The sequence below is a fragment of the Schistocerca americana genome, chromosome 11 (assembly GCF_021461395.2).
Source record: "Schistocerca americana isolate TAMUIC-IGC-003095 chromosome 11, iqSchAmer2.1, whole genome shotgun sequence".
Taxonomy (NCBI): domain Eukaryota; kingdom Metazoa; phylum Arthropoda; class Insecta; order Orthoptera; family Acrididae; genus Schistocerca; species Schistocerca americana.
Window position 1 is genome coordinate 136,653,360 of NC_060129.1, and position 72,089 is coordinate 136,725,448.

The 72,089-nt window shown below is 42.9% G+C and overlaps 1 protein-coding gene across 1 annotated transcript; it reads left to right on the plus strand.

Annotated features, from left to right (window-relative positions):
- Positions 1-30,291: 30,291 nt before the first annotated feature.
- Positions 30,292-49,708, plus strand: LOC124553382 (ankyrin-1-like). Its single transcript, XM_047127252.1, has 3 exons — positions 30,292-30,854; positions 34,757-34,903; positions 49,321-49,708. The coding sequence occupies exons 1-3, from the start codon at positions 30,292-30,294 to the stop codon at positions 49,706-49,708; spliced, it is 1,098 nt and encodes a 365-aa protein (XP_046983208.1).
- The last annotated feature ends 22,381 nt before the right edge of the window (positions 49,709-72,089 follow it).

Genomic DNA, 72,089 nt, shown 5'->3' on the forward strand with positions numbered 1-72,089 from the left:
TTCTGTGTTGTCGTGTGAAATACTGTGACAATAATGGCGTGTGAAAAACGTAATACTAGGCTCCAAAGTAAACTGAGAAATGACAGTGAAGACGAAGGCAGTGTGTTAGCGCCGCAGAGTAATGAAGTAACTGATGTTCAAAGTAGTAATTTGGTAATCGTGCATAGGGAAATGGAGCGGGCGGCAAACAATGGCACGGACAGTGAAACAATTAGTGAAGAGGGAAGCATTATCGATCGATCGGTCGGCAACAGCTCGTCTCAGGAATCCGAAATGACAGGACACAATTTCGCAAATACTGTAGATTCAGGTTTTGGGTTATCACCGTTTTCTCAAATAAGTCAAGACGCATTTTCTGCTTGTCAAAATGTGAATGTTGCCGGTGCAAATGCACTGCCGAAAAGCGTAGAGAAACAGATTCCAGACACTAATACATTATTATTGCAATTAATGCAACAAATGGAACAAAATCAGAGACAAATGGGACAAAATCTTAAAAAGTTAGACACAGTGGAACAAAATCTCAAAGTTAGACACAATGGAAAAAAATCTTAAAAAGTTAGACTCATTGGAGCAAACCCTTGAACGAACACGTGAGGATTTAACTGCTGAGTTACATCACATTGAATCGAAATGTCAAAAAGTCTGTAATGACGTAAAAACACAAATTTGTGAGCATTTCCAACCTATTTTTTCGCGTCATGAAAATGCACTACAGAATCACGAAGCAGCTATAAAAGAACTGCAAACTATTGTTCATGAAAATCATGAGACCTTGCAAGCAAAATTTGACTCAGTTGCATCTACCGATACGGTTATGCAACTTGCAAAAACTCAGGAAAACTTAAAGGTCACAGTAGACACGATTGCAACACAAATGGACACCCTGAAACTTGGTTCAGAAAAACATAGAGAGGAAATGATTTCACTATCGGATAAAGTAGCCGAACTTTCAGATCAGTTCACTAACTTATCTACAAAGGTAGATGATGATCTGAACGACACAACACCTGTAGCTTTCATGGACACTGAAGAGTATGAACAAATTAGAAAATTCAAACAAAATCAAAATCAAATCAATACACAGTACAAAAGAGAAATCCGGGAAGTGCAAGATCAGTTGGCACAAGTAGTACAAGAATTACGTATTTCTGAGGACACTCGCGCCCCAATACGGGAAGAGGGACATACAAATACGGAACAGACACAAAATAATAACACAGGGCATTTCGGAAGTTATGAAAGAAATTGGCAATGTGCACCGAATTTTGAGATGGAACGGCCGACACGACCTAACAATGACCGATATGCGACTCGCCGACATGATGATTTTGACTATAAGCTGTTCATTACTACACGTAAATTCAAAACATTTAAGAATTCTGGCAACGACATTCATCCACAAGCATGGCTCCATCAATTCTCTCATTGTTTTCCTCCCAACTGGTCGTTAGAACACAGATTAGAATTCATGTGTGGCTATTTAGAGAATGAACCAGCTGTAAGAATGCGATCGGTCATTCACGATTGCCACAGTGAGGGAGAATTTTACCATGCCTTCCTCTCAGCATATTGGTCTCAAGCCACACAAGACCGTGTAAAACATAGCATCATGATGATGAAACACTTTGAACAATCTGAATTTTCCAGTCTTGCCAAATATTTTGAAGACATGTTGCATAAGAATCAGTATCTTTCAAACCCATACAGCCCCTCAGAACTCATCCGCATTTGCTTACTCAAATTGCCTGAACATTTACAGCATATTATTTTAGCAGGACGTTGCAAAGACGACATTGAAGCCTTTCAGGGACTGTTACAAGAATTAGAAATTGACACTGACAATCGCGGAACGCGAAACCAGGAACACAACAATTACAGGTCACATCCGTCGCAAATCCGCGATGAAAGAAGTAATAACTGGACACGACAAGGCTATTCTCACAACACAAATCGTGACCAAAATAGACACCACCCGTATGACAACCGTTGGCAGAGTAGTAATAACTACAGGGAAAGATCACCTCTCCGTGGTAATGACTATCACAGAGACAATCAGAGAAACAGACAATATGGAAACCAAAATAAATATTATCAGGGGAGACAGAATAACTTTAGACGCAACGGTCCAGCGCGCAGTTTCGATTCAGGGAGAAATTCTCCACCACGTGACCGACAAGAAAGAAACTATGGCATCTACCGACATGACGACAGACGATATGATCGTAGCGATAGACCTGAACTGCATCAGAACTGGCGGGATTCAAACAGAGCAGGGCCCTCTCGTCACGGTGAATTTGTAGAAGTTAGGTCTCCAAATCCCAGTAACGGCGCGCGCCAACAAAGAAACAGACAATGACTCACACCGCAGGCAGCCGCGTGCGCCCGCTGGCTCAGGGAAAAATAACATTGACGCTAACCTTGAGCAAAATTCCAGTATTCTTTACCGACGTATACCACATGATAATTGCGTTAAAGTTGAAACTCTGCGTGCTAGGAAGAGTAAAGGGCTACACCACATTTCACATGTAAAACCATTTATTGGGAGATAATCTGCTTTTTAACTTTGTCTTTGCCATAAAACGTTTCGCTTCACATTTCTAGTATGCTTTGTCAGACTTAAGAAACTGTTACCATGCAACAATGTTTGAAGTTAAATATCCAGTCAAGAACCAAGAGAACTTATTCAAACAGAAATTGCGAATGCATTGTTATTGCAAACAGACGACACAGTGTTATTTATACATTCCTCCTTGTTAGTTGCACGATTACGTAACGAATATAAGGCTCACATACTTAGAACATTTACCAGTACTGCTAATGAGATTTTAATGCAACATTTTGGTTTATTTGAAAATACATTCTGAATTTAAAGTGCTTTCTGAGAGATACCAGATGACACAGAGGTTAGTTTATGTGACAGCTACACGATTTTTATCACGACGCTACTAATGAGTGACAATTTACAATGTTGCTTTTGCGGTGTATCTGTTTTATATCTGCACAGTTTTCTGAATTCTTCTAGGAAGAAAAACATGTTTTAGTAGTAACTTTTGTGGTATAGCAACAATGAGACAGCCTTTTTCGTGGCATAACAATACGTTACTGTACAGTACTTTCTTCATCACGGCAATAAGCGTAATAAGTATGATATCTATACGCAAAGCATTTCACTTTGTTTATCATGAGGTAAGTACATTGACTTCTGCAGAACTTGGCTTTCGGAGGACGATAAGTACGACACTTCCACAGAATGATCTTACAGCAAGACGCACATTTAGCGCTACAGGACACGCATTTCAGTGATTAATTTTGTACTTAAAACATTTATTTTTAAAGATTTTTGAATTACAAAGAAAGTTTTCAGTGATACATTTCATTTCATTGCTGTAATCTGTAACACCTGAGGGTATAATTACATAAATCCTCAGGGGGGTACATGCCTACTTTGTGTACCATGTGTGTGGCAACCACAAGGAACCCTAGCTAATATGGTATTTGCTTATACAACTTTACACATCGGTACCATATTTCTCTAACACACAAATTACACAGCTATCTGATCATTTAACTGAGAGAGACAAACATTTATTTTACTATATCAGTGACAGATGTTTACGTAATTACACAGTTGGATAACTTCACACTTATGAAACTGTATTTTGTCTGTACTTTGTAAACTGTTCATATTTTTTTGGAACCATTGTGATACTATGAGAGCTTTGAATGATGTATTTGGTATGGATTCATGATTTTTAAAGTACGTTTGAGGCAGCTGACACTTTTGACATGAGCAGAGAATTTTTTTAGGCTTGGAAATTATTGGAGGAAGTTACGACGATTTTGAGATTTGACTGAGGTGTTATGATGTTATTATTACGACGACGATGTGTATTATGTTGTTGAGGAATGTTTATTATGCTACGTATTTCTCATGATGAAATATTGAAGAAGTGTCGACGAATATGTTTATGTATAATGAGGTAAGGAATAATGAGTAGTGTTTAGGGACTCTGATTTGTGGAAAAGGTTGTTGGAAACCAAGAATCGTACTTTAAGAGTTATGAAATGTGCGTAAATGCGTGAATGTATTACAATGCAGACGAAAATTTTTTTTGGACACTGTTATATTCATAGGATTTTGTTTCTACAGATTTGCAACGCTAATTCTTGACCTGTGAAATATTTTTATGTGAGGCTGTCACTGTAGCGGTAAATATTTCCGTAAGAAAGTTAAGTGACCACCTGCACGTAATGCGTCGCGGGCACCCAGCTGTGTCAGACGCCTGGAGAAAAAGCCATTATTGCGAGCCCTTTTCAGTGGCACAGGTAGAAAAAAAAAGGAGACGTGGGACGTGTCAAACACCTGGAGAAAAAGCCATTAGCGCGTGCCTTTCAGAGCACAGGAAAACACCTGGAGAACAAGCCATTTGGGTGTGCCTTTCATCGCTCATGCGACACCCTCGTTACTTGAAAACATATGATTACTCGCACTTTGTGCTAATTGCTGAAATGCTTATGAATTGATGGGAAATATTCGTACATCTGCAAACCTGATAATGACAAGTGTCTTTCTATGAGAGTTGAGAGCTACTGACTTACGAAATGCCACATGACTATTGAATGATGTTTTTATGCTTTGGTTTGCGTAATTGCTTATTTCACTTGATATCTGGTTTCCAGCTGTGTTGCAGCATTGCTTTTATAAAATGAAATGCATTTGCTAATGTGAACACTTTCTGTCAACAGATCTATTAAATAATTATTTTATGATCCACATTCTTTAAAAAAGGAGCACTTGGAAAGGAAAGAACAATAAGAAGGAACTAGTAACTGCATTCATAATTTTCTTTTCAAGTAATTGGTAACTTTTTGGTAGAATAACTTCTTGTGGTGCACCACTTTAATTACATAGACATTAAGATGTGAATATACATTTCCCTTATCTGCATTGTTGTTTAGTGTAATATTTTTTCTGCTTGAGCTATGTCATGTTTTGATATAAGTTATTACATTTGCTGCTGCTAGCTTTGCCAATCTGTATTTTTTGTCATTGCTGCTTGTGTTAATTGTTTTGTGCTGCTGCATTGCCTCGTTCCTTAGTTTAGCATCTGAGCTCAGTAGATTTAAGTTAGCTTAAGAGGGGGTAGCCTCTAAGAGAATGAGTTGCGATGAATTGGAAGAAATGCATTGAGAAAACAGGTTTAGGTAGGATTTTCTTGGAAATAAATGTTGAGGTAAGAAATGTGTGAACATATAAATACAGAAAGCATGCTTAGATAGAATTTTTTTTTGGTGGAAACAAAGGATGAAATAGGAGGAAAGATATATGAAGTTTTGGGTTGGACTGCAGTACCAAATGTTACACTGAAAACGAACCCTGTCCTTTCCTATTGGTGTTATCCCACTATGTGTTTGTGTACCCTTGAGTATTTGTTTTCTTCCTGTCTCTGTGTACTGTTTCATAGAATTTTTTTCTCTTCTAATACTAAGCTATATTCACTATGAGGAGGAATACTGTTATCCTCAAATATAAGTTGCATTAATAATATGTTATTTTCTTTGTAAAGTTGTTTACAATTCTGTTCTGTTTCAATGTTCATGTGTGAAATTAATGTTTCGAAAACTATTCTCATTATTTTATGTATGTACTTATGTCACTATTTTTGTAACACTGATGTATATGTTTATTTCTATTCTTTTGTAAAGCCTGTACTACAAATGTTATCTGTATTATTATGTTTTTAATGATGTATTTTGTACCTTTGTAATTGTATTCTTATGTTATAAAATTGTAATTGTCACCAGTTCATGACATTATTAACTTGTAAGTTACATTTCACTGCACACGTTTCTGTTGGTCATAGTATATGGACAATATGTGAGAAGTAGGGACTGTTAGTGTTTGCACGTGTGTTAATAACTCAACAAGGGACTGGATAACAGCATTGCTGGTTCTAAGGACAATTTCAAAAACTTTGTGAGTGCACAAGTGGTGGTTTATGGACTTGCTATATTATCCGCAAGACTCTTCAATGGTAATTGTGCACCTGCACAGTCACAACAGATGGCTGCTGGCCATCTCTTCAAGGACTACAGTGGGTCTACATCTTTGATGATCCATCAATACCGTAATCTCTACCAGGGCTACAGTGGGTCTGCTCTGTGATGACCTACCTACCAATACTCTTCAAAATTTCGACTGACTCTGCTGTGGGTTTGCTCTGTTGTGGCCCATTACCTGTATGCATATCAAGAGTCAGCACTGTCTTTCCATTGGAAGGACAACACTACTTCTTCAAGACTGCATGGAAATCCACTACTTCCGTGTGCATTTTCTTTTACTGCTCAGACTTTGAGAAAAAACACTGCTATTCTACTCTTATGTACGATTAGGACTGTCTTTATGGACTGTGAGAAAATTTTAGCTTTTGACCAACATTGTATCAATAAGTGTGTGCATTTGACATGTTTGTTATTGTAATTATGAAAAATTTTATCAAATCATTATTGGCCACTGCCCATAAAATATTTTGTAAAATTTTTTGTGGGGAGCATGGGGGCTATGTAAGTAGGCTGTTAATGTTTTCTTATTGGCAACGTTACGTAGCGCTCAATATGAAAATCACTGGCTGTGCTGTGTGCAGTCTGTGGCTAGTTTGCATTGTTGTCTGCCATTGTAGTGTTAGGCAGCTGGCTGTGAACAGCGTGTAGCGTTGCGCAGTTGGAGGTGAGCCGCCAGCAGTGGTGGATGTGGCGAGAGAGATGGCGGAGTTTTGTAATTTGTCATGAACTGATATATATATATATTATGGCTTGTGATGATATCAAGGTAAATACATTGTTCGTTCTCTATTAATATCTTTCATTTGCTAACTATCCCTATCAGTAGTTAGTGCCTTCCATAGTTTGAATCTTTTATTTAGCTGGCAGTAGTGGCGTTCGCTGTATTGCAGTAGCTTGAGCAGCGAAGATTTTTGTGAGGTAAGTGATTTGTGAAAGGTATAGTTAAATGTTAGTCAGGGCCATTGTTTTGTAGGGAATTTTGAAAGTCAGATTGCGTTGCGCTAAAAATATTGTGTGTCAGGTTAAGCACAGTCGTGTATAAATTGTTCAAAGGGGACGTTTCAAGAGGAGTGTGCGGCAGCAAGGCTGACGCGGCGACGGAGCGCAGAATGGCCTTCGTGCCCCGAGTACCCTCTGCCACACACCGTAAAGTGGCCGGAAGTAGCTGTTCTTTTTATTTTTGGATCGCTCTCCAGCTCAGGACTCATTTTGTACTGCTAGATGAAGAATGTCGTGTCAGAATCAAAGTTTACCGACGAAGCGTGTTCGTCATAAACGATAGTGAAATTCAAATATAGCTGTGTCATTGCTTAAAAGAGCTATTTTTGTTTCAATTAAATCTTGCGGTCGCTTTAGTAGCTTGCTAACTGTTGACTTTGCTTTAGTGACTTCACATTTTTTCAGTAATTACAAAAATGGTTCAAATGGCTCTGTGCACTATGGGACTTAACTTCTGAGGTCATCAGTCCCCTAGAACTTAGAACTACTTAAACCTAACTAACTTAAGGACATCACACACATCCATGCCCGGGGCAGGATTCGAACTTGCGACCGTAGCGGTGGCGCGGTTCCAGACTGTAGCGCCTAGAGCCCCTCGGCCACTCCGGCCGGCTTCAGTAATTACAGTTTTTACGTAATTACAGTAATTACGTAACCCAAAACCTGAGAGACGGTAGACATTGTGCTGCACATTACTTTCTATCCATCTGGTCATTTTACACTTTGCCCATAATTCCTTCACGTCCATCATATCGAAAATAAATGATGCACATTGTCTTAAGATACTAACACCTGCTTAGCTACTCTTTGCATCGTAAATATTCTCCTAGACTTGGTGAAGGATGTATTGGCTTCAGTAACCATCGCCCCTACGTTGAAATCGTGATCATTAATCCCTGTGTCTATAGTGTAATCAATTCCCATTCTGTGTGGGTTCTCGAATTAGCGGTTCGAGACAGTTGTCGGAAAATGCGCAGTGGCGTTCTCTCCTGTCTGATTCCAGTTGCTTTTCTATCACATGGTCGCATCTTTCGATATCCGCCATTCTGATATTCTTCCGATGGTTAAAGCGGAACTAGGACTAACACCGTCAGTGAAACAGTTTTCTGAGAAGACGTTGGGGCCTCTCTGTGTAATCGCCGTTTTTATACCATTGTGCTAAAATGTAATAACTCAGATTCCAAACAAAGTAGGTGCTGACAGGTGTGAATATTACCAAAATAGTATCAGTTTAATAAGTCATGGTGGCAAAATGCTGATACGTAATATCTGCAGAAGCTTGGAAAAACTGGAAGTCGTTGACCTCGGAAAAGATGAGTTTGTGCTGCAGAAAATTGTAGGGACGTGACAGTAGTGACCCTATGACTCCTCTTAGAAGATAAAATTAAACAAAGACAAACCTGTTTTTATTACGTTTTTAGACCTACGAACACTTGACAATGATGACTGGAATATTCTTTGAGATTGTGAAGGCAGCAGGAGTAAAGAACAGGGAACGATTGGTTCTACGCCACTTGACCAGAACCCAGACAGCAGTTACAAGACTAGAAAGGGAAGGACATGAAAGGGACGCAGTGTTCGAGAAGCGACTGAGACAAGATTATAGCTTATCCCCGATGTTATTCGGTCTTTGCACTGGACACTCAGTAAAAGAAACCAAAGAAAAATGTGGCGAAGGAATTAAAGTTCGTGGAGCAAAATGAATGTTTTGAGGACAAAACGGAATGGACAGTGTCGTGGAAGGAAGATATCATCAAGCGATGCAGTGTATCCGAATTAAATTAGGCAATGCTGTGGAAATTAATTAGGAAACGACACTAAAAGTAGAAGGATTTTGCTATTTATTCATAACTGATGAGGAACAAGGTAGAGAGGACATAAAATGCAACCTGGTGTGGCCAAGAAAAGTATCTCTGAAGAAGAGAGAGGTTTCAAATTCCAATATAAATTCAAGTTTTTGCAGGTCTTTTCTTGAAGGTATTTGTCTGGCACGTAGCTTTGTGTGGAAGTGAAATGTGCACGATAACGCGTTAGACAGTAAGGGAATAGTAGGTTTCGGATTGCAGTGCTGCAGAAGAATTCTAAAGAGTTGATGGGTAGATGATGTAGCTAATAAAATACTGAAGAGAATTTGCGAGAAAAGAAATTCGTGGCACGACCTTACTAGAAGAATGCATCGCTTAATACGGCACATTGAGACAGGGGGATCGCCAATTTAGTAATGGAGGGAAGTATACAAGGGGAGGGGGGGGGGGGGGGCAGGTGGACAGATGGTTTCGACCTATTTGTTGACTTAAAACGATCGACAGAATTATACTTGTAAATTCGTTGAATGCTGCACATAAGGCTCACCGTACGCTAATTTAATTCTGCTGTGGGGCTTTGGCCGCGTGTAGTTGTGTTGCTTTCTAACGCTGATGTGGAACCACGGCCGGTCTTCGCCCTCCCCCACTACTCTGAACGTCACACACACACACACACACACACACACACACACACACACACACACACACGTCTGAAGCGTGTCGCACAGGACTCCAGAACTTTTTCCACTGGTGTTCAACACAGCCACCTGTGGTGATATTTTCATGCTGACCCCTCCGATAATCTGCCTTTCTTTGTATGCGCATTTACAACCGTACTCAGTGACGCTGTAAGGTACAGTTATCTGTTTGATGGCTCGCTTCAGAAATTGTTGTGGAACATAACAGTGCTGTGGTACTTCAAAGGTGATTAATCCGTCACTTATTCAGTATTCTATTTTGGCAAAGTAAATGTTGAGTATCAAGGCACGTCTCTTGGATCTCATACAACCGCTCTCGCGACGAAAGATCCGTAACTAAAGGCTGGAAAGTCGCACAGGTCACACCAGTATTCAAGAAAGGAAATGGAAGTAATGCCATGAACTACAGACCCATATCACTGGAATTGATTTGCAGTAGAATTTTGGAAATTACACCTTGTTCGACCATGAGTTACCTCAAGGAAAAGATATATTGACACACACATATAACACGGATTGAGAAAAATTTTCTTGTAAAGCACAACTACCTCTTTATTCGCAAGAAGTAATGAGCACTGTTGATAGAGGATCTCAAATTGATCCCATATTTATAAATTTCGAGAAGGCTCTTGACGGTGGCCAAGCGACTGGTAATCAAACTGCGCACCCAGGGAGTACCTTCTCAGTTGTGCGACTGGATTCGTGGTTTCCTCTCACAAAGGTCGCAGTTCGTAGTAATCGAAGGAAAGTCGTGGAGTAAAACAGAAGGTGGATCTTTCGTGCTCCGAGCAAGTGTTCAAGGCCCTCTGCTGTTACTGATCTACGTAAATGCTTTAGGAGACAATGCGAGTAACCATTTTAGATTGTATACAAATGATGCTGTCATTTACCGTCTGGTAAGATCAGCAGAACATTGAAACCAAATGCAGAATGATTTGGAGACGATAACTTGTTGGTGAAAAGTGGCAACTGCTCCTAGGTAAGGAGAAGTGTGAGGCGAAATAGAGAACCGACTGTAATTACCATTACGAACAACTTAAATTGGGAAGAACACACAGAAAATGTTGTGGGGAAGCCGAACCGAAAACTGTATTCTATTCGCAGAACAGTTGGGTGCAACAGGTCTACTAAAGGGACTGCCTGAGCTACGCTTCTCCCCTGCCTCGCTGGGAGTGTTTGCTGTGCGGTGATGGACGCTGACCAGGTGCGACTGAGTGAGGACATCGAGTGTGTCCAAAGAAGGGCAGCTCGTTTTGTTGTATTGCCGAATGTGGGAGAAAGTGTGACGGATATGATACGCGAGTTGGGCTGGCAATAAGTAAAAGGCCATTTCGTTGTGGTGTCATCTCTTCACGAAATTTCAGTCACGAGGTTTGCCTCGCGAATGCGAGAATATTCTTCCGACCCTCATCTGCACGGAGAGAAATGATCAGGGTAGTGAGACAAGTTGTCGTGGGACGTTTTGAAGTGTCCGCCGTTCTCGCGCGCTGTTGGGAAGTGGAACGGGAAAGAGTTAGTCGGAGGGTAATTCGATGAACCCTTTGCCAAGCTCATAAGAGCGAATTGCGTGATACTCATATAGATGGAGAAAATGTGGTGTGGCTTAAACTAGATGAATACTTCAGCTGGATAACTTAGTTTTATATTGGATAATGAAATACACGTAAGTTTTTGCTACGAAACATCTTTCTTGGTGCCACAGCGCACACAAACTGATTCCGCCATAAGACGAGAAGCTCATATATATGCCACAGTAGGTGATGCAACGTGCTTTTAAGCGCAGTTGGACCTCTATTATATCGCTGACTCGTACCGGTAATATAATTTTTCGTTACCACTCACGAATGAAACCGTCTCTCGTTTATTTACGCTTAAAATTCTGAATACGTACGCAAATCTAGTGATAGCAAATATTGTTGTACTTACAGTTTATCAAAAAATGGCTTCGATCTTCACGTCGTCCTTCTTTTGTCGTGTAAATTTTGCGAACTGCAAGCCGACAAGTTAACTGGCAAGTCAGCCGCATAATTTGACTCCTTATTTAACAGTTTCAAAAAGCTATTTCTCTTTATCTTTTCCTATTATGAAAATTAGTATTGAATATTTCTTTCCATCTATCGCCTGTACAAGTGATTTCCTCTTTTTACTTCTTTGCGTAAAAATATCCAAATGATCATTACCGCCTAGCTAGACGTGAATAATGCAAATTGTATCTGTGGACGGTTACTCTCTAATGAGGCCAAGAGAGAATTACTATAATCTTTGTAATCTCATTTGTGTAGTTGTGTTTAAAAATATTTCTTTAATTTTTTTTTTCTGTGTGGCTCAAGATTAATAATGGAGGAATCCTATGTACTTAAATGAGAATGAGTCAGCTTACTTATTAATCACATGCTTATTTGATGTTTATTATAGTCACAGCAGTTTATCGTCGCCTATTAACGAGTATCAGGAAAGCTGAATACTCGGACCAACAGCGATGGTGAATAATCACGAAAAGTGCGAGGAGAAACCCGGCGCAGTGCAGTCAGGACTCAGCAGCCGACACGGCGGTCACATACTGTCCCAAAACGTGTGCAGTCGTCACCCAGGAGCTCTCAAAAGAAGTATAAAAGTGGGTGTGGCAGTGTCTGTTCTCACAGTATGAGAGATGCAATAGCCAGTCTTGACGTGACGAATGGCGCTGTTTTCATAAGTACATGCAAAACTTTACGATCGTATCCCGTCTACAAGTAATTCCTGTATTGTCCGGAAAAGAGGTGGACGGTGCAAAGCACAGTTTGCAGTTAAACTGCAAAGCAGGGCCTCCGGTATTAAAACAGGCGCTTACGATCTCAGTCGTGTCGTTACTGAACAGGGCTGAGCGGAGGTAGGCGCAAGCAGAGGACGGAGTTGTTTATTCGGAACGCGGCGTTCTGTCGCAGGTCGACTTGCGTGTGCTCGCTACGTGGAACAAAATAAGACTACACAAAGCGCGAAGGTCACGGCTCGCAGTGTTCGTTGCTGGCGGTAGGGCGAGGGGGAGTGGGGTCACGTGACGTCAGAGCGGCTGCTCCGCCCCGCCACTCGCTTTCCTACGGCATGGTGAGGGGGGGGGGGAGCAGCAGCAAGTGGGAGGGAGCCTCCCTCTGTCCTGGAGACGGGAGGCTGGACTGGACGGGAGTGGGACACAGGAGCACGTTTTCGTAAGGCGCTTCGCAAAAATCGAAAAGTTTGCAGTGAAAAATAGGACTCGCTATAATTTTATGTTTGGTGCGTATGAAATGTTCCTCCGTATGAAATTTAGATGGAAGTGAAACATGCACGATAACTAGTTTGGACAAGAAGAGAATAGAAGCTTTCGAAATGTAGTGCCACAGAAGAATGCTGAAGATTAGATGGGCAGATCATATAACTAATGAGGAGGTATTGAATAGGATTGGGAAGAAGTTTCTGGCACAACTTGACTAGAAGAAGGGATCGGTTGGTGGGACATGTTCTGAGGCATCAAGGGATCACAAATTTAGTATTAGAGGGCAGCGTGGAGGGTAAAAATCGTAGAGGGAGACCAAGAGATGAATACGCTAAGCAGGTTCAGAAGGATGTAGGCTGCAGTAGGTACTGGGAAATGAAAAAGCTTGCACAGGATAGAGGAGCATGGAGAGCTGCATCAAACCAGTCTTAAGACTGAAGACAACAACAACAATGAAATTTAGTTAACAATTTGAATCTTTGTTTAGACTTGTTAGGCGGTCTCGATCTCGAGAAAATGAATCCTGCGTAGCGCGTTCGTTCCCTATCTCCCGCCTGCAGGAATGAAATATTTAGAACGTGCCTCATATCTCATAAACCGCTACAGACACGGAAACGAAGTATTGGCGAATGATGGCACACAAGCAGATTACTTTACCTTTACCGGTTCGTAATCATATCGAACTTTCTTATCTGGCGATTCATCTCAAGTTGTGCTTTCTATTTTAGTTAATAGATTCCAACGACTGTAAATCTGTAAGAGTTATCGCAGCTGGCGAAACAAGACTTTCCTAGTATGAAAATAAACAGGAAATTTCTCTTATGCTAAAGTGCGCGTCATTTACGATGGCGGCCGAGTTTAGGCGACACCCCCGGGATAACAAGGCCGTCCAGCAGTGTTAGTGACGTCACACTAAGCGGCCCATAGCCGACGCAGCAGTCCACGGACACCTCCGTACAGACGCGCCTGCTGCTAACGATCTTCTGTCCGCCATACAGAAAGGAGCGAACTATAATTCGAACCAAAGACCAAATTATATATATTCTGGTAAGCAGCATAAAGGTCCATAACGAAATACCGATTACATATACGGGCGGGAATAGGTTCTAAAACTCCTCTGAAAAGTGTTTATCTTCAGTACCAGAATGAACATCAAATTGTCAGGTTTTCTAAATAGAAAAGCACTTTGTTAGTAACAGACAGCAATAATGAGACTTGCAGTTGGTGATTTCTACGTGGAAAAGGAAATAAGCTGTAGAGAGATTGAAAATGGTACATAAAGAGAGCCTCAGTCTTTTGCTCACATTCTTACATGTAACGCACTTGGTTTTTTTCATTTCCTTACCTTTCATAACATTTTTAATATCGTTTCAAGAAGTGTATCTTCAATAGCAGAGTGAACTTCAAATTGTCAGGCTTTTCTTAAAGGAAAGAGCAGTCCCTTAGTATCACAGCGCAAGACAGAATCTTGTGTTCAGTGATGTCTATGTTAAAAGGGGAATATTTGATATCTATCTTTTGTTTCCATTCTTTATTACTGGGGATACACTTATAAAAATTCTTGAGAAGAGCTGTCACCATGAACATATGAGTAAATTCACAATAGTCATGTGTTTTATGAGATAAAGCGAACTCTTGTTACCTTATTGTAAACGAAAGTTGTGAGGGTTTTGCTATGTATGACAGTGTTTTAAGATAATTTACTTTCAGTGTAATAGCTTGAAAATGTTAAGTCCTGCTGTCAGTTGGCATTTGTCACCACCTGCATGCGAGTTTTAAACCTAAATAGTATTCTGACAATTATAAAATAGTGGCAAAGTTCCTCAATCGATTAAACTTATTCCTGCCCGTATATGTAATCGGTATTTCATTATGAACCTTTATACTGTTTACAAGAATATATATAATTTGGTCTTTGGTTCGAATTATAGTTCGCTCCTTTCTGTATGGCGGACAGAAGATCGTTAGCAGCAGGCGCGTCTGTACGGAGGTGTCCGTGGACTGCTGCGTCGGCTATGGGCCGCTTAGTGTGATGTCACTAACACTGCTGGACGGCCTTGTTATCCCGGGGGTGTCGGTTTAGGTTCGTTCTGCGCATCTGACGTCACAAAAGTCAGCCAATGAACAGAGAACGACGCTGCCAGAGCTCGACTGCAGTGCAGAGCACGGACGAGTGTCTTCAGTTTTAGAAACGTTCAGTCATTAATAAAGTAATTGAACAGAAGCAATGTCTTGATAGCAGACTTTCTATAAAAGAAAGTTTGGAAAAAGCGTTCTTTATACCAATTGCTCCATATTCCATTAATTAATTACACCAAACAAGCAATAAGCCTCCTAATTCAGGCAATAGCAAGGAAATTCTCACTAACCGCTTTTTCACAATAAAGAACAGCAGTAATTGTTTATTTCCTATTGTTCAAAATGTTTCAAATGGCTCTGAGCACTATGGGTCTTCAATTCTGAGGTCATCAGTCCCCTAGAACTTAGAACTACTTAAACCTAACTAAGCTAGGGACATCACACACATCCATGCCTGAGGAAGGATTCGAACCTGCGACCGTAGCGGTCACGCGGTTTCAGGCTGTAGCGCCTATAACCGCTCGGCCACCACGGCCGGCTATTTCCTATTGTACTTCGATGAAACGTGAATAACTCATAGTCATACCAACAGTGTTTGTCAGTATTTTGCGGGATACTTTAAAGTCCTCCAGGAATTACATTGTATGACGAGCTGCGTTAGAGTAATGGTGAAGGTGCTTGGCTGCTAAGCTAAAGGTTCTTAGTTCAAACATTGTGTGGTGTTTAATATTTTCTTTATTTAAAAACAATATCGAAGAGTCTTCATGAATTTCATTCGTTTGAATGTAATTATTTGAAATTTCTAGTGGCAACTAAAATCGACCAACGGAAAGTATACGCTGTGGACTTTTGCCTCTGCAAACTCTTCAAAATTTCGTGCAATGGTTTACTACACTTAATGCTGCGCAATAACTGCGTTGAACATCGAAACAAAATCGTCATTTATGGGGGGAAGGTATCAGTGAAGATGATGTGTTAAAATCAAATTTTTTGGCCAGATAGATTATGTGAAATCGAATAAGTGTGTCAAAGCAGTCGGAACACCATGTTTCTGCACAGGCGAGCAGTGCAGTGATGACAAAATCGCGCACAGCGCGGAATGCGGGGAGCACGTCTCTGTAGCAGCGAAAGGGTTAATGCGGCCGTGTTGGCTTTACTTCATAAACTGCGCGCTCCCCCCCCAAACGTAAGTTTGCGAACTATACTGTACTATGGCGCTGCTTCTCTTGGTGCGTGCAACTGGCAACGCAGCAACCTCCCGCGTCTGGGCGGGCGTGCGCGAGCCGCCAAGATAAAAGAATTGAACTATACCACAAGTAGACACAATGAGGTTCTTCGTAAGCTATTGAGCTCTCTGATCGCCAATTACTTGTTTAATGAGACTGTTTCAGAATTGTCACAGTAGCTGTTTCAAAAATGAATGTTAAAATTATAGTGTGTTTTGGCAAGAAGTACAATTAAACCGGTCAACAAGAGAAATGTGGCCGTTACTCACAAATAGTGACGCTTCATCGAATGAGAAAAGGTTAACAATTCACACAAAAATAAAGCGCCAATGTTGTTGGAATTGTGATTGAATCCCATAACCCATCGTATTTTTAACACTGAGAGACTGGAATGGAAACTTTACAAAGGACTTCATTCCTTTTCTTCATCTGAGGAGTACTAACATAACGACGAGCGTAGCCTCCGGGCAATACGAGACGCACACGCCGTATACTGGTTACTGACTTACGGCTTCCAAACTGACAAAATGTGATTCGCGAATAAAACGGTTGTTACTGATAGAAGTACGTCTACGTCTACGTCCATACTCCGCAAGCCACCTGACGGTGTGTGGCGGAGGGTACCTTCAGTACCTCTATCGGTTCTCCCTTCTATTCCAGTCTCGTATTGTTCGTGGAAAGAAGGACTGTCGGTATGCCTCTGTGTGGGCTCTAATCTCTCTGGTTTTATCCTCATGGTCTCTTCGCGAGATATACGTAGGAGGGAGCAATATACTGCTTGACTCTTCGGTGAAGGTATGTTCTCGAAACTTCAATAAAAGCCCGTACCGAGCTACTGAGCGTCTCTCCTGCAGAGTCTTCCACTGGAGTTTATCTATCATCTCCGTAACGCTTTCGCGATTACTAAATGATCCTGTAACGAAGCGCGCTGCTCTCCGTTGGATCTTCTCTATATCTTCTATCAACCCTATCTGGTACGGATCCCACACTGCTGAGCAGTATTCAAGCAGTGGGCGAACAAGCGTACTGTAACCTACTTCCTTTGTTTTCGGATTGCATTTCCTTAGGATTCTTCCAATGAATCTCAGTCTGGCATCTGCTTTACCGACGATCAACATTATATGATCATTCCATTTTAAATCACTCCTAATGCATACTCCCAGATAATTTATGGTATTAACTGCTTCCAGTTGCTGACCTGCTATTTTGTAGCTAAATGATAAAAGATCTATCTTTCTGTATATTCGCAGCACATTACACTTGTCTACATTGAGATTCAATTGCCATTCCCTGCACCATGCGTCAATTTGCTGCAGATCCTCCTGCATTTCAATACAAGTAAACAGTTGATAGGCGACACAACACATTGCTCAGTGAGCTGAGAATAATGCGCGTGACAGGAATACGGCAGCTGGCCGTGTGTGCCTTGTGAGAGGAAGAGAACACGTCGTTCAAAAGACATCGCCATGTAATTAGATCTGCCTTCATTGGCAATACAGTTCAACAAGAAATACATCAAATCACCACAGACTTTCACGATACTCGTACTTTCGAAATAATACCGACCACTACTTCATTTGTGTAGCCTGTTGCATAATTAGTTTATTAATGCTGAGGTGTGTGTGTGTGTGTGTGTGTGTGTGTGTGTGTGTGTGTGTGTGTGTGTGTGTGTGTGTGAGAGAGAGAGAGAGAGAGAGAGAGAGAGAGAGAGAGAGAGAAGCATAAATGATCATCAGTAAGCTATCGTTAAAAGAAATGTCGTATGTCATAGTCCCGCTTTCCTGTTTGATGATGACAATTACCTTTTATTTGTTTTTCCTAGTTCTTACGCTTGGAATTGTCGTAATGCATGCGATCTAATGCGTAGGATTTGGGTCTAAGAATGTAGTACCGACAGAGGGATCTCTATTTATAATAGGCACAACTAATTACATACTGACATAATAGCCGGAATTGCTTTCGTTTCCCAAAAGATATAAATATTTCTATTTCGGAATAAATCTGTATTTCGCCAGGATGTCGAAGAAGGAGGTCCCTTACATACTGGTTGTATTGAGTAAGATGTGGAGACGGCGGTTTGAAAGCGGACAGAAGTAGTACGAGGAAGGGCGTCCCTTACCTGAGGGATCGCTACCTGGCAGATGGGCAAGCGTGGCAAATGTCCGGCATTCCAGTCGTTTTTCCCTCGTGCTATCCGCGAGTGGAACAGAGGACTCATCTGGTCTAGTTATTGCTTAACTCACTCCCTCCGTTTATTCCTATGTACAGGGTGGCCCATTTTAATCAATAATGTGGAATAACTCGGGTGGTTGTGGTTGTTGTTGTTGTTGTTCTTGTTGTTGTTGTTATTGTTGTAGTCTTCAGTCCTGAGACTGGTTTGATGCAGCTCTCCATGTTCCTCTATCCTGTGCAAGCTTCATCATTTCCCAGTACCTACTGCAGCCTGCATCCTTCTGAATCTGCTTAGGGGACTCGGGATAGACACTAGATATAGCTAGGTGTTTTAGATACAAGTTATATGTGTCAAAGGGGGCCACGCATTGCTACTAATGGCCGTAACTTTGAACGTCATTTGGTGGTTAAAGTGATCTTTTTTTTTAAAATGAGATCCCTATATTGGAGTTAAGATTAGAAACATTTTACGTGGAAAATTATAAATTATTGGTCATGGCAAGGTTCAGTGCAGGTCGAACAAGCAAATACGTCTTCAGGTCTAGCATGGATTAACTCTGAATATAGGAGGGATACAGCAGAACACAATGTTAGATACAAACCAGAAGAGGTGTCCTGAGGGAAGACAGGCGAGGGACTCGCTCAGCGACTTGCACACCAGTGATCTCAGGTTTATTTATACATGTTCTGTCTCCCAACCGTCCAAATCACATTTATACTTGATGATTCATTTATTATTTCCAAGAAACACGTTAACTGAAACATAAAGGCCAAATCTCTTCTCGATTTTCAATATCCAACGTCACTAATTGGAATTTCCATGAAACAAAACACAACTTGAGAATGATCTATAATTATCTTTAAGACCTTCATTATTGGTAATGGTACATGATCCTTTATGCTCCTTCCAGTTTGTATCTAACATTGAATTTTGCTGCATCTTCCGTATTGTGAATTAATCCATACTAGAACGAAAAACATGATTATTTTATCTTCATTGAACCTAGCCACGACCTTGAATTATGTGCCATTTTATTCCCGGAATTTGCTGCTCCTTTAAATTTTGAATGAAAAAACTTGGTTTCCGATTCTAAACATCACTTTGACCTCCAAATCACCTTGAAAATCACGTTCAAGGTTGTGTCAATTAGTAGCAATGGTCGACCCTTTTTGGCACCTATAACTTTCATCTAAAACACCTTGCTACGTCTCATCTCCATCCCGATCCGTTCCTTATAATGAATTAAACATGGATCTGCACAAGGTGAGCACGGGAAGATGTTTTATCGATGCTTCAGCAGTAGTGGTGCTCCTCTTCGCGAGTATCGAAGCATTAGCGGAATACGGAGAGGTCTTCTCTCCGCACCGTTGTTGGCCAAAGTGGTTCGAGTAATGGCGACTTGGGAACTGCTCCTGAGAAAGGCCGACAGCCGATTGCGCCCCAGACTGTTGAAGAAGTTGCTACTGCTGCCGTGGCTGAGAATGCTGGCCACGATGTGCGACTCCCACGCAGTGCACGAGCTGTGTTGCGGCAGCCGGACATCCCGCGGCCCGCCGTTCGCGAAGCGCCGTAAACAGCCGTGGAATGGTACCTCTAGGGCGGTTCCAGGCTCTCGTGGATGCAGGTGGTCTTCACACTGACGGAAGTTCGTAACGAGGAATGTAAACAGGGAACGCAATTAACAACGTTTACCCTCTCATGTGGATATGAAAATGCGATTTTTAATGGTTTGTTTACTGTTACTCTTCCCCATGTCCTCACAACATCACAAATGTTTCAACATTGTTTCATTCCCCTACCATGACTCACTTTTCATGGGAGCCCCCTCTTGCAGTGAGTGTAACTACAAAGACCCTGAGACACACACACACACACACACACACACACACACACACACACACACACACACACACACACCAAAAGTTTGGCATCAGCCTGGTTCCCAGAACTCCTAAAGATAGACGATGACTGTGGATATTATATCACAGACACAGTCCCTTTGTTCAGAGACGTCACCAAACCCACCCAAAAACGTAAACAACGATGCATGGGCAGCGCCTATTAGACGCAGCGAGTCCGACAGCCAATCAGTTCCAGCCATTCCACCTGGAAGGAGGTACACGGCTCGTGTTGTATGTAGTTCAGCAATGCCTAGACGGTAAATACCGCGGTTCGATCGCGTCCGCATTGTCGCTTTGTGCCAGGAAGGGCTTTCAACAAGGGAAGTGTCCAGGCATCTCGGAGTGAACCAAAGCGATGTTGTTCGCACATAGACGAGATATAGAGGTAATTTAGACGAGAAATCACGTAATTCCGAAAACTAAATAAAATTTAATGAAGACAAAATTAGATTCCATTCCGCAACATAAATTACTTACAAATTTAATACTCAACGCCCCTTCTGGCTGCCTTTTACAAAATCAACCTAAGTCGGGCGTACGCCAAAAATTCTACTATTGTACAAGAAACTTTCTCACATATACACTCCTGGAAATGGAAAAAAGAACACATTGACACCGGTGTGTCAGACCCACCATACTTGCTCCGTACACTGCGAGAGGGCTGTACAAGCAATGATCACACGCACGGCACAGCGGACACACCAGGAACCGCGGTGTTGGCCGTCGAATGGCGCTAGCTGCGCAGCATTTGTGCACCGCCACCGTCAGTGTCAGCCAGTTTGCCGTGGCATACGGAGCTCCATCGCAGTCTTTAACACTGGTAGCATGCCGCGACAGCGTGGACGTGAACCGTGTGTGCAGCTGACGGACTTTGAGCGAGGGCGTATAGTGGGCATGCGAGAGGCCGGGTGGACGTACCGCCGAATTGCTCAACACGTGGGGCGTGAGGTCTCCACAGTACATCGATGTTGTCGCCAGTGGTCGGCGGATGGTGCACGTGCCCGTCGACCTGGGACCGAACCGCAGCGACGCACGGATGCACGCCAAGACCGTAGGATCCTACGCAGTGCCGTAGGGGACCGCACCGCCACTTCCCAGCAAATTAGGGACACTGTTGCTCCTGGGGTATCGGCGAGGACCATTCGCAACCGTCTCCATGAAGCTGGGCTACGGTCCCGCACACCGTTAGGCCGTCTTCCGTTCACGCCCCAACATCGTGCAGCCCACCTCCAGTGGTGTCGCGACAGGCGTGAATGGCGGGACGAATGGAGACGTGTCGTCTTCAGCGATGAGAGTCGCTTCTGCCTTGGTGCCAATGATGGTCGTATGCGTGTTTGGCGCCGTGCAGGTGAACACCACAATCAGGACTGCATACGACCGAGGCACACAGGGCCAACACCCGGCATCATGGTGTGGGGAGCGATCTCCTACACTGGCCGTACACCACTGGTGATCGTCGAGGGGACACTGAATAGTGCACGGTACATCCAAACCGTCATCGAACCCATCGTTCTACCATTCCTAGACTGGCAAGGGAACTTGCTGTTCCAACAGGACAATGCACGTCCGCATGTATCCCGTGCCACCCAACGTGCTCTAGAAGGTGTAAGTCAACTACCCTGGCCAGCAAGATCTCCGGATCTGTCTCCCATTGAGCATGTTTGGGACTGGATGAAGCGTCGTCTCACGCGGTCTGCACGTTCAGCACGAACGCTGGTCCAACTGAGGCGCCAGGTGGAAATGGCATGGCAAGCCGTTCCACAGGACTACATCCAGCATCTCTACGATCGTCTCCATGGGAGAATAGCAGCCTGCATTGCTGCAAAAGGTGGATATACACTGTACTAGTGCCGACATTGTGCATGCTCTGTTGCCTGTGTCTATGTGCCTGTGGTTCTGTCAGTGTGATCATGTGATGTATCTGACCCCAGGAATGTGTCAATAAAGTTTCCCCTTCCTGGGACAATGAATTCACGGTGTTCTTATTTCAATTTCCAGGAGTGTAGATTTACTTATTTTCCATAAAATTTCAATGTATGTCCTCAGACCCTGCAAAACACCTAAATAACCAAAACACTATGAAATAATTATTTTCCAAAGTACTTTTTATTTAGTCAGAAATCTGTTGCAATGAAACGAAAGAAAATTCCAGACAATTAGATCTTGTGGACGTGTACTTCTGGTTGTAGTTTCAGTTGATGCTATAGATGAATCAATCACAGTCGTCCCTTAGGTAAAAATTTATATCTCCGAAAGTACTGAAGTTATTCACTTGAAATCAGCTGTGCCAGCGTGAGAACCAAAATTCTGCTCTCCTCCCAGCTCCGTGGTAAGCTACGCTTTCGATGTAAGATGACAATTCGTAATAATTAGCTACATTGCAAACCCAGAGTGTGGTTGAAAAAGTGTTCATATTTTCATATAGCTGACATGGCCAGTTTCATCTGGTTGTTTCATTCAACTGACAAAACTGACAGAGTGAGTAGACAGTTTATCAGCCACTCACGTCTTGCTGCATCAGTGACCTGCCCATCATCCGTGTACTGCTTGCCGTGGAGTGCTTCCTTCGTTGGACCAGACAGACGGAAGTCGGAAGGTGCGAGATGCGGGTTGTTCAGCTCTGAGTGATCCACCGGTCACCTTGAAGGAGAGCACGTCCCCACATCGCAGGAGTCACAGCCGTCTGCAGCTGACCGACACGCGGAGGTCGGCCAGATACGCACAACCTTGCTGCGACGATGGCGCTGCTAGGCTAGGCGTTGATCACCAGTAAGCTCTTCTGACGATGACAGACACCTCGCACTACGACTCGCGGTGCTTCTGTTCACTGCCAAATCTCCTCAGACATTCTGCAAGCGGGTATGAACATCTCTGATGCTATGGTTTTCATCCGAAAGAAACTCAGTGACAGCTCTGCTTGGGTCGCACCTCCTTTACAGACGCCATTTTGGAGGCTACATACGGTGCTGTCAGCTGATGGAATTCCATGAAGCTGTAGGGGCTGAAGTGGAATATTCCACGATGTCTCACAAATTCCTCATTTTCCCAACAGAAATTGGCCGAGAAATAAGTTTAGCGTTGCAGATCGAATGCCCCCGTAATTTTATAAGTAGCTCAGTTGGACGATGATTGTGCTTACGTATTTTAATCTGGGTCCTTGATCTTGATGTGGCTAGATTCTTCACAATGCCTGTCTTCGTCCCGCCATCTGGTAGCAAGAAATGCGTGTGTTTGAGAATAGCTCCTCCTTAGATTTCTCCCTGAGGTCACTGGAAATTTGTTTAATATCGTTCTCGGCTAGTAGAAATCCTTGGGTAACAGAAGGAATATTGAATTTAATTGATGAAAGGAGAAAATATAAAAATGCAGTAAGTGAAATAGGCAAAAAGGAATACAAACGTCTCAAAAATGAGATCGACAGGAAGTGCAAAATGGCTAAGCAGGGATGGCTAGAGGACAAATGTAAGGATGTAGAGGCCTATCTCACTAGTGGTAAGATAGATACCGCCTACAGGAAAATTAAAGAGACCTTTGGAGATAAGAGAACGACTTGTATGAATATCAAGAGCTCAGATGGCAACCCAGTTCTAAGCAAAGAAGGGAAAGCAGAAAGGTGGAAGGAGTATATAGAGGGTCTATACAAGGGCGATGTACTTGAGGACAATATTATGGAAATGGAAGAGGATGTAGATGAAGATGAAATGGGAGATACAATACTGCGTGAAGAGTTTGACAGAGCACTGAAAGACCTGAGTCGAAACAAGGACCCGGGAGTAGACAATATTCCACTGGAACTACTGACGGCCGTGGGAGAGCCAGTCCTGACAAAACTCTACCATCTGGTGAGCAAGATGTATGAAACAGGCGAAATACCCTCAGACTTCAAGAAGAATATAATAATTCCAATCCCTAAGAAAGCAGGTGTTGACAGATGTGAAAATTACCGAACTATCAGCTTAATAAGTCACAGCTGCAAAATACTAACACGAATTCTTTACAGACGAATGGAAAAACTAGTAGAAGCCAACCTCGGGGAAGATCAGTTTGGATTCCGTAGAAACACTGGAACACGTGAGGCAATACTGACCTTACGACTTATCTTAGAAGAAAGATTAAGGAAAGGCAAACCTACGTTTCTAGCATTTGTAGACTTAGAGAAAGCTTTTGACAATGTTTACTGGAATACTCTCTTTCAAATTCTAAAGGTGGCAGGGGTAAAATACAGGGAGCGAAAGGCTATTTACAATTTGTACAGAAACCAGATGGCAGTTATAAGAGTCGAGGGGCATGAAAGGGAAGCAGTGGTTGGGAAAGGAGTGAGACAGGGTTGTAGCCTCTCCCCGATGTTGTTCAATCTGTATATTGAGCAAGCAGTAAAGGAAACAAAAGAAAAATTCGCAGTAGGTATTAAAATTCATGGAGAAGAAATAAAAACTTTGAGGTTCGCCAATGACATTGTAATTCTGTCAGAGACAGCAAAGGACTTGCAAGAGCAGTTGAATGGAATGGACAGTGTCTTGAAAGGAGGATATAAGATGAACATCAACAAAAGCAAAACAAGGATAATGGAATGTAGTCTAATAAGTCGGGTGATGCTGAGGGAATTAGATTAGGAAATGAGGCACTTAAAGTAGTAAAGGAGTTTTGCTATTTGGGGAGCAAAATAACTGATGATGGTCGAAGTAGAGAGGATATAAAATGTAGGCTGGCAATGGCAAGGAAAGCGTTTCTGAAGAAGAGAAATTTGTTAACATCCAGTATTGATTTAAGTGTCAGGAAGTCATTTCTGAAAGTATTCGTATGGAGTGTAGCCATGTATGGAAGTGAAACATGGACGATAAATAGTTTGGACAAGAAGAGAATAGAAGCTTTCGAAATGTGGTGCTACAGAAGAATGCTGAAGATTAGATGGGTAGATCACATAACTAATGAGGAAGTATTGAATAGGATTGGGGAGAAGAGAAGTTTGTGGCACAACTTGACCAGAAGAAGGGATTGGTTGGTAGGACATGTTCTGAGGCATCAAGGGATCACCAATTTAGTATTGGAGGGCAGCGTGGAGGGTAAAAATCGTAGGGGGAGACCAAAAGATGAATACACTAAGCAGATTCAGAAGGATGTAGGTTGCAGTAGGTACTGGGAGATGAAAAAGCTTGCACAGGATAGAGTAGCATGGAGAGCTGCATCAAACCAGTCCCAGGACTGAAGACCACAACAACAACAACAACAACATCGTTCTCGGCCGAAAACACTAACATCTTATTGCTGTCTGAGCTGCACAGTGAAGTCGTTACCACAGCCTGGACAGACACACAGCCAAACCAGTTACAGAAGTACTGGCCTGCACGTCAACTAGTTCCGAAGATGACGAAGAGATTAAGGAAATGCTTTTTGAGAGAAAAGAAATTGGTCAGATCCTTAAGCGAGATGAAAACTTGTGATGGGGCACTCGAAATCGATAGTCGGAATACGAACTGGAAGAAAAATTTGGGGAGAAAAGAACTGAAGTAAGGGAATGGAAGGGGAAGCTGCCTGGCAGAATTTTGCTTAGAACACAATTTAACCACTAACAGTTTGTTTGAATCATGAAAGACAATTGTGTACATGTTAGGAGTCAGAATGCACCTCACTATTTCAGACATACTACATAGTCCAAATATTTACTATTACTTAACAAATAAAAATGTGCTCGGATGGAACCCTGCTTCTCTCATACTGACTCTGGAAGTTGCTAATGTCCATTCCAATCAGCTGGAAATTTATTTCCTGAACCAGAGGTTACGAGTTGCAATTTTCATTTTAATCAACTACGTGGAAAGAAGTCCCCTCTTAAGAAAAATGAAGAAAGACAGTTATCTAACAATCTATACAGAGTACGATATATTTCTTAGAAATATTGGATCATGGTTGGCTGTCTATTCAGAAAATACTGTCTGAAAAACTAGTTTCGTCGATTATTTGCTTATTTCTGGACCAGTTGGTTGATAAAGACCAGATGCCATCAGACACGTGGAATCACGGTGGAAGGCCCCATCACATCAAAAACGCCTCTGAGGGGTGGAAGTGATACACTAATATCAAAAGCTGTCAAATGTTTTCTCATTAATAAAAAACCCTCGCGAGGGCGTCGAGTGCTTTCGCTGATTAATTTCTAATTTGGATGGAAAAAGAATAAAGAAGTTTGCAATTCATACTGATGAGACAACTGTAATGATTCCAAATTGATGGCACCGTGAAGTCGTTTCTGACTTGTGTGACCCACACACGGAAATTACACTGTAGAAGAAAACATCGCCACCACTGGAAGTTATACGAGGGCAGTTCAATAAGTAATGCAACACATTTTTTTTCTCGGCCAATTTTGGTTGAAAAAACCGGAAATTTCTTGTGGAATATTTTCAAACATTCCCGCTTCGTCTCGTATAGTTCCATTGACTTCCGACAAGTGGCAGCGCTGTATGGAGCTGTTAAAATGGCGTCTGTAACGGATGTGCGTTGCAAACAACGGGCAGTGATCGAGTTTCTTTTGGCGGAAAACCAGGGCATCTCAGATATTCATAGGCGCTTGCAGAATGTCTACGGTGATCTGGCAGTGGACAAAAGCACGGTGAGTCGTTGGGCAAAGCGTGTGTCATCATCGCCGCAAGGTCAAGCAAGACTGTCTGATCTCCCGCGTGCGGGCCGGCCGTGCACAGCTGTGACTCCTGCAATGGCGGAGCGTGCGAACACACTCGTTCGAGATGATCGACGGACCACCATCAAACAACTCAGTGCTCAACTTGACATCTCTGTTGGTGGTGCTGTCACAATTGTTCACCAGTTGGGATATTCAAAGGTTTGTTCCCGTTGGGTCCCTCGTTGTCTAACGGAACACCATAAAGAGCAAAGGAGAACCATCTGTGTGGAATTGCTTGCTCGTCATGTGGCTGAGGGTGACAATTTCTTGTCAAAGATTGTTACAGGCGATGAAACATGGGTTCATCACTTCGAACCTGAAACAAAACGGCAATCAATGGAGTGGCGCCACACCCACTCCCCTACCAAGAAAAAGTTTAAAGCCATACCCTCAGCCGGTAAAGTCACGGTTACAGTCCTCTGGGATGCTGAAAGGGTTATTCTGTTCGATGTCCTTCCCCATGGTCAAACGATCAACTCTGAAGCGTATTGTACTACTCTTCAGAAATTGAAGAAACGACTTCAGCGTGTTCGTAGGCACAAAAATCTGAACGAACTTCTCCTTCTTCATGACAACGCAAGACCTCACACAAGTCTTCGCACCCGAGAGGAGCTCACAAAACTTCAGTGGACTATTCTTCCTCATGCACCCTACAGCCCCGATCTCGCACCGTCGGATTTCCATATGTTTGGCCCAATGAAGGACGCAATGCGTGGGAGGCACTACGCGGATGATGAAGAAGTTATTGATGCAGTACGACGTTGGCTCCGACATCGACCAGTGGAATGGTACCGTGCAGGCATACAGGCCCTCATTTCAAGGTGGCGTAAGGCCGTAGCATTGAATGGAGATTACGTTGAAAAATAGTGTTGTGTAGCTAAAAGATTGGGGAATAACCTGGTGTATTTCAATGCTGAATAAAACAACCCCTGTTTCAGAAAAAAAATGTGTTGCATTACTTATTGAACTGCCCTCGTACAAATATTGAAAAGTAGTTTAATGCACGTTGTACTCATTGGAAAGCTAGTAAACAACTTTAATGATGGACGAAATCAGACCACTTCCTCACGGTTTTCCTGGGAAACGACACACTGACAGCTAAATACCTGTTGCAATTTGTGGAACATTCGGTAATGAAGACCGGTAGGGCTACCTTAAAGGTCATGCCTCTCCCAGGGCACCATCAAGGCACTCCGATTGAGAGAGACTCGATGAAGAAAAACCTGTGTGGGTGGACAGCAAACAGAAAACCCGTGCAGAAGACACAAATGACAAGCAGCCACATACTCATTCGCCCTTCGTCTGCAGACCTGCTGCAGACCACTGCACGGTGTGTGGTCGAACCACTGTCCTCCCGAATGTGAGTCCAGAGTGTCTCACCGCTGCGCCCTGCATACCCAGTCCACTACTTGCATTTCACGCACGTTTCTCTGCCGGTTACACGGCGCAGACACGCACGAAGATTGTGTCTCCAAAATATGCTGAAGGTGATCGGGACCATGGCTCTCGGTCTACTAACAATTCAGACACGATCCCGCTCAGTATCTCGGCAAATTTGTGATGACCTAGAAAACCGTTTGAGTGAAAGACTCTGCGGAAGCTCAGTGTAAACTACTGTCGCATTGCGAGTGTCACAATAAAGTAGAATACTACACCACTGATCTCAGGATACATTAAACATTTATAAGACATTGACGTTTGATTCTTAGACGAGGAACATATCGATGCTCGAAGACTGTATGGAAATGTAAACCGCTTTACAGCTTTTACCGCTTCGTTTATTTACATGCAGCACCACTTGGATGTAGGAAAATACGGTAACAATACCTGTAAACAACAGTAAAAAGTCGTTCATTTTGCGATTACAACGCCAGTGTCAAGAGTTTTGAGCCTATAACACTGAGTGCATACTTGGTATGGGGAGGCGAAAAAAACCGCAAAGCGATATAAAACGCAAGCAAATGTACAATTAACTGACGAGGGATGGGGAAGGAAGACTTGGGTTGGTCGGGTGGCTTCCAGAAGCCTGCAGTGTACGTGTTGGCCTGCGACCCTGCGTTGACCTCCAGCGCTACGCTCTGTACAGCACTGCCTCGGCGTCTCCATCCACGTCGAGCGGGCGCGACAGAAGCCTTGGGACGAATTCTTAGGCGCTCTCCAGGCACCGTAACGGTCCGGCAGACCTCTTACGCTGGTCGAATGGAGGTGCTAATTCGGGACGATTCGAAAAAAGTGGACGCCGTGCTCGCGAAACCCACTTGTCTGAATTTCGGAAACCAGTTTACACTGTAGGGTGTGGAACTACTTCACTGACTCCGTCGTTTGCCCCTCATACGACCAGGAGAGTCAAGAGTGATGTCGGAGCTGTGATAGAGCTTACTTTGGTTTAACCGTGACGTATCTGTCGTCTAATAAGTATCCGAACGTTCTGTGGGGCAAAGATGCTATACAAACACGTCCACGCCAAAAGGAGATATAAATATATATTTGTGCGAAAGTTCGACAACACACGTCCTGGAAATGGAGGCAACGAGTTTAATTCCTAAACTGCTCAACCTGGAAATACCTGGGTACACCATAGCTTGCAACATTCGGATAAAATGGCGACATGATTTATGATTGTATTATGCAGCATTGTTTACGACGGAGGTGGGCGCTGAATCTTTTTCTTAAGAAAGAAGATACAGATATCAATCTGTTAAAAATAGAGTTAAACTTACTAATGAATTTAGACTCTTACAGTGGTTCAGAACGGTTCAAATGGCTCTGAGCACTATGGGACTTAACATCAGAGGTCATCAGTCCAATAGAACCTAGAACTACTTAAACCTAACTAACCTAAGGACGTCACACACATCCATGCCCGAGGCAGGATTCGAATCTGCGACCGTAGCAGCGGCGCGGTTCCGGATTGAAGCGCCTAGAACCACTCGGTCAAGGCAGCCGGTCAAGTTTAATCGTCCCTACCCTGAGACATTCACCGAGGAAACTGACTTCTGCATTACATGTACATTGCTTCTGATCAGGTATCACGGATCTGAGGAACTTGAGATAAGGAGGAAGAAAATATTTCTCAGAGGTGCCACGAGCTTGGATTTAAATATAAGTCCTGTAACTTTAGGGCTGAAAGACGTTTGTTGCTTTGCCAATTTTTTTGCTATGACATAAATAAACCATCTTTTGACTGAGAACGATAACATTTTTAGAGGGTGAAAGCAGTCTATCGTAGCACCGCGCTGGTAGTTACTAACTGTAGGTAATCACGAAGCAGTACGGACCCTTGTCATTTGAAGGAAACTGGTGACGCTGCAATTGATTTAGGGTGGACAACACTTTCACAGCTGCTGTTTCATACAGGTATGCATGCGCCTCGTACAAGTGTTGAGGGTGCAGTGTGAGGGCTGCTCAGTGGCACTGTGTTTCAGGACCACCCACCATGTCGGCAGTTACGGAGGTGCAGAACAACACAACCGAGGCCCTGGCGGCCCTGCTAGAAGGGGGTGAAGGCTCCCTGGTGACGCTGGTGGCGGGCGAGACGAGGGTGGCGGCTCACAGGGCCGTGTTGGCGGCCGCGAGCCCCGTGTTCGCAGCGATGTTCGCGCACGACATGCTGGAGGCCAGCTGCGGCCAGGTGAGCATCGACGACGTGGAGGGCCCGGTGCTGAGGCTCCTGGTGGCCTACACGTATACCCTGCAGGCCCCCCAGCTGCCCGACACGGCCGCCCAGCTGCTCTCGGCGGCCGACAAATACGGCTTGTCGGCCCTGAAGGCTGCCTGCGAGCGGCAGCTGATCTCGCAGTTGGCCGTCGAGACCGCAGCGGTGACGGCCGTCAGGGCAGTGAGGCACTCGTGCCCGGACGCCACGAGGGCCGCCGTCGCCTTTATAAAGGACCACCTGCAGGTGGTGGCCACGCGGGGCTGGGCGGACGCTGTGCTCGAGTACCCGCAAGAAGTCAACGAAGTCATCCGTCTACTCCGTGAGCCACCAGCAGAAGCCAGGTAAGCACGATTCCCTTTTTGGCAGTGAGAGTGTGAATTAGACGTCGTCCTTGCTTTGTTCATCATGGGTTTCTTTGCTGCCTACGTTGCGTAACACCTTAACTTGATCTAATTACTGATCATCAGTCACGATGCTAAGTCTCTCGCTGTTTTCACTTCTACTGCTTCTATCAATTTCGCCTTTCTCTGATTTACTCTGATTCCCTATTCTGTACTCATTACTCTCTTCAGTCCATTCAGCAAACCCTGTAATTCTTCAGTCACTGAGGGATTCAGTCATCAACAAATCTTATATCATTTCACTCTGAATTTTAATTCCACTCTTCAATCTTTCCTTTATTTCCGTCATCGCTTCTTCGGTATATAGATTGAACAGTAGAGGCGAAAGATTTCATCCCTGTCTGACACCCTTTTTAACCCGAATACTTCGCTCTTGGTCTCCCACTGTTAATTTACCTTCTTGTCTCTTGTACATATTGCAAATTACTCTTCTCCTCTGCCTTACCCGTATTTTTCTCAGAATTTCAAACATCTTGCAACATTTGATATTGCCGAACGCTTTCGCCAGGACCACAAATCCTATGAACGTTAAGAACGTCAATTTTCTTTTCCGTTCTCCTGTGTATTATCCTTCTTAGCAACTGGGTTGCTTGAGCTGTTAAGCTGATTGTGCGATAATTCTCACACTTCTCTGCTCTTGCAGTCTTCCAAATCGTGCAGATTATATTTCTCTCAAAGTCAGATTGTATATTGCCAGACTCATACATTCTACACAACAGAGAGAATAGACCTTTTGCCACCTCCTCCAATGATTTTAGAACTTCTGATTGAATGTTGTCTATACCTTTTGCCTTCTTTGATCTTAAATTTTCCAAAGCGCTTTTAAAATCTGATTCTAATTACCAATATTTTCCATACAGACTCCTGTTTGTTCTTCTGTCACGCCATCAGACAAGTTGTTCCAATCAGAGAGGCCTTCAGTGTACACTTTCCAACTATCCGATCTTGCCTCTGTATTTAACACTGGAATTCCCATTGTGCTCTTAATGTTACCACGCTTGCTTTTAATTCCGTGGAAGATTGCTTTGAATTTTCTATATGCTGCGTCAGTCGTCCCAAGAATCATTTCTTCTTTGATTTCTTCACATTTTTCTTGCAGCCATTTCACGTTAGCTTCTCTGCACTTCCTATTCATTTCATCCTTAAGTGACATACTTCTCAATTACTGATTTTCCTGAATATTTTTGAACTTCTGTCTTCGATTGATCAACTGAAGGATTTCTTATGTTTCCCATGGTTTCTTCGCAGTTACCTTCTTTGTACGTACGTTTTTCTTTCCAACTATTGAGCTGTTAATTATCGCAGTATATGTAGCCTCAGAGAACATAAATCTCATCTCTTCTTTCCTTAGTACTACTGTATTCCACTTCTTTGTACATCGATTGCTCCTGACGAGTCTCGTAAAATTCAGCCTACTCTTCATCACTGCTAAATTGTTATGAGTTTAAATCTACTCCTGGGTATGCTTTACAGTCCAGTATCTGATTTCAAAATCTGACTTTAAACCTCCCATGTTTCGGTCCTTTCTCAAGTATACCCCCTTGTCTCAAGATTCTTGAATAGACTATACCAGCTATTAATAGGATAAATTTACTATTGAACTTAACTAGCCTTACTTCTCTCCTATTCCTATTATCAAGTACATATTCTCGTGTAACCGTTTCTTCTACTCCTTCGCCTACGGTTGCGTTTCAATCCCTCCATGACTATCACATATGTACCGAATTACCTGTTCAATATCCTCATACTTTCTCTCTCTTCACCTTCAACTTGCGACGTCATCATGTATACCTGAACTATGGATGTTGTTGGTTTGCTTTAGATTCTCACGAGAACATCTATACTCATCCGTTCACAGTATCTCACTTTCTGCCCTGCCTTTCTATTGATACTGAATCCTACTCCTGTTACCTGCTGCTGTCGCTACTACCCTATTCTCATACGACCAGAAATCCTTTCCTTTCCTTTCCTTTACTTGTCTTTCCTTTACGCGTCACTGACGCCCACTACAGCTAGATACGTCCTCAGCATTTCCCTTTTATTTTCTAGCTTCTCAACCACATACAAATTCCTTACTTTCCACATGACGACTCGTAGAACGTTATCCTTTTGTTGATTACTCAACTTTTTTCCCATGGTCACCTCCCCCTTGTGCCTCCTCGCCTGGAGGTTTGAATGGGGGACTAGTCTTGCCAATGGAGAGTCTGTACAGCACAGACTTACTGAATCACATGCCTCATTGACGGACGTTATGTATCTTTAAGCAGTGGTTTACATTGCCTTCTGTATCCTCACGTTGTTGATCATTGCCAATTCTTCCTCATTTAGGACCAGTTTCAGGCCTCAAGGGAGAGTGCCGTGAACCTCTGTCGGCCCCTCCGCCCTCTTTGGAAAGGCTGTTGGCTGAAAAAGGGTGACACCTGATGCTGGAAGTCTTCAGACACCAATGCTGATTATTCGTATTCAAAATTCAAATGATGGTGAGGTTCAAACTTGGGACTGAGGACTATCCTGATTACGAAAAAAGACGCTACCCATGGGTGACTGGCCCCAAAGAGCAGGGTGTGACTCCCTGAGATATCCAGTCAAGCAGGAGCTATGAGCACTGGGGCTACTCATGCACACTGGGGGAAAACAAGAAGAGAATACTCCAGCCAGCACAGTAACATTGTCACACTCAAGGCTGTGCCTTACAATCACATTTCCTTCTCGTCTCTGTTCAGCTATCGCCCCGAATTTTTTCCGTGCATTCCCGTTTACAAAGCCGACAGGAAATCTCTGCCCCCCTGTCGTGTTTGAAGTTCCCTATGGCGTTACCAGAGGTCGTCCACGGAATCCTATGAGGTTTTCCGCTACTGGAATACAGCACATTATATTCGCTGTCCACCTGCAGGTGTACGACATATCTCCCACAACGTCAGTATTGATGTGACGTTTCCATCCAGCTATCATTTGTTGCCTCTGTCTCTCGGATACATATGCTCCATACAAGTCTATTTTGTTTCCTTTCCAATTTAAAAAAAAAATCCATATACAATAGACTACAGGTTACTTCACAAGTTGTAAACGTTGTCCATCAGATAAAATTGCATACACTGCGTAACCCATATTTTTTCTTTTAATGGTGGCCTCTACTGCAAACTGCTCAACACGAAAATTGTTGTTTAAGAAACACATCACCACTGCTGTCTTTTCAATGAATCGAATTGTGGAGACAGTACATGCATATATACAGTTCTATTTGCTTTACTCAAATGCAGATTTTGAATATACTCTCGATAACTTTTATAGCATAGCTCTTGTAATTCTTGTCCATCTTCTTCATTCCCTTGGGCTTCACATCAAACAGCGCCTGCATATCCATGACCATATAGTTTCAACAGCAAGTTGATACCCCAACTTATCAGTTTGTTTTTCTATCGCTGGATCTCTCTGTCTCTCTGTCTCTCTGTCTCTCTGTCTCCAGTGATATAATTCAGCATCCATATATCAGTTTTCAAATTACCTCACAACCAAATGTAGCAGCCAGTTGACTTTAACTGCTTCTAAATTCTGTCTGATAGTTGTTCTGTCAGGGCAGCAAAATTGTTGGCCCTTATGTTTGGGATTTGGTTTATGCTTCATTGTGAACAATTTGTTGTTTTGCATCTTAAGCTACGCCAATGGGGAATATGGCAGAAGTAGTGCAGAAAAAGACCAGTTAATTGGTGGCACAGTCATGTTACAGGCTGGTGTTGTTGGCACTGTGTGTTCTGTTGCCCCGGTGGACAGTCCTTCAGCTGTACCGCCTGCAGTGAGCCCCTGTGTGAACACGCCCACTCACACAGTGTTTCTCTGTGCAGCTCGCCGACCGCCACAGGCGGCGGGCCCACCCCCAACTCGGACCGTCAACCCTACAGCGGCCACAGCCGGACTCCTGCTGGAGCTGCGCCTCCCACGTCTGCCCGACACACCCCTCCACCTGATGACGCAGCCGTCTCTCGCTTCCGGTGAGTTGTGTTGCCACACGTGCCCAAGTCTTACCCTCACAGTACTGCTTATTTTGGCATTAACCAGCCGATATAGTAAATAAAATAAAATACAGATTCCTTCAGTTGTTGGATAGAGGTTACAGTTGCCATTAAACATTACTCCTTTCTCAATTTTTTGGCTATGATATTTTGAAGATTGAGCACATATGCAGAAGGTTTCTCGTTCTCTGTATTTGCAGTGAGAATTACGTTCAGTTCAGTCACTCAACTGTAATTACGTAGGAAGTGTCCCATTCAAATCATACCCATTCCCAAAGATTCTTTATATATTGATGTGTTGAATCTGATTTTGTTTTTAGTGACGATTGTGTGTCTTACAAATTGATTCTGAATTAAATGGGTGTGGAAACAGGATTTTTCACACAATTCCTCTCAACAAAACCTATGTGAATGGTTGTAGATATAAGTTGTTGAAGACACTGAGTAAGAAATGGCGAAAATAAGGTAAACAGAAATACAAGTAATAATGACAAAAAGTTAATATTTAGTACAGTAATGAGGATACAGATTGTTTTGGGTATGTCTTAAAATGTAATTCGAATATTCCTTAAATGGTTCCCTGGTCAGTTACATCCGTAGTGACTATTGGAAATCTGTGCCGCACTGTAACAGGAACCCAGATTAGCTGCTTATTGCAGGCAGTCTCCTTGAGCAGTAGGCTGCCTGAGCACACCTCATCGACACTTGCACTAGAGTTCATCCACTTTTGGGTAGAGTAGCAAGAGGGAAATTGAATCGGTGGATGTGTTATCTTACTTCAGAGGATGTACATCAGAATCTCTGGTGGTAGTGTTAGCAAATCATGGGTAAAGAACATCATCCACAATGGTAATTCCATCTACGCCAGCAAACGCACTCAGCTGGTCTAATGGTTGAGGTATCTGCTCTCGAGAAGTGAGAAATGCAGTGGGTGTGGCTTAGTGGAGATGCGTACAGCACTGTATGGCTCGTCACTCGTAAACAAACTCCTGTATTCGATGGATGATGGAGGTCACCAGGTGTGATGAGTAGTGATTTTGATTCACCGAGGAGAAGTTTTGCATAATTCCATGGTATAGTTAACTTTTATTTTTAGAAAAGAGCAACAGACGTGGGCAAATATAGTTGGTCCTACTGAAAATATACTGCCATCTCAAAGTGATCTGACATGTTTGCAAGATGACTCAACAGCTGGTGGATTTCAAAATAAAGTATGGACCAATTTATGCTTCAGTAACACACACACACACACACACACACACACACACACACACCTGGGACCAAAAGCAGTGAGACTCTTAGACATGCCTTTTGAAATTAACCAGAGCAGAATGCAATAAGCTATTGTATAATACAGAAATTTCTCCTCTATACAAAGGGAAACATGGGAGCCAAACAAGTAATTTAATGTGGATAAGGTGGCAGGAGTCTTTTGAATGGACTTGACTTATTCCCTTTTAATAGTTTGCACAATGAAACATTGTCTCAAAATGTGGTAGAAAGCCCAAAGACATTCTGGTCGTATGCAAAGTACACCAGTGGCAAAACAGTCAACACCGTCACTGTGTGATAGCAATGGAAATGTTCCCGATGGTGGTGCCACTACAGCGGAGTTACTAAATACAGTTTTCCTTAATTCCTTCACGAAAAAAGGCAAAGTAACTGTTCAAGAATTCGAAACCAGAACAGCTGTTAGCATGAGTGACATAAAAGTACATATTTTAGGTGTTGTGAAGCAACTCAAATCACTTAAGAAAGGCAAGTCTTCTGGTCCAGATGGAATACGAATCAGGTTACTTTCAGAGTATGCACACACAATAGTGCCTTTCTTAGCAATCATATACAACCGTTGACTTGACGAAAGGTCTGTTCCTAAAGAATGGAAAGTAGCACAGGTCACACCAATACTCAAGAAAGGAAATAGGAGTAACCTATTGAATTACAGATGCATATTACTGACCTCAATTTGCTGTAGGATTTTGGAGCATATACTGTACTCTAACATTATGAGTCATCTTGAAGAAAATGAGTTTTTGATACATAACCAACACAGATTCAGGAACTATTTTTCTTGTGAAACACAGCTAGCTCTTTATTCCCATGAAATAATGAGTGCTGTCGACAAGGGGTCTCAGACCGATTCCATATGCCTAAATTTCCAGAAGGCTAGTGAGGAATGGTATCAAGAGACTGTTACAGGGTGTATACGTCCCAGGACATCTGGGAAAGACTCGGGAATTTTTTCATCCGGAAGAAAACTGGGAAAAACCTGGGAATTTTTTAGAAATATGGGAGTTTTTCATTGCTTTTATTTTCAGTTAATTTTTTGTCATTTTGACTGTTAAGAACCGATACTCTAACAAAGGGTATTACTGTATCCCGGTACTGCAGAATAATACTGCATCTACAAAATATGAACGAAAGAATGAAACTTAAATTGCAAAGGAAATGTGTCATATATATATATATATATATATATATATATATATATATATATATATATATAATAAAACACAGCGCTCATACAAGCGTCTGCCAACAGCAAAATGTGTGAAAGGCTGAAGGAAGACAATGCAATGCTTCGTAACAACAAATTACCTCCGATGAGCGTGACATCACAACTGTTTACATCAGATTCATTTAAGCAGCTACGAGCGGAATCACACGCGTGCGCAGTTAAGTCGCGTCTGAGTAGTACGTTCTCCCGCTTCTGGAAACAGGAATGTCGCTGTTGGTTGTGTACGCAGCAAACTGGAGTATCTGAACCGGGCGGCAATTTCGGTGGTGAGGGGGGGGGAATTCGTATTCTTGAGGAAAAATAACCTTGTTTCACAAAGCGGCTAGGGTGGCGCCACCATCTAACCGTCCAGTATAGCCCTGGTAAGAAATATCATAGATCTGGGGCTGATGCACAGAGCTGTTTGACTTACAGTGGTTTGGGGGGGGGGGAGCACCACGTGATGTGTGTTTACATTTAGTGATTTTGCTGTTTCCTCTTCGTTTACTGTTCTCACGCGAATGGAAAAAAAAATGAATTCTCCGGACACTGCGAGAGGGCTGTACAAGCAATGATCACACGCACGGCACAGCGGACACACCAGGAACCGCGGTGTTGGCCGTCGAATGGCGCTAGCTGCGCAGCATTTGTGCACCGCCGCCGTCAGTGTCAGCCAGTTTGCCGTGGCATACGGAGCTCCATCGCAGTCTTTAACACTGGTAGCATGCCGCGACAGCGTGGACGTGAACCGTATGTGCAGTTGACGGACTTTGAGCGAGAGCGTATAGTGGGCATGCGGGAGGCCGGGTGGACGTACCGCCGAATTGCTCAAGACGTGGGGCGTGAGGTCTCCACAGTACATCGATGTTGTCGCCAGTGGTCGGCGGAAGGTGCATGTGCCCATCGACCTGGGACCGGACCGCAGCGACGCACGGATGCATGCCAAGACCGTAGGATCCTACGCAGTGCCGTAGGGGACTGCACCGCCACTTCCCAGCAAACTAGGGACACTGTTGCTTCTGGGGTATCGGCGAGGACCATTCGCAACCGTCTCCATGAAGCTGGGCTATGGTCCCGCACACCGTTAGGCCGTCTTCCGCTCACGCGCCAACATCGTGCAGCCCGCCTCCAGCGGTGTCGCGACAGGCGTGACTGGAGGGACGAATGGAGACGTGTCGTCTTCAGCGATGAGTCGCTTCTGCTTTGGTGCCAATGATGGTCATATGCATGTTTGGCGCCGTGCAGGTGAGCGCCACACTCAGGACTGCATACGACCGAGGCACACAGCGCCAACACCCGGCATCATGGTGTGGGGAGCAATCTCCTACACTGGCCGTACACCACTGGTGATCGTCGAGGGGATACTGAATAGTGCACGGTACATCCAAACCGTCATCGAACCCATCGTTCTACCATTCCTAGACCGGCAAGGGAACTTGCTGTTCCAACAGGACAATGCACGTCCGCATGTATCCCGTGCCACCCAACGTGCTCTAGAAGGTGTAAGTCAACTACCCTGGCCAGCAAGATCTCCTGATCTGTCCCCCATTGAGCATGTTTGGGACTGGGTGAAGCGTCGTCTCACGCGGTCTGCACGTCCAGCACGAACGCTGGTCCAACTGAGGCGCCAGGTGGAAATGGCATGGCAAGCCGTTCCACAGGACTACATCCAGCATCTCTACGATCGTCTCCATGGGAGAACAGCAGCCTGCATTGCTGCGAAAGGTGGATATACACTGTACTAGTGCCGACATTGTGCATGCTCCGTTGCCTCTGTCTATGTGCCTGTGGTTCTGTCAGTGTGATCATGTGATGTATCTGACCCCAGGAATGTGTCGAATAAAGTTTCCCCTTCCTGGGACAATGAATTCACGGTGTTCTTATTTCAATTTCCAGGAGTGTACATTCACATAATTACGGAAGGCTAAAATATGTTACTAGTTCCAGATTTTAATATAATATCCACCTTTCTGACTGTCAAGCATAATCGCCTTGCTTAACACCGAAGTTATTTTTGTCACTTTGCTAAAGAAATTCGGCTTTTATTTATCTTTTCCACTGAGTCAGCCAGTTTGTTTGAAACGATGTGTTTAATTCCACACTATTCAACCGTTCGCTCCATTTCAAGTGCAAGTTTTCATTTTTTAGCACGTATGGCATTATGCCATCATAAAGAACCAAACATGTGACAATACAGTGCTGGTACTTCAAGAAAATTTACACCCCGAAACGCACACTGAAAAGCTTAATATCAGATCGAAGCCTACTTCGTTGGGAATCTGAACATACGCATGTGCACTTCAACACAAATTATTCATTTCAGTATGGTTCAAGAAATTCCGGGTCTCTTGTAGTATCCTCTGATCCCTTGTTCCTTTTATGAGATAATGTAAGATGTTTTAATGTTTTGCTCATAAGAACATACGGGCTTCCTACATCGTCATAGCTGCACAAGCGCGGGGACGCTTCTTACATGAAGCTCTCTGGCAGCTGCTGGAACAAATCTATTTCTGACAGATTGAGGGGAAATATTACGAATTGTGGTTTGAAAAGCATTATCTTCAAAGTAAATTTCCTTTTACGCAAGATGAACTGTTGTTGTGGTCTTCAGTCCTGAGACTGGTTTGATACAGCTCTCCATGCTACTCTATCCTGTGCAAGCTTCATCATCTCCCAGTACCTACTGCAGCCTACATCCTTCTGAATCTGCTTACTGTATTCATCTCTCGGTCTCCCTCTACGATGAATTATGTGCGAAAATTTACGATGAATTTCTTAAATCGCAGAGCGTTTGGCTCTAATTTAAAGACCAAGTCTTTGGTGACAAGCCATTTAGAAAAATTTCGAACCCAGAACATCAGAGATTTATGTTGGTGTTAAACATTTTACTGGCACATTGTGTGATGTATCTTAAAGTGCAAACGCGCAAGAAAGATCGACATTATATGTGAAAGCTTAGCTTCTCTTCTAGCTTATTAATCTTCGTGACAAATATTATATTTGAAAGCTTTGCTTTTCTGTACCAACACCATGTAATTAGTTTAAACCATTAACTTGTCCAGTTTGTGTTTTTGCCCTAATTGAGTGATGTTGCTATTCGCTGACTATATCATGTGTCCTATGTTCTGAATACCCGCTGTCATCAGCTGGCGAGATCACGTGACATGAGCTGTGACTGCTTACAAAAGCGCATAACAATGTCCATTTCAATGCTTCGGAACATATCATGCAGTGTTTTGTGAAATTCGAATTTGTACTTTTGTAATACTAAAATATGCAACGTATATGTTGCTGCACATCAAAGAACTTCCCAAAACGTGTTTTTTTTCCCCCTGTGTTCCATTTTCTGAAGTACTGGGAAATTCTAATCCGCTGTATAAAACCATAACCATTCAAATGATTGATAAATTTTACAGTTCCGAGGGAAAGTATACTCTCACTTAACATGGAAAAAGTGTATTTTCACCTGGGAGAAAGTCTTTTTCACCCGGAAGAGTGTGTATCTTTAGTCGGAAGATCTGGGAAAAATCTGGGAATTTTTTTCCTTCCGTGCGTACACACCCTTCATTAATCAAATTGGGTGCGTGTGAAGTATCGCCTCAGTTGTGTGACTGGATTTGTGATTTCCTCTCACAGAGGTCACAGCTCAGATAGACGGCAAAACATTGAGTAGAACTGAAGTGATAACTGGCGTTCCACCAGGTAGTGTCAAAGGCCCTCTACTGTTTCTGATTTAAATAAATGATCTATGAGATAATCTGAGCAGCCCTCTTCGATTGTTTGCAGATGACACTGTAATTTACAGTCTACTAAAATCATCAGATGATCAATTCCAATTACAAAATGAACTAGAGAGACTTCTGTGTGGTGCGACAAGTGGCAATTGGCACTAAGCAAAGAAAAGTGCAAGGTCATCCACATGGGTACTAAAAGAAATCCGATACATTTTGGGCATACGATGAATCGCACAAATCTAAGGGCTGTCAATTCGACTAAATACCTAGGAATTACAATTACGAGCAACTTAAATTGGAATGACCACACAGATAATATTGTGGCGAAGGCGAAACAAAGACTGCACTTTGTTTGCAGAGCACTTACAAAAGGCCACAACGGCATTTTATTAAATTTCGATACATCGAAAACTACATTTTAAAAATATGAACAGTCATAAACAAGTTCTATAATCCCGCAATCGAAGTCTGTTAACTCCCGTCGTGCGGCTATCAAGATGGGAACCCTTTCCCAGGAGTCACCTCAGTACAGGTGACAGTGCCACCAACACGCTGCCCTTTTATACCTTGCATACGCGATACTGCTGCCATCTGTATCGCTATCCCATGACCTTCTGTCAGCTCAGCCTGTCTCTGCCTGGAACCACCAGGGTGGTTCTACAGCGCAAAAGACCTGCTGTCAGTTAGAAATTAGAAACTGCTCGAAATTGTATGTAGACGGAATAGATTTTAAATAAGCTAAACATTTATTCAAAACAACTGATGCCTTGTCATCCACAAACTATATACTTTCCTTAGTGAAGTGTGGTTTCACATTTTAATGAACAATATAGTCAAATTGCACACCATCGACTGCTAGGCACATTTGGAATGGCTATTTGAGAGAGGGAGATGAACTGGACAAGCTACATTGGATGATACGTCGTTGTGTGGTCTGGCGCGCATCATCTGGCACACCTGGGGTTGATGTCAGACTCTATCTTTCAGTGCTCCCCGTAGAAAGAAATCCATTTGAGTCAGATCAGGGTACCTGGCTGGCCTTTGTACTGCAGCATTCCGTCCCATACAACGGCTGGGAAACTTTCCAATCATTGGTCACTTTGGAGCAGGGGAGGGTCTGGGCAGCGGCCGTGTTCGATCCACATACACTGTCGCTTGTCCACAGAACTACCTCTAGAAGGACAGGCTGGATGTTAGAATATGTGCATACGTATTTCCATTTAATCACCCCGTGGATGAAGTGAGGTCCCACAATGCAATTTCGTATCGTGCCAATTGATACATTTATAATAAGAGCCTGGTACTTCTGATGATTTTCAGAATCGTCTGCCATGCACTGCAGCGCAGAAAGACAATATTTTAAGCCACGTTCGAAATCACGTCCTCAGGAGTTCCCTGTGGACTGTCAGATGGTAAGGGTGGCATCAATGTAAATGCGGGGTGCGAGAGACACTCGTCTGCTGACCCCTCATTCCTTGGCTGTACATCTGGTGCCACTGTGCCAACTGATAGGCGTCGCAGCCAGAGCAGCTTCCTCCAGTGCCCTGTCTGCTGCAGCCTTCGCCCTCGTCCTCTGTGTGACGTCGAAGCTGCCTCTTCGCACTACTGACCTAATAATGTGTGGAAGGGTCCGGCGCGATGAACGACGACGGAAAGGACAGACATTCCAGTTTCGACAGAATTTGACATTCGCCATATAAAAGTAGTAGTCTAACTTCGCCTCATTAGTGTACATGTCTGCATGCAACGTAAATTGTACCAGAAATGACCTGCATATAGACGACACAGTTGCTTGGTAGTTCTGCAGTGCAGACAAGTAAGCAGTGGAGGGGTCTGGTACAGTGGCGTAGCCTAGCCTGGCCGTGTTTTGCTTACAGCGGAGTACCGTGTGTCTGAAACCTCGTGAGCGAGCGAGCTAGCGAGTGCCCGTCCTGCCTACCCGGCCACGTCACGAGGTGCTTCTACGCGATGTTCTGAAACGGCGGGGGGAGGGGGGGGGGCACTCAGGCGGAAACGCTTGCTATTGGGTGGAGCGCGGTGACGTCACGAGGACCCTGGCGCGGCGCAGCCGTATGCTTACACGGCAAATGCGCCGCACCACAGACTCTGTGCCATGTTACTCGTTCATTTTACTTTTGCTTTCGTTCGATACGATCTGTACAAGCCAAAACAAGGTGCACGACAGGTTTTGTACACATTAACAGTAAATAAATGATAATTAAGTTGGAAAATAACTCACTCGTTTGATGAAGAAGCAGATATGAATGTAGTCTGTTTCTACTGCCGTTTATCAGACAACGATGCAATCCATAACTGCTTCGTCTTTGCGGCACATTTCTTCATTGCTTCCAACTTTGCTTCTTGATTGAGATGCCTAATCCTTACAAATATTCTCGTTTTTATGCAAGGAGTAATAACTGCTTCATGAACCTCAGGAAACTTTTGTTTTGTAATAGACCACAGAGACTTTACGACATTTTTTTTGTTTACACAGTCCATTTCCGTGAAAAGCAGCAAATTCTTCTTCAAACAGCAACACTGTTGTTTTCCCATGCTGGCGTTGGAGTGTAAAGACCACCACGAGATGTAATTGATATCCAGTCTGCAGCATGATCACGTTAACTTTTTGCTCCTGGAAAACCTAGTGATTTATCAATGTTGTGGCACTTAAATGCAATATAGCCTGCAATGTATTTTACCGCATCTGGAAGAACATGTGAGGTTACAGAGTCGTCCCCCATTGTTACTAGATGTCACTAAATTTTCTTCCACATTCACAGTTTCTGGGATATCTCATAGTGGCGCTTCAACAACATACACACAGAGGTCACTGGTAATGAAACTTAAGGATGCAGGATCTGGGTCGACGTCACACTGGGAAGACTCCGTGTTTAATTCTTTAGTAACTGGCGTGTTCCCAGAGAGAGAGATATCACTTGCATTACCCGTCAGTATAAGGATACGTATCCTGTTCCTTCCTTCAAAAGGTATAGATTGTTATGAAATATACCTAATCCTCATACCCTAGGAAAAAAACTTGATTCGGCCTACAAGTTAATATATAGCTAACTTTCATACTTTTCAGACTTTCGAAAAGACCAAAGGAAGATTTTATTGAAGCTATAAAACCTTTTTGGAAAGGCAACATTCTTTCTTTGTCACCAACACACATTGCTGGACAGATATCTAAGAATCTGTTCAAAGTATTTTCTCAAATTGAGAGATGGATTCCAAACACACTATGGAGGGATGAGCATTCATATTTTGGAACTCTAGAGTTAAAGACATCAAAGACGTCGTTAACGAGTTCAATAAAATTACTTTCAACGTTTTTATGAAGAACATACTTGAAAGCCTGAGCTGTTTGTCGTGAAAATAGTCGCGCTGCCATCTGTACATTGTGCCTTGCTTGTCGAGTTACGTTTAAGTGCGCTTCAGTAATGTGGTGTCCCATACATTCATGGTGTCGTCTGCTTGATTTGCGAAATAAGTTCTCTCTGTATCGACGCAGTTCCTTCCAAACTTTTATATTTCTTCCGCCCATATCACACGTCACAGCAACAACACCGATTCCAGATTCCTCAACTGCCTTAATGATGCTCTGAAGCAAATTACTGGTCATCACAGTGTCGAAATCATAGTAAACTGGTTGTTTCCACTGCTTGCACAACCCACGTATCGTGCAAACGTGTACATTGGAATGTTGTCCGACTACTACGTCTTCAGATGAATCGTAACATATCTGGCCATCAACATTGATTCCGTGAAAAGTCAGAACAGCTTGTCTCTCTCTCTCGAGTAGTAAAAGTGTGTGACTTGGCTTTCAATAAACACAGGATATCTTCAAGAATACTCGGTCTGCTTTTAAATTCGTTCGTCCATTTGTGAAGGGTTGCCCTGCACGGCAAAGGAATTTTTTTGCTTTCGCAAATAAGTGTATGCTTTAGGTGACAGAGCTCTTAAAGTTCATGCATGGGCCATGTCCTCTGATTTCCACTTTACCCTTTTATTTTTGTTTAATAGGCATCTTATTTGCGCCGGTGTAAAACAATTTGACAATACACTATTTACACTTTTGTGCAATTTGACTTTTTCTTTCGTATCAGATGACTCTTCTGCCCGCTTCAGCTAAAGAACACGTCGGAGATCGTTCGTTAAGTTCAATCTCGCCCCTCAGTTCCTTAATTTCCGAATCCTTATTCACTACTTCAGTGGATTCATGAACGCAATCTGTACATGTGGTTCGGTCGACTTTTTTTTTCTTTTTTTCTTTTTTTTTTTTTCGGTGACACAGTTTCTAAAGCCGTCAAACCTCGCTTTTGCAAACTTCTTGCTCCACAGCATTGTGCACGACTTCCAGATGCCTAAGAAATGAATTTGATTTTAATTTTATTATTCCTAAAATTATTTACCGAGTAGGCCTACTATTCCTAAAATTTTTGACCAAGTACTATGCAACTGCATTAATTTTTCACTAAAAATCAGATCAATTGACAAAAGTGATTAAATATCAGTGGCATAAGCGGCTACAATAGCCTAGTTTGATAAAAAGTAAAAACACAGTGTAAGAGGAAATACAGGTATACGAACCCATAACTTCCAACATGGGAGTCAGAAACCATACCACTACGCTGCAAAGTCAACTGGTCAGCATCAGCTATTGTTACACAAGTAAACGTAAACAAATTACGCGAAATATGCTGATTTTGTCATTTGAACTATATACTAGCTTTAAAATAGTTAACATATCGAGAATACTTAAAAAATGGCTATTTCTAAGACAAATGTAGCTATTATATCCAGGAGGAAAAGCAAATACACTTCAGCAACATTATTTATTGCCTGTACAATATAGCGAGTCATTCACTCCCGTAAAGCAATATAGTAATGCGCCAAAAAGCGTTGCATTTATGTGAATTCGTTTGTATTACGGTAATTTTTCAGTTTCAATTATTGTAAGTGTTATGTATGTGCAGACGTCTTACCCTTTCGTTTGCATCACCGCTTTCCACAATTTCTTGTCCACGCCAGTTCTTGAAGGTAACCCTAGAAGCTCATTTCTCAAATCCCGTTCATAATCTTCTGGCCGATAAGGAGCTGACCACACACGTGCAGGTTTCACATTCACTTTGTCCTTGCGTTTGCATCGAACCATCCATTCACGTCGCAAGTGCTCATCCTTGGGAAAAACGTGATAAGTAGCGTCAGTCGTCGTCCGAGCACTATTGATGCAATGTGGCCACGGCGCAGTTACAGCGAGTCTTGCTCGTGACTTAGAGGTCTGTTCCAGGTAAATCGCATTTCATGCAGTGTCTTACGTTAAACAGCTTTCTTGCAAGGAAAATAATTTTTTTTTTTTACGGCAACAGCTAATTTGTGTAATGTCAGCACTATTTTTTTAGCCATACAAACGTCACTATGGTTGATCAAATTACCTATTCTGAGAAGCTTCCTGGAATGATGGATTTATTCCCCAAATTTGTTAGTGGAGTTTCTTGGCGGTTCTGGCAAACTGTGTGGTTTATTTTCGGTCGCCTTTCTGATGCGTCCAATAGCGGTAAGGCTAACTTTTGTGTAAACTACAATCCTTTCTTTTTGGGACGGGCAGTATTTGCCCCCAGTTCTTTCTGTGCCGACTCTTTAATACAATCCGTGATTGCAGTAGAGGTGACTGAGCCATTTTTACCCCAAAGATCGCAATTATTTGCATTGAGCAGATTTTCCTGTGATGTGGTGCGCTTGTCGATCATCTCTGAATAACATATTCGTACATGTCCACAGAGCATTTCACACGGTGGATTACTGTCGACTGTTGAAGGAGATAGAAACGTGTGGAATAGGTTCCCATGTATGTGAGTGGACCTGAGCTCTTAAGTGACAGAACCCAGTATGTTGTCCTCAGTGGCGAGTGTTCGCCAGAGGCAGGAGTGCTCCAGAAAAGGGTGATGGGGCCGCTGTTGCTGTCTGTATACATAAATGGTCTGGTGGACAGGTATCTGCAGCTATTTGCTGACTGTCCCCTGGTGTACAGTAAGATGTCGTCGTTGAGTGAGTGTAGGAGGACACAAGGCTAGTTGGACAAAATTTCTACTTGGTGTGACGAATGGCAGCCATCTGTAAATGTAGAGAAACGTAAGTTGATGCAGGTGAGTAGGAAAAACAGACATGTAATGTTGAGGTACAGCAGTAGAGGTGTTCCGCTAGACACAGAGGCGTCGCTTAAATGTCTGAGCGAGAGTTCGGAAAGTGATTCGAAATGGAACGAGGTTGAGAGGACTGTGGTTGGGAAGGCAAGGGGGTCGACTTTAGTTTGTTGGGAGAATTCTAGGAAAGTGTGGTTGGCCTGTAGATGAGGCTGCATGTAGGCCGCTGGTGCGACCTATTCTCGAGTACTGCTCGAGTGTTTGGTATGGGCAACAGGTATAATTAAAGGAAGACAGCTATAGGACTGAGAGCTGAGCTGCTGGATTTGCTACCGGCAGTTTCGAGTGACTCAGAGGTATTGTGCAGAATCTTCAGGAACTCGAATCGGAATCACTGGAGGGGAGCCGACGTTCTTTTCGAGGAACTCTGTTGAGAAAATTTAGAGAACCGTCTTTCGAGGCTAACTGCAGAACAGTTCTAGTTGTGGCAGTGTACACTTGAGACAAGGCGTGTGAAGATAGGGTGACAGGCATTGTCGCTTGTACAGAGGCATACAGGCAGTCGTTTCTCCCTCGCTCTACTTGGGAGCGGAACGGAAAAAGCAGATGACTGCAGTCAGTTGAGAACTTTTTATATGTACCAGTTACTACTATTGTTTCATATGGTTGCTGCTCCACCTACATTGATTATTTTGTACTGAATGCAGCAGTTTTATTACGTCTGTAGTTTCTAGTTGGTATTTCACTTGTCTTTGGAGCTTCTTACTGGCTCTCTCGCTTGGGATTAGCCTTTAACTTGCATCAGCTGTGGGGAGAGGTTCCCGCGACATTGATTAAAGTTCAGCAATGCCAGATCTATATAAGTATTTTGATGTTTGTAAGTGAAGATGCGATAATGAATCAACACTGCGATAATGAATCAACACTGTCTGTTTGTATTTCATACAGACACCTGATTTCTTTGTGCCATGATCTAAATTTATGCACAGCATTAGATACAGGAAATACAGTACTTTTTTGAGACTGGTCTAAAGTTACGGTTTAAGTGTTTCTACTACTACTGAAACAGAAATTTTACTCGAGATCAACATAGTTGGGATACGTTTACAGTTCCGAAGACCTTTTTAACTATAAATGTAAAGTGTTACGCTGCCTGTAGCAGTGTGTAACTTGGTTTGTGTACAGAATTTTCAAAAATTGCAAAAAGTTACACAAAGTTAACATGACTGAGTGTAGCAGTTGTGCAGGATACCGCCTATCACAGACCATATGGTGGCTTTCAAAGTGTGTAAGTAAATGGAAATGAATGGTTTGAGTGGATGTGTCTTGTGCTGTATGTATGGTTATATGAGCACATGTGACGATTAGTATGCAGCGTGAGTGTGTGTGTGTGTGTGTGTGTGTGTGTGTGTGTGTGTGTGTGTCAGGGAGAGTCGAGCTGGTGCCCTTGTTGTATTTGAAATATGTCGACCGACTTATTGTGTACGAAGCAGTGACTTTTATATTTTATGTCGGTATGTCAGAAAATGTCCATTTTACTTGTCTGAATCACTTAGCTGTCTGGTGGGGAAATTGTATTTCAGTACTTACAGATGCGTGTACTTTCTAGTGTTTTCTTCCTAAATGAGAGAAGGAATTGGTACCCAGAGAAGGTAGTTTTAGGGATGTGTTTGAATGTAGATGAAGGACGGGGTAGCAACTGCATGCCGAGGTGAAAGGAGGCGGATATGTGGAGTGAATTATGAGGAAATGTGCCAAATGAATTTGTTACGGGATGGAGTGCACCTATTTTTAATGGGAGATGGGTGAAGTTTTTGATTATGGGCTAGTGGTGTGGATCTGTCTGAAATACGCTGGTTAACCCGTATCGCAGAAGCGAGATTTCTAGATTTGTGACTTGTCGCTCGGAATAAGTGAATTCCGAATTGTTGGCAGTTTTGCGGCTGTGATACTTTCTTTCATTTGGTGTGTGTGTGTGTGTGTCTCGATAGTAGAGAGTAAGTGTGTCGATGTTTTGTGCAGGAGCCTTTCTGATGCAGAGCGAGGCAGGAGGCTGATAGAGGCGGCTAGGGATGGGGCGGTGGAGGAGGTGCGGGCGTTGCTCACGGCTGGGGCGGACGTGGGGGCGAGGGACGGGGACAGGGAGACCGCCCTGCACTGGGCTGCACGGAGAGGCGACGCGGCTGTGGTGCGGCTGCTGCTCTCTGCGGCGTCCGACCCCAACGCCAGGGATCAGTGGAGGCAGACGCCGCTGCACGAGGCGGCATGGTGGGGCCACGCAGAAGCGGCGGCTGCGTTGCTGCAGGCCGGAGCCGACAGGGGAGCGACAGATAAAGGTGGGGACACCCCCCTGGACATGGCCAGGCTGTGCAACCGGCAGCAGCTCGTCGAGATGCTAACACAGCGTTAATACGTGCCAGTAGTACTTCATTGTACAGGATATTAAAATAAAAAATTGAAAAAAATGATCGCTTTCTCTATTCATTTCTACCTTTTGCAGTCTTCAGATACAAATGCGAGAATACCGGTTGTTGTGTAACACGTCGCCCAGCCACAATAACGTCACTTCTTTCCACCAGTCCGCTACATTACCTAATTACTGCAAACTATTTGCTAGCAGCGTCTAAGGTGCTACATCACATCACTGCGAACTGCACCATACTCATATTACTGCCATATAAGCAGCTCACTTAGAATGTATCTTCACTTCAGATTTCACACCGAATTCACTTATGTGCGTGCACTGCACAAGTACTTTTCGTGTGTAATTGCAATGTCACATTGGTAGCAGTGCTCATGCCACATCATGCTCACACCATCTGCAGCCTTCGTGCCAGCTCACCTCAAATAAAGACAATTGAAGATCCACCTAAAATCATTCCTCTCCCACACACCTCGCTTGCTGCTCTTAACAGAACAAACTACCATCTCTCAGGGAATTATACTCAATCACGTGAGACATGGAGCGATCACTGGAATTATACGGCAGTTTCCCAAAGTACAGTTTTGCATCTCTATAGGTGTTTTGGAAGCAGACCACATTTGGAACATTCATTCCCCTGTTTGCTGTGATACAATTAGACTTTGCATACCCGTGCGTGCATGTGTGACCAAAGTGGCAGACTGCATTCTGAACAAGAGCTTCTGTTGCCCTCATCTGGCGGCGTAACACACGGAAGCTCCTTAACATTCTCTATGAGGAAGCAGGAACGCCAGAAGGCAGTACTGACATGGTGAGTGACCTCCACGGCATTGATGAATACTTCAGGCTCTGCCAGTTGATCCTCAACATAAATAAATGTAATATACTGCGCATACACAGGAAAAGATATCCACTACTGTACAATTACACTATTGATCACAAATTGCTGGAAACAGTAAGCTGACCAGCAGTAACTATCCAGAGCCACTCCTACGTGGAATGACACCACTTACTAAGAAACTGCGGCAGATCTTTTCTCAGCGATTCTACAATCATATGTTTTGGGCTCCTAAATCCAAATTTCGTGCTTCCTGCCCTGTAGTACGTCGGCTTCACAACGAAAGCCTCAAAATTTTCCGACTTTCTCAGATTTTCATGTATTTCACAAAGACTACGTGTTTCTCAAAGTTGAAAACCCAACACAAAATTAAATTGGGCAAACTCTTCTACAACATGCAGCAATCAGCAGTGATTTCCTGACGGCGAGTGGTGACCGCGCTAGAGCGTCCTAAAAAAAAAAAAAAAAATGGCGACTCCCCAAAAATCGGATCGCGCCTAACGCCATTCACCTGCTGCACTCTGCTATTACGGCACTTTGGAACGGTGTGGCACGCGTCAGCAGACGGAAAACAGCCCAGAACTCCACCTGTGTTCTTCGCATCGTCAAACACAATAGCACTCACGGCAGACATCCGCTGTCGAAACGGACGTCATATATTTTGAAACGTTCGCATTTATTTAAACTAGTGCTTGTAAGTGTGTGGTTGGTATCTGAGAAATGGCTAAAATTTATTTTGATAACGAAATACGTAAATCTCAGTCCGGTGCGACAGAAAATTGTAAAACTTAAATTTCGTATGGAAGTATGCGAAGCACATGCTACACGATGCGAAAACCACGCTAGCCGGTACATCAAACAATTCGCCTGCGAGAGAGGAAGTCGTTTTCAATGTAATTTATACATACCATTTATCTGCAAAACAGATAACTCAATTTAAAATATTGGTCCTGCATATTGTAAATGTTTATCTTCAGACTTGTAAACAATAACTGCACCAGATCTGCTGTCGTGTCTATTGTGCAAATGAAGATAAAATGTAACGCATCCCGTTTTATGTCAAAACTGCTCCAAAATTCACAAGATAACGCCTTTCTGAAATAATTTACCGATTCGGAAAGTCTGAAATGATAATTTCACAGATACATTCTGGTGTGTGGCGGAGGATAGTTTGAGTACCACAGCTGTTCCGGCCTTTTCCTGTTGCAGTCGCGATGCTAGAAATATCTTTGAACTACTTGTCTATTAAGAGCTCTGAATGGAAAGTAAGAAACCCGGAGAACATCTGGGGTGCACTTCCTGGTTATTTATAGTTTCAGATGGAACCTTTAACCTGCCACCTCTGCAATGGGAGACTCGGGTAGCCGGGGCTGGAGGCAGGGCCAGAGAATCATAACAAACTGATCCAAGTGGTTTACCCAAAAACTGCCTCGAGCCATGAATCTGAGAAACGGGTCGTGAAGACAGCATCTTAGGCTTGCAAGTGACAAATAGACCCGAACTTTTCGAATCTGTTAGGGTAGAACGGGGAATCAGCTATGACAAGAGCGTTACAGTGTCACTGAATACGACCGTAAACATAAATAGAAAATAAGTTGGGAATATTATTGTGCTTAGCAAGAGCGACGAGAAACAGGTTTCAGCTTTCCTTTCCTCTGCAGCACCAACAGCGCGGGTATCAGTGGAAGCAGTTGAAGAGCATTGTGAAATACGCTTCAGACAGGCGTGTACCGAGCAAATGCGTTTCAAGCCCGGTTTCGCAGCGACGAGTTTACGGCACTTGTTTTCGTTTAAGTACGCGTCTGCGCACGCGAGATCACGAGACAACAAAGAAATTTCCGACATCCGAATTTCATCGATGAAAATGACGCCAAAGAAACAGTTGTTTCTGGAAAGAGCACCATATCTGTAACATATTGCATTACTCTCTACATAACGAAAGCCTGTGTAAACATTCGGTCTTGTCTCTTGGGCGAAAACGCTTACGACACTGTTATTCACGTGGAAAACAGCAACAGGTGGCGTCATTCGCGCTTCAGAATTCCCGTCGTCAGACTGCCCGCACATGTACTAACACTAAACATTATTTCGATAACAACCTCTGTTACAATTAGTGCGCTAGATGATTTAATACAAGATGTCACGTGTGATGTATTTTTGCAGCAAGTCTCAACGGCAGTTGTAGGGAAATCAGCTGGCTTTCAAGCTGCCATTACTATCGTTGCAGAAATAAACAGCGCAACGGCAGTTCTTTTAAGGGATGCGTTCACACCTGGAAACGTCTAATTTTATCCCAGCAGACGTGCAGTTGCATGTTCTGTCGCTGAGACATTCCGCTTAAATATTTACGCGCCATCCGGGACTGACGTTACACATGCACGGTCGGACTATTTTTTAATCAGGATGTCTCACGTCTTTTGGCAAATACGTGTATGCGAAGCACACGCTACACGATGCGAATTACAGGCTAGTCAGTACATCGAACAATTCGCCTGCGAGTGAGCAGGCCGATTTTAGTGTAATTTGTATATGTCATTTGTCTGCAAAACAAATGACTCTGATTAAAATGTTGGCCCTGAAGATTGTTCATCTTCATGTTTAGACTTCATTTACCTGTTTAAAACATCGAAAATGATATATTGTCACAGATACATTGTGACAATCACTGTACCTTACAGTGGACATGAACGTTGATGGTAATTAAATTCGTTGGCCTAGCTGTGCGAAGGGAACGCTCCTCCGTTCTGGAACCAGTTACTATTACGAGAGTGACGGCACTGTCAAAAACGTACGGCACAGGTCCAGCGCGACAGCCGTCTGGAGGCAGAAAGGGTGCCCAGCATCATAGAATCAGCAGACGGATTCGATACGCCCGCGCATGCGCAGAAGTACCGGTTCTGCTTCTCGCTCGGGTGGCCACCGGCCAAGTGCAGAGTTTCGTAATGCAGATTTTGCGCCATTTTTAGTGAGTAACTCTTCACGAACACAGTAACTAAAAGATGTAGGAAAAGAGCCGGGAGGACGCATTGTCAAAGGCGTTGCGAATGTGGTCACCTCTCTAAACCTCTGCACTCCCTCCACATCAGACAAGAGAGCTCCAAGGGAAAGATTTTTCAGCCATCGACTCAAAAGGCGCGACACCCTTCTGTGGCGCCCTGCAAAATCTGGCTGCAGGTCTGGACACGGAAGCCGCAGCTGAGCGGCGCGCCGCCACACGTACTCACTGCACGCACGCCTCGCCAGTGTCGGCTTCGAGGCCTGACAGACTCCACACCACAGCGGGCTGTGAGTAGCTGTGCAGGATTACGAAGCAGCCCCTGTCAGCTTTTCCGACCGTGACACTGTAATTGTGAAAGCAAAAGGTCTACCTCGTCATAAAATAATTCGCAGAGGATAATGGAAATTAAATTGTAACCTCCTCCACATAACATCGGTGAATATACATTTCATTGCACGGTACAAATCGTGGGTTAACCGCAAACGTTTCTTCCGTAACGCGAGTGAGTGGCGGCTGAATCTTGCAAAATCCGGTGTTCGGAAATTAGTTACAAATGTCGCCTACAGGATTGAAGTAAAGCATGAATTTCATTTTGAATTATTAGAAAGTTGTAAGAATAATTAGTAATTGCCACTACATCACTCAAAAAAATAATTCGTTAACGTGACATATCAGACTGTAAATAACACAAAACATGTTGGCAAGTCCTAGATACGACTTACTTATTTACAGAATTTTCGTTCGGGGGGTAGTAAGCAGTTATGTCTAAAATGCTGCACGGGCAACCATGTCCTCCAGATAAACTCATGTGTGTTACTGGAGAAACACTGGCCACGATAGGAGGAAAGGAACAAGTAGTGGCGAAGCCTTCGACTGCAGGCGACAGACTAACTGGGCGACATTTTGGAAGAAAATTTCCTCCAACTGACAGCAAAGCGAGGCCGTGGAGATGGTGTAAAGTGTATGGTGGCAAAGCTAAAAAAGAAAATGTAGTGTGGGAGAGGAAAGAAACAACATACTGTTGTACAGTGTGTGATGTTGCGCTGTGCATGCCAGAATGCTTTGAACCATTTCACACGATAGCCAATTACGTATACAAATTATTTGTAAAAAATTATAATTTAATTTAGTTGTGTATTAAGATATTTTTTAGTAAATGCCTTTCAGTTTGTTTGTTTCCAGACTTCAAAGTGTTGACTTGTTGTTCCGGTGAGAGGCAGTAAGGCCAGACTCACTCGATTACGGGGCCAGCGTATGGCGGTGTTATGACGTCACCACAGTGTGAGAGCAAGAGTCGCATGCCGTGGTCTTCAGTTAACGATAGACTATCGCAAAGAAACAGCAGAGACACTCACCAAGGTCTTGATAATACGACATTAAATAACAACCTTTTTCTTTTCCATTATCGTCAAGAGAACTGTAACATTTTCAATATGTGGAACGTTATATTGAAAGTCTAGACCGGATGTAATCACTTACCAAATGAAAGGAGGAGGTACTGGCTTCTGTACGTTTAAATGCGTGCTTTTGGGCAGGGCATCTCCACTTTGCAAATAAAACACAGTTGTTGACAGAGGAAATGGTTCAAATGGCTCTGAGCACTATGGGACTCAACATCTTAGGTCATAAGTCCCCTAGAACTTAGAACTACTTAAACCTAACTAACCTAAGGACATCACACACACCCATGCCCGACGCAGGATTCGAACCTCCGACCGTAGCAGTCCCGCGGCTGACAGAGGAAATGGTGGCAGCCAAAAGACATTCATGACATGCTGGAAAAGAACAGTGCTATTACTACAATTCATGTGGGGCTCTGTAGAAAACATTTGAGGCAGCAGAATGTAATGTTTAAAACGTTAACCAGATGTTATTTGTTATAAAATGAAAGTAAGTACTCACGGTCCCTACTTCTCAAAAAGATTGTTCGAGTAGGGCATCTTCCATTTGCAGATAAAATGCAGTCCTCGGCAGAGTAGACTAAAAGACGTCCGTTAAATGCTGATAAAGAACAGCAGAATGCCCCCTGTTACCACATTCCAAATAGGAAGCTGTAGATAATAGCCTTTGACGTTGCACAGAGTAATTTTAAGAACTGTTAACCACATGTAATTACTTACCCAGTGCTAGAAGGAAGTACTTATTTCTCTTCATTTAAAAGCCTCCTTTCGAGCAGGGCAGGGCAGGGCATCTTTCCTTGGCAAAAAATAAAAAAAATAATAAAATGCAGCCGACATCACAATAAATGGCGGCAGCAACGTGGCGCTCATTAACCTGCTGGTAAGGAACAGGAGACAGCATTTGAGGCAGCAGGGTCCCATATGAACAGTGTCTAACCAGGTCTGTTTACCTACCAAACGGAAGAAGGGAGGAGCAGCTGCGTCGCTGGAGGGTGTCCACGTGTTTGTCGTCGCTGCCGGGGAGAGAGGGGGGCGCTGGAGTTGCAGCGTCAGGAGGGTAGTTGTGAGTTGAGACGCCGAGCAGGGGGCTCTGGGCAGTGCAGGCGTGAAGTTAAGTGCACCTGCGTTCAAGTAAAGTGCTCTGTGTTTGAATGTTGTGAAACAGAGGAGAGAGATACGATTAACGGTTCAGAATGAAATGAGGTGTAAGGATCTCAGAAAAGAGTATGAAGAGCAATGAAGGTAACTTTTTGTTATTTAGTGACACTACAGTCGCGCTAGTTACATTAGTTTCATTGTTGAATTAGAAAGTAACATCAAGGAAATTGAGATTTTTCATTAAAGAATGTTTAATTTTCACTCTGAGGGTTTTTTCATGTCTGTCAATTATTTCACTGACGTTTGTGAGAGTAAGATTTTGGTATCGGTGTCTTCCTTTGACAATATTAATAAATGTTGTAATATGAAGTGCATACAGGTATTAATATATCCGATAATGTAGAAACATTTTGCTAAAGGCATATTTCACCACACCCTCGGTCCAAGTCACTTTTATTCAAAGCAGTGTCTCACTCAGTGGTGTGTGTAAAACAGTTTGCTCGCTGTCTGGAGCATTGCACTGGGCCCTCAGCAACTGGAGTCAGAAATTTGCAACTGGAGCGCAGAGAGCAGCCAAGCACTGTGTTTCCAAGCAATTACATTACGAGGTGAGATGTTTCCATTTCAGGATCTCTTTGCTACGAAAATTATCAACGGACAGGGAACATTTCACGAACAGCATTACTTGCAGACCATTAACACACGGGGACCACTTTGCTTTTATTAAAAAGATTAAGAGTAAAGATCAGGATTTAATCAGCTTACACTTTTTACGGTATCAATACAGTAAAACAACATATCATCACGTTGGAACCCATAAGAGTCACGTTATTGCAGGGAAAAGAACAGCCACAAAAGAATGTGCATCATGCGATTAGAAGCATACCAACTGACTTACATAATTTCACCGCACTGACTGACTACGGATCTCCAGTTACATCGTATAGTGATGGAGCGGGCAATAAACACAATGTGAATAATTCTTGCTCTACAATCCCATTACAAAGGACTAAAGTTAGAGGAGCAGTTTCAGGAAAAAGAATAGATGTAAAAACCACACACACACACTTAAAATTTGCTGTTCACAGCCACACAATTTATGCAGATTTTTGGATCGTCCAACTTTTCAAAAACTGAAGCTAAGCTGCGTATGGGTTTTTTAACAGAACATGATGCCATTTCGGACTATGAAGATGCATTACACTTTCAGCAGAGCATTTCAATACACGAATGGGAAATTAACAGATTAGAACTTTCTTCATTCACAAAAAATAACCAATGGTACACATCATTTTTAACTGACACGTATTTTGCCACAGTCAATGCAGATGAAGGATTAAATTTCGACGTTTCGCAGTCAGTCAGACCCAAGGAAGACAGTTGTGAAGCAGCAACAGACGAACCAAACAACACACTCCATTGGACAGATTTTACAGATCACCACTAATTCAACTGCTATTGATTCAACTTTGCTATCGCCACATTCAATTTTGAAGGATAAAAATCAGCCAGACAAAATAAAAGAACTTGTGACTTTCCCCAAGTCACAGCGTCTACGTCATAGTAAACAGACACTGCAACAGTTAATACAAAAGAGGCAGCTGAGAAGAGGAAAACGCTACAACAGAAGGTAAGTCACACTAAAAAATTTCAAGTTGGACAGTAAGTTTTAGTTCAAACACGCCCATTGTCTTAGTAAAGCAAAGAACAGGTATCACAAATTTGCATTGCCTTATAACAAACCATTTCGGAATCGACGAATCCCACTTCCGAACGTAAGACATCTTGAAACACTCAGAACGAAAGCTTCGACAGGTCTTCATCACATCACCAATACAAAACCGTTCACTGTGCAATTGTTTGATTTTGTACTCCTCATGAAGACACAACCATACCGATTTACTACACTTCGTTTACTTATAACGCCAACCGTTTGTACGTAGTAGTTAAACTTTTTCTACAAATTTTCTTTCATTGACATGTATGTGTACATGACAATAACATTTTTATCTCATACAGCACAAGCCATTTCGGATGTTTATTTTCACTGTGTCATGATTGTTACAGAGTATATACCATTCCGTGTTCTAACATAACTGACCCCGATCTTTACAATACATCATTATAAAAGCAAAAGTTACGTAAAAGAAGACAGTAACGACTCCTTCGCCAAAGAGAAACGCATCACAAAAGATATAAGCAACATCTGAAACAGTAACATAGAATTTCGCCCGAGCTAATACATTTTCTCTTACAGGTTAAGGTACAGAAGTATGTAATAACGGATTCCAGATAGTACTGATAAAACAGGTAGACAATGTATATTTGCACAGGTATGACACGCACTATCAGGTATCGGAGAAGATATTTAATTTCTTCGTCTTCCACTGGGATACTCTAATCCTGAGCTATAACCAGGGTTTCTTCATTGACTGTAAGAATTTTACTCTGTGTCGTATGTGAAGACTTAAGGATTAATTTTACATGGAGCATGTGTAGCAGTGATTTATGGATTTTTGCAACAAAGATTGATGAGATAATAGGAAGTGAAGATAGCGAACTTTTCATGATTATTATGCAGATGTTTATGATTTATAATATGAAGTGTGGCACACTGATGTTTGGGAGTGTTAGGTATTACGAGATGATTTAACCTTTGGAGCATTTTTTGTTGATTGTGTTTTGGTGTGTTTCTCTGATGAATAGAATTTCTAATGAAACTTGCAAGCAGATAAAAACTGTGTGCCTGACCGAGACTCAAACTCAGGACCGTTGCCTTTGGCTGGAGAGCTTCTGTGAAGTTTGGAAAGTAGGAGACGAGGTACTGACGGAAGTAAAGCTGTGAGGACGGGGCGTGAGTCGTGCTTGGGTAGCTCAGTTGGTAGAGCACTTGCACGCGAAAGGCAAAAGTCCCGAGTTGGAGTCTCGGTCTGGCACACAGTTTTACTCTGCCAGGAAGTTTGATATCAGCGCACACTCCGCTGAAGATTGGAACTCTCATTCTGGAACTTCTAATGGTTTGCAATAAGGTGTTACAAAGCGGTAAGACAAAACTTCGAATTTACTGGAAGATAAACGCTTTCTTTCAAACATATGCCTTTTTTTCTTTGGGAATAACAACCTGAAGGTTTGAAGACGCTTATTACGATTTACTTGCTTTGATGACATTTGTGACTTTGCTCCCACTAATCGATTTTCTTCTCATTCACAGAATATCATTCATCATTCCTTTTCACCCACATTTAATCGACTTCATCGGAAAGAGATCATTTCTTAATTATTTTTATTCTGCACGTTGACTTTAGTTGTTCATAAGTGTTAAGTACTCTTCTTGATAACACTTAAATTTCGCATTTGGGGTAATTATAAGTAACTGGCACGTGCATAGATTAAGGTTTTGTGGACACATTTTCATTTGCTTTATCTTTTTTTGTGACTGACAGACAACAGAGAATGCAGCAACACATTGTTCCTTTCCTTTAGGCTGTATACTTCGGCGCATTTACTCGAGTACATAGAAACACGCACTCTGCAGAAATCACTATTGTACTCTTGCATAACAACACGATGCTTACCTATTGATATTTTCATAATGCATTATACATGTAATGATTACTGTATTTTAATGTTGCTTTTCTAGCACAGTGAAAACAAATTTCGATTATGATTTTTCTGTTTGACATGTTACTACGGACACCTGTCTAAATTGTAATGTCGATATTCGTGACAAATGTTTGTTAGTCTTTGTCATTTAATCCGAGAATCTACCATACGTAGTTTTAGACGAACGTCTTAGCTTTATTTTCTTTCAGTTTATTGTAACAGAATATACGTACTTTGTAAAACCAGCACATTCATGGACTCGAGTATACTTATTGTCTGCGCTGTGAGAAAGTTGGAGGTATTATTAACGTTTTCTTTACCACGACATGCCGCATCCATTATCGTGATTTTTCGCGACTTCACAGATATTTTGTTAAAAGTAACATGGAGGTACCTTCTGTGAGCGGTCTGGCTCTGAGTTGTCACTGGATTTGTTTTCCTGACACGTACGGAGTGCACCAAGTCTGCTCTCAGCCGCCTCCCAGACAGTCACGATACGACGCTTTCACTTGGAGAGCTGTTACAACGTCATGAGTGCTGGAAGACACTCCAACATGTGCTGCATAGCGTACTGGGTACTCTCAGCCCAACAGCTGCGTGTGTGAAAACCACGAAAAGACATTGCTTCGATACATACTTGCTGCGACTAAAAGACGATATAATCACAACAAGTCTCACGAGATTTTGTGCAGCATAACGACAAAAAATAATGCCATCAATGTAACCGTTTTCTTCATTTGTGCACACTTCTTTCAAACGAAATGTAACGTATTCTGAGTACACCTGAGCACCAATGTAAACATCATTTGTAACTCGACTTGGCGTTCACCTGAGCACGAAATGGACGAAGCTTTCTGCAAAATAATTTATGAGCGAGTAGTCGCCACTACTTGCAAAACAAGTGAGATATTTTCATTTCAGGATCAGTACGCTACGAAAATCGTCAACGGACAGGGATCATTTCATCAACAAGGATTATTTCCAGAGCATTAACACATGAGGACCACTTTGTTTTTGTTAAGTAGATCAGTAGTTAAGTTCAGGATTTAATCAGTTTGCACATTTTTACAATATGAACACAGTAACAGAACGTTTATCACGTTGGAAGATATAAGAGACACGTTATTGCAGGGAAAAGAACAGCCACCAAAGAATGTGTATCTTGCGATTATAAAGATACCAACTGACATATAATTTCGCCGCGGGAATTGACTAAGGATTTCCAGTTACATTGATTACTTATGCAGCATGTAATAAATGCAGTCCGAATAATTGTTGCCCTACAGTCCCATTAGAAAACAATAAAGATAGAGGAGCAGTTTCAGGAAAAGGAGTAGATGTAACCCTAAAGACACACTTAATATTTGCTGTTCAAGTCGACATATTTTATGCACAAGTGTTGCAACACGACGTGGTATGGACTCGCCTAATATCTGAAGTAGTGCTGGAGGGAACTGACACCATGAATCCTGCAGGGCTGTCCGTAAATCCGTAAGAGAACGAGGGGCTGGAGATCTCCTCTGAACAGTATGCTGCAAGTTTGACAGCCGGCGGAGGTATTTAAAATCAGAAGAGTGTTCCTGGAGCCACTCTGTAGCATCTCTGGACGAGCAGGATGTCGCACTGTCCTGCTGGAATTGCCCAAGTCCGTCGTTGTGCACAACGGACGTGAATGGACGCAGGTGACCAGACAGGATGGTTACGTACTTGTCGCCTGTCAGGGTCGTATCTAGACGTGTCACGGGTCCCGTATCACTCCAGCTACACCAGTACAGCGCCTCCACCAGCTTGAACAGTCCCCTGCTGAAATTCAGGGTCCATAGATTCATGTGGTTGTATCCACACCCGTACACGTCCATCCATTCGATACGATGTGGAAGGAGATTCGTCCGACCAGGCAACGTGTTTCCAATCATCAACAGTCCAGTGCAGGTGTTGACGGGCGTAAAGCTTTGTGTCGTGCAGTCATCAAGGGTACACGAGTGGGCCTTCGCATCCGAAACCCCTTTAAGATGATTTTTCGTTGAGCGGTTGCCACGCCGACACTTGTCGATGGCCCAGCATTGCAATCTGCAGAAATTTCCGGAAGGGTTGCACTTCCGTCACGTTGAACGATTCTCTTCAGTCGTCGATGGTCCTGTTCTTGCAGGATGTTTTTTAGACCGCAGCGATGTCGGAGATTTGATGTTTTCCTGTATCCTGATATTGTAGGTACACCAATGAAATGGTCGTCCCGGAAAATCCCCACTTCATCGCTACCTTGGAGTTGCTGTGTCCCATCGCTGGTGCTCCGACTATAACACCACGTTCAAACTCACTTAAATGTTGATAAGCTGCCATGGTAGCAGCAGTAACCCATCTGTGTACATGAACTACACTTCGTATAGGAATCTGTAGATATCATTTTTATCAAATTAAAGAAAGAAAGAAAGAAAGACATATCCCTACATCTCAAAGGCAGCTTTCGAGCAGGGCATGTTCCGTTTGCAGATGAAAGGCAGTCGACTGCAGAGTTAATGGTGGCAGACAGGTGGTACTCGTTATGCTGCTGATGAAGAACAGGAGAATAAGCGTATTACTACATGACGTGTATGAATCTGTAATGAGTGAGTGAGATGACGGAAATTAATTTGTAAAACGTTAATCAGATATAATTACTTACCAAGTAACAGAAAGTGGTTTTCAGTTATCCACATGTTAAAGACAACGTTGGTGTAGTTTATCTTCTCTTCGCAGAATAGTAGTAGCGACGTCTCTAGAGTTGTGGTACCCGTTGTGGATGTCCTGCAATGTAAGTCGGTGGGTGAACACACGGCATGGGTTCTGGAGCATCCGAGTGCAGACCTAAGTGAACGAGACACGATGAGTGTGTCCTGCAGGGGGACCGGAGGTAGAAATTAAATTTTGACTTTTGGCTCGTAAGTAAAAATTCGAAAGAAAATGTTTGACATAAATTGAGACGAAGTGCTGATGAGGTTCGGTCGTATCACCGTATATCGAATCACTCCCGTCTCCGTTAAGTATTCAGTTTCCCCTAAAAGTGTTCCAGCGCTTGCTCTGAACAAGCTACATCCCCTGAATATGTGCAAAAGTAGCGCACTGAACTTCCATAAAAACACCGAGTTGTTTTAAAAGCTTCACGGTTTTAAGGCCATTGTCATTAAGCTGCACCCGCAGTACAACTGATTGAGGAGAAAGTGTGTCTCTGACTCTAAATTAAGTGGTTCATAGGTTGCTGCTCTGTTTGACTAGGGCAAGAATCTTTTCTCTAGCATTATAGAAGCAGTAAATATTTTGAGAACTATTCCACGGAAACGGTGACTGTGGAACGATCCTCCAATACTCTACGACCAGCAAAGACTTGGCTTATAACCGAATCGAGACAGACGAGGGAGACTGGCTGCGTTGTTCCTGCTGAGCGAACACCGAAACTACGTGAAAGAATACGGCGAGATTTCAAAGAAGGACGTATCAGAGACATCAGAGTCCAATCCAAGAACTTAAATTATTGTATTGTTACGCGAGTGCATCCTTACGTTTAAAATGTTTATTGAAAGCAGTTTGTCGCCAGTTTTCTGTTTTCTCTATCGAGAAATGATGCCTGGTTTGCCTACTCCCAGTTCTTTGCGAATAGTATGACCTGCCCCCTCCCGCCACAATTGCTCTAGTTTATGTCGTGGGTACGCCCTTCGATTTCGCATTCATGGGGACGAATCGTGAGGATAAAGAGTCGTATACATAAAAAGACATCTTTCTCCGCAGAAGATTATCAGAGCAAAAGAATATTCTCTCAGAAAGTTTTTAGTTTCGCATGAATGAAAACTTGGAAGCTTATTCTTTGACGAGAGTGTTTCCTTCCCACTTCCGGTTATTATCACGTTATTGTGGCAAAAAGAACAGGAACAATAGAATGTGTACCATCCGGTTGTAAAGACACCAACTGATTCACATAATTTCAGCGCACTAACTGACTATGGATCTCCAGTTACATCGATTACTGATCAAGCAGGTAATAGACGCAATGCGAATAATTCTTGTCCTACAATCCCATTAGAAAAGACTAAAGTTAGAGGAGCAGTTTCAGGAACAGGAGTAGATGTAAACCTACAGAAACATCTAAAATTTGCTCTTCATGGCCACATATTTTATACAAATTTTTGGATCGACCCACTTTTAACAAATGAAGTTATGCTAGGCATGGACTCCTTGACAGAACACGAACAGATTTTGGTCCTTTAGGACTCTTCTATTGTACTACGCAACAATAACGAGCAAGCTGCATTACAGTCGCAGCAGAGCATTTCAACGGACGAACAGCATATAAACAAATTACAGCTTTTCTCATACTCGAAGAATACACAGTGGTACGCACTATTTTTCACTACCCGTCTTTTGATACTGACACTGGACATGAAGAATTTAATTAGACGTTTCGCAGATAATGGAAGCCAAGGTAGACAATTATGAAGCAGTAACAGAGGAAGACAAACAACACACTGAATGGGACAGACATATTCAGATTTTTCAGGACAGCATTAATTCAATTCCTAGTGATTCAGCTTTGCTCTCGCCACATTTAGTTTTGAAGAATATAAATCGACCAGACAAAATAAAAGAACTAATTACTTTCCCCAAGTCACATTTTTTACGTCATCGTGAACTGATTGAGATTGCAGTTACTAACATAAAAAAAGCAATTGGGAGGAGGAAAATGCTACAAAAGAAGATAAGTCGCACTAGAAAATTCAGAGTTGGACAAAAAGTTTTGGTTCGAGTGTATCCATTATCTTGTGGGGCAAACAAGTGTCAGAAACTTGCACTACTTTATAACGACCGTTTCGGATTCGACGAATTCCACTTCCCAACGTAGTACATCTTGGAACTCTCAGAATGAAAGCTTGGAGAGGTGTTCATCACATCACCAATACAACATCGTTCATTGAACAATTACTTGACTTTCTACTCCTTAATGACGACAACACCACACCTTTATACAGGGGGACTATAATTAAAGTTAAACTTTCAAAACGCTGTCGAAATAACACCACTCGTGAGAATAACGTCGAATTGCAACGGAATATTATAGGAGAAGGGGGGAAACGTATGGCAGAAGAAAAAAACACGTCGCCCTGCAGAAGTTTCGGACACTGAAGGGTTTGAGAAAAGGCGATGACTGCCGTGGGTCTGGAGAAAAAGATTCCGAAATTCGAAAGACGGATTATTTTGGTGTGCAACCTGGTAGAGGGCGGAAACGAACTGGTTCGACGTCAGTGGAAGCAGCGGCCACAGCAGTGCAGGGGGAGGCGAGTGGCGGAGTGCAAACGTGTGGAGCACGGAGAACTGCCCGAACGTTGGGCACACCCGAGAGCACGGCGCGTAAAATCCTACGATACATCGTTCTTTGCTATCCATTCAGAATTTCCCATGTGCACGAGTTGCTTCCTGCTGATCTGCCAGCAAGAGAGACCTTTGATTTAGAATTTCTTGTTCGCACGGAAATGGACAATGATTGACCGTGGAAGATTTTGTGGATAGACGAAGCCCACTTTCATCAGACAGGATATGTCAATACACAGAATTGTCGAATATGGGCAACGGAAAATCCACACGCAAACCAACCAGTACCACTTCATCCTGAAAAGGTCTCTGTGTGGTGCGGGCTTACGTCATGGTTTTTCATAGCACCATAATTTTTGGGAGAGACAGGTGCTTCCGGTCCTGTTACCTGTACCGTCACTGCTAAGCACTGGGCGTGTTTTTTGCGCAACCACGTCATTCCAGCTCTCCAACAGCGTTGGTGTGTGGATGGGATCGTTTTTATGCAAGATGGCGCACCTCCGCACACTGCAAATCCAGTTAAGCAGCTGCTGAAGCGCCATTTCGGAAATGCTAGAATTATCAGCCGCCATTTTCCTACAGCCTGGCCGTCCAGATCACCTGATCTTGATCCGTGTGACTTCTGGCTGTGCGGCTGTCTGAAAGATGTTGCGTTCCGTCTTGAGACTGCGAACTTAGCTGCACTGAAGGCACGCATTGTGCAACACATTCTGAACGTGATCCCGGAAACACTTTGAACAGTTGTGGAACGTGCTGTTTCTCGACTTCAGCTTGTTGCAGAAACCGGTGGACAGCATATTGAATATGTTTTGCGCCAGTCACACGGAAATTAATAATCAAATTTGATTTTGATTGATGCTTTTATTGCGGTTTTTGGCCTCGGGACAATTAAAAACCGATTTTTCCCAATCCATGTGATATGACCTTGCACTGGTGGTTGGGCTTACGTAGCTAACAGTACCACACCGGTACACCCACGCACACTGACTAGTACAGTTTCTTTGACATCAAACGTACACCTTAGGCATTGTTGTATGATTCATTTGTCATTTGTAGTCGACCACATTCAATTATGATGCTTACAGCGCCATGTATTGCTATATTTTGTAACTATTTTTCTACTGCCATGCGATTTCCCCCTTCTCCGATAATATTCCGTTGCAATTTGACGCCATTCTGCCCAGCGGTGTTATTTCTACAGCAGTCTGAAAGTTTAACTTTAATTATAATCACACAGTATATCAGGTTCGTTCTGACAACACGAATTTCATTTTTTTTCATGACATCAACCCTTTGTACACAGTAGTTAAACTTTTTCTACAGGTTTCCCTTCATTGACATGTAGGTGTACATGACAATAACATTTTTTTCCCACAATACAGTACCATACGTACAAGCCATTTCGTATGTTTATTTTCACTGTGTAATGGCTTTTATGTAAATAGATACAACGATTGTTACAGAGCATATACCACATGATGTTCTAAGATAATTAACTCAGATCTTTACAGTCCATCGTTTTACAAGCAAATACCACGTAAAAAAAGACAGCAATGATTTTTTCATCAAATACAAAGGCATCACAGAAGATAAATTCAACATGAGAAACAATAACATCGAATTTTGTGCGTCATAATGCATTTTCTCTTACAGGCTAACGTACAAAAGTATGCAATAACGGATTCCAGATAGTACTGATAAAACATGTAGACAGTATATATTTGTACAGGTGTAACACGTACTGTCAACAAACGGAGGAGATATTTAATTTCATCGTCTTGCACCGAGATACTCTAACACCGTGGTAGAATCAGGGTTTCTTCATTGACTGTAAGGATTTTGCTGTAGGTGTCGTATGTGAAGTAAAGACTTAAGGATTAATTATAGGTGAAGTATGTGTAGCAATGATTTATGGATGTTTATAATGAGGTTATGATGAGATAATAGGAAGTGAGGATAGCAAACTTGTTATGATTATTATGCAGACGTTTATGATTTATGATATGAAGGGTGGCATACTGATCTTAGGGATTGTCATGGATTACATGATGATTTTACCCTTGGTGCGTACTTTGTTGATTGTGTTTTGGTGTGTATCTCTGATAAGTAATATTTCTAATGGCTTCTGATAACGTGTTGCCAAACGATAACACAAGGCTATGAAATTACAGCAATATATGACTTTCTTTCAAAAATATGAATTTTTTTGTTTGTGAACAACAACGTGAAGGATTGGAGACTGTTATTGCCATGTACTTGCTTTGATGAATTTGTCACTTTGCTTGTGCTAATGAGTCTTTTCTCATTCACAGGATAGTACCGTTTCTCATAACTTTTCGGCTGTTTCTCATTCACAGGATAATACCGTTTCTCATAACTTTTCGGCTGTGGTTAACCGATTTCATCGGAAAGACAATATTTCTTAATTATTTTTATTCTGTACATTCACTTTACTTGTTCATAGTTACTAACTACTCCTCTTGATAATACTTAAATTTTGCATTTGGGGTAATTATAAGTAACTGGCGCGTGCGTAGGTTAAGGTTTTGTGAACAGATTTTTATTTTATTTTCTTTGGTGACTGACGGACAACAGATAAATGTAACAATTCCTATTTTTCTCTACAGCAATAAAATGTTGTTCACACTCGCTCCCTGTCCTTCCCTTTAGCCTGTATTCTTATGCGCATTTACTGGAGTATATAAAAACATACACTCTGCAGAAATCACTATTGTACTCTTGCATAACAACACCAGTGGTCGACTCGTGGTCATGTAAAAAGTAAGAAGACTGATAACAGTGTTTGCCTGTTGATATTTTCACAACGAGTTGTACATGTAGTGATTACTACATTTTAATGTTTCTTTTCTCTCACAGTGTAAAACAGATTTCGATTATGATGATTCTGTTTGAGATGTCACTACCGACATATCTGTAATTTCGATATTCGTAAGAAATGTTTGTTATTTTTTGTCATTTACTCTGAGAATTCACCATATCTAGTTTTGGATAAATCTATATGCTTTATTTTCTTTCACTGTATTGTAACAGAATATAAGTACTTTGTGAAAACAGCACATTTATGGACTTGAGGAGCGTTATTCTGTGCACTGAGAGAAAGTTCGAAATATTATAAATCTTTTCCTTACTACGACATGCCAAGTCGATTATCGTGATTTTAGATGACTTCATAGACATTTTATTAAAATGACATGTAAGTACCTTTTGTGAGCGGTGTGGCTCTGAGTTGTCACTGGATTTAATATAGGCACATACTGCGCCCACATAGTGTGCTCTCAGCCGCCTCCCAAATAATCACGATACGACGCTTTCACATGATGGGATATTACAGCGTCATAAGTGCTGGAAGACACTCAAACATGTGTCACTTCGTTTACTGTGCACACTCATGTCAACAGCTTCGTGTATGAAAACCACGAAAAGTTATTGCTTCGATACATATTTGCTACGACTAAAAGACAATGTAATCACAAACAGTTACACGAGATTTTGTGCAAAATAACGACAAAGAAAAATGCCATGAATGTCATTTTTCCCACGATTAATGACTTTGCCACTAGTGCACACTAATGTAGTGGACAATTGTTTTTACCCTGTGCACACTTCTTTCAAACGGAATGTAATGTACACTCCTGGAAATGGAAAAAAGAACACATTGGCACCGGTGTGTCAGACCCATCATACTTGCTCCGGACACTGCGAGAGGGCTGTACAAGCAATGATCACACGCACGGCACAGCGGACACACCAGGAACCGCGGTGTTGGCCGTCGAATGGCGCTAGCCGTCAGTGTCCGCCAGTTTGTCGTGGCATACGGAGCTCCATCGCAGTCTTTAACACTGGTAGCATGTCGCGACAGCGTGGACGTGAACCGTATGTGCAGTTGACGGACTTTGAGCGAGGGCGTATAGTGGGCATGTGGGAGGCCGGGTGGACGTACCGCCGAATTGCTCAAGACGTGGAGCGTGAGGTCTCCACAGTACATCGATGTTGTCGCCAGTGGTCGGCGGAAGGTGCACGTGCCCGTCGACCTGGGACCGGACCGCAGCGACGCACGGATGCACGCCAAGACCGTAGGATCCTACGCAGTGCCGTAGGGGACCGCACCGCCACTTCCCAGCAAATTAGGGACACTGTTGCTCCTGGGGTATCGGCGAGGACCATTCGCAACCGTCTCCATGAAGCTGGGCTACGGTCCCGCACACCGTTAGGCCGTCTTCCGCTCACGCCCCAACATCGTGCAGCCCGCCTCCAGTGGTGTCGCGACGGGCGTGAATGGAGGGACGAATGGAGACGTGTCGTCTTCAGCGATGAGAGTCGCTTCTGCCTTGGTGCCAATGATGGTCGTATGCGTGTTTGGCGCCGTGCAGGTGAGCGCCACAATCAGGACTGCATACGACCGAGGCACACAGGGCCAACACCCGGCATCATGGTGTGGGGAGCGATCTCCTACACTGGCCGTACACCACTGGTGATCGTCGAGGGGACACTGAATAGTGCACGGTACATCCAAACCGTCATCGAACCCATCGTTCTACCATTCCTAGACCGGCAAGGGAACTTGCTGTTCCAACAGGACAATGCACGTCCGCGTGTATCCCGTGCCACCCAACGTGCTCTAGAAGGTGTAAGTCAACTACCCTGGCCAGCAAGATCTCCGGATCTGTCCCCCATTGAGCATGTTTGGGACTGGATGAAGCGTCGTCTCACGCGGTCTGCACGTCCAGCACGAACGCTGGTCCAACTGAGGCGCCAGGTGGAAATGACATGGCAAGCCGTTCCACAGGACTACATCCAGCATCTCTACGATCGTCTCCATGGGAGAATAGCAGCCTGCATTGCTGCGAAAGGTGGATATACACTGTACTAGTGCCGACATTGTTCATGCTCTGTTGCCTGTGTCTATGTGCCTGTGGTTCTGTCAGTGTGATCATGTGATGTATCTGACCCTAGGAATGTGTCAATAAAGTTTCCCCTTCCTGGGACAATGAATTCACGGGGTTCTTATTTCAATTTCCAGGATTGTATTCTAAGTACGCCTGAGCACCAATATAAACAACATTTGTAACTTTACTTGGAGTGTACCTGAGCACAAAATGTACAAACATTTTTGCAAATTAATTTATAAGCGACTTAGCAGCACCACTTTCTATCACTTGTTTACAGTGACTATGTGCACGTCACATGCATATTTTGTATATTCCATAATCTTTTTTATGTTTCTTTACAAAATACAATACTACTTCGTGACTTACTACTATTTTCGTATAATATGACACAGGAGAATGTTTCAGTACAGTCTTTGCAAAAAAAATGGCTCTGAGCACTATGGGACTTAACATCTATGGTCATCAGTCCCCTAGAACTTAGAACTACTTAAACCTAACTAACCTAAGGACAGCACACAACACCCAGTCATCACGAGGTAGAGAAAATCCCTGACCCCGCCAAGATTCGAACCCGGTAACACGGGCGTGGGAAGCGAGAACGCTACCGCACGACCACGAGATGCGGGCACAATCTTTGCCATATGTAAAAATCCTCCAGCAAAATTCTGGCCGGAGAGGCTGTGGGTATAGTCAAATAGATCTACTGGGAGTTTGTTATTTGCATTTCAGGAATTTATATGTGCTAGGTAAGTCTCAGACGCCAACCGACAATCTTGGATCTCTTACTATTGGCGCGCAGCCTGTGGTCAGAGCAGCCGAGTCGCTGGGAGATGTGTTTGTCCTGCCGTGGCTGCCTGGCAGCGAGGAGCGGGGGAGTTGTGACGTCAGAGGGGTAGCAAGGCAGGCGCCGAGCAGGGGACTCGTGGCAGAGTAGCCGTGGAGGTGAGTACGTCAGTGTTAAAGGAAAAATATTTGTGTTTGAGTGTTGTGAAACAGAGGAGAAAGATTTGACTAGTGATTTAGAATGAAATGAGATCAGAAAAGAGTATGAAGAGGAATGAAAGCAGCATTTCTTATTTAGTGACACCGCAGTCGCACGTAATTAGATTCACTGTTGAATGAGACACCCATATAAGAGAACTTTAGATTTTTCATCAAAGATGGTGTAATTTTCTCTGTGAGGTGTTTTTCATGTTCATTAATTATTTGTGTAACGTTCGTGAGAGTAAGAGTTTCGTATCAGTGTCGTCCTTCGTGAATGTTAATAAATGTTGTAACATGAACTGCATACAAGTAATAATTTATCACATAATTTTGAAAAAAGGTGGTTTAAGGGATATTTCACCTATGGGCATTGTCCACAACCTCGATCCAAGTGATTTTCATTTAAAAAGTGCCTCACTCAGTGATGTGTATAACATAGTTTACTTGCTGTCTGGAGCAATGCACTGGGCTCTCAGCGACTGTAGTCTGAAATTTGCGACTGACGAGCACAGAGCATCAAGCACCGCGTTTCCAAGCAATTACAATACGAGGTGAGGTATTTTCATATCAGGAGCCGTTCGCTATGAAAGTTATCAATGGACACTGACCATTAAACGAACAACATTATTTACAGACCATTAACGCATGAGGACCACTTTCTTTCATAAAAGAGATTAATTATGACGTTCACATTTTTTTAGAACGTTTATACAACAGGGCCAGAATCATGTCGCGTTCTGGCAAACAGTTATATTACGATTCTTTCGCAGTAGTACAGATCACCCGAAGCTAAACAACAGCAAACTAGTACCAAATCTCAAATCAAATGAAAGGAATCATTTTAATACTACATTTCATATAGCAATCTGCAAATAGTATTTGACGTAGCACAATGTAATATTAAAAATGTTATCCGGATGTAATTACTTAACAAGCGAAAGAAGGAAGTACTCTTTTTCTACATTTTAAAGCCAGATATCGAGTAGGGCATCTTATAAATAAAATAATAAGAAAAACGCTGTAGATTGCATAGTAAGTAAATATTGCCAATCAACCTGATAAAGAACAGGAGAACAACCCTATCACTGCGTCTGATATAGGAATCTGTTGATTGCATTAATGCAATTTTGTAAATGTTAACCAGACGTAATTACTTACCAAACGACTGAAGGAAGTACTCATTTCCCTACGTCTCAAAGCT

Excerpts from the sequence above, each read along its gene's own strand:
- LOC124553382 (XM_047127252.1), top strand. The coding sequence starts at position 30,292 with ATGTCGGCAGTTACGGAGGTGCAGAACAACACAACCGAGGCCCTGGCG. Across the intron at positions 30,855-34,756 it reads GAGCCACCAGCAGAAGCCAG|CTCGCCGACCGCCACAGGCG; the intron begins GTAAGCACGATT and ends TTCTCTGTGCAG. Across the intron at positions 34,904-49,320 it reads GCAGCCGTCTCTCGCTTCCG|GAGCCTTTCTGATGCAGAGC; the intron begins GTGAGTTGTGTT and ends TGTTTTGTGCAG.